The sequence below is a fragment of the Papaver somniferum genome, chromosome 8 (genome assembly GCF_003573695.1).
Source record: "Papaver somniferum cultivar HN1 chromosome 8, ASM357369v1, whole genome shotgun sequence".
NCBI lineage: Eukaryota > Viridiplantae > Streptophyta > Magnoliopsida > Ranunculales > Papaveraceae > Papaver > Papaver somniferum.
In genome coordinates this window covers 100,314,362-100,386,450 of record NC_039365.1, presented here as the reverse complement: position 1 = coordinate 100,386,450, position 72,089 = coordinate 100,314,362, and the positions used below count along the sequence as shown (strand labels likewise).

At 39.6% G+C, this 72,089-nt stretch overlaps 2 protein-coding genes and 1 pseudogene across 12 annotated transcripts; 1 reads left to right on the top strand and 2 right to left on the bottom strand.

The window, feature by feature from the left end:
• The first annotated feature begins 31,532 nt into the window (after positions 1–31,532).
• On the top strand, positions 31,533–36,553 carry LOC113302286. 7 transcript variants are annotated; one of them, XM_026551185.1, is made up of 3 exons: positions 31,533–31,884; positions 32,128–32,236; positions 33,732–36,177. In XM_026551185.1, the coding sequence occupies exon 3, from the start codon at positions 33,819–33,821 to the stop codon at positions 35,577–35,579; it is 1,761 nt and encodes a 586-aa protein (XP_026406970.1). In that variant the 5' UTR covers positions 31,533–31,884; positions 32,128–32,236; positions 33,732–33,818; the 3' UTR covers positions 35,580–36,177. The 7 variants fall into 7 exon arrangements, 6 of the variants coding, with proteins under 6 accessions (XP_026406970.1, XP_026406971.1, XP_026406974.1 ...); XM_026551187.1 differs by lacking the exon at positions 31,533–31,884 and adding an exon at positions 31,978–31,996; XR_003336733.1 differs by lacking the exon at positions 31,533–31,884 and adding an exon at positions 36,228–36,553 and having other exon boundaries at positions 32,062–32,236; positions 33,732–35,969.
• A 148-nt stretch (positions 36,554–36,701) lies between these two features.
• Positions 36,702–39,977, bottom strand: LOC113305843 (annotated as a pseudogene).
• An 11,249-nt stretch (positions 39,978–51,226) lies between these two features.
• On the bottom strand, positions 51,227–59,971 carry LOC113302283. 5 transcript variants are annotated; one of them, XM_026551181.1, is made up of 14 exons: positions 59,482–59,971; positions 59,313–59,390; positions 58,764–59,172; positions 57,815–57,944; positions 57,621–57,723; positions 56,549–56,669; positions 55,236–55,301; positions 54,924–54,962; positions 54,067–54,147; positions 53,873–53,920; positions 52,930–52,980; positions 52,731–52,799; positions 52,351–52,578; positions 51,227–52,126 (listed from the first exon to the last, which is right to left on the bottom strand). In XM_026551181.1, exons 3-14 carry the CDS (start codon positions 58,908–58,910, stop codon positions 51,866–51,868), a joined length of 1,344 nt encoding a protein of 447 aa, XP_026406966.1. In that variant the 5' UTR covers positions 58,911–59,172; positions 59,313–59,390; positions 59,482–59,971; the 3' UTR covers positions 51,227–51,865. The 5 variants fall into 5 exon arrangements, with proteins under 5 accessions (XP_026406966.1, XP_026406963.1, XP_026406964.1 ...); XM_026551178.1 differs by having other exon boundaries at positions 59,313–59,971; XM_026551179.1 differs by lacking the exon at positions 59,313–59,390 and having other exon boundaries at positions 59,454–59,971.
• Positions 59,972–72,089: the final 12,118 nt, after the last annotated feature.

Below are 72,089 nucleotides of genomic sequence, written 5' to 3'. Positions count from 1 at the left end.
TGATCGACGCAGCCTCTGATTTCAACATCATTACCGTCAAGACTCTAAGCGCCGCAGGAATTTCAAAGCAGGAAGCTACCCACTCCCCAATTATGATCATCAAGTCAGAAGGTGAAGCAATGAACGCTTACGGGTACATTAACCTCAAAATCAAGGTGGGAGATGCTCTAACACACGGAAAATTCCACATTATTAAAGAATTCCCAAGTTATGATATGGTTCTGAGACGCTCGTGGGTGCATAAAAATAAAGAAAAACTAGGAGTATGTCCTCTTCCAGTATCAATACCTGAAAGGATTTCCAACAAGCCGTCCAACCATGGAAATTATATGCTGCCGTATCAACATTGCCAGTGTAACCCAATTGCCTAGAGAGAGTCCGTCTACGTTCATCCGCAAATTTCGAACACAAGTAAGTCTTATTGAATAACCCTTTCTGCAACCAGTCACTTCTCCTCTCACCCAGGCATGGGGACTTGATCCAATTATCAACCCAGGCGTCACTAGGAGATATGAATGGGATGCTGGGCCCTTCAAATATTTCATCAAATGTTTGGAAGCCGTTTTAGTCAAAAATAATGAATTTGAGAACCAAGTAGTCGCGCATCATCAAAACCCATTTCAAGTTGGAGATATGGTAGTAAAATTTTCCGCTCAACCTCCTTCGTCCGATTCCACAGATGAGCCATACCTAGTGGCAGAAGTTATTTTAGGAGGCTATTGTAAGATCATCAACACTGACAAGTTAGAAGGTGTAGTAATACACGCCCGATGGCTCAAACCCTTCAAAGCCCAAGGTGTCCCGCCGCCTCTTGCCTCAAAATTCCTCTTAGTGTTTCCTTCAACAATTTCCCTTTTCATGCAATATTTGTAATTCCTCCAAAATGATTGCACTGCTTGCATTCATAATTAGGGTTTAAATTTATCAGCTAATTAAAGTATCATTTCTTTTAAAATAAGTTTTCCTGAATCATCTCAAAGGAAAAGTGCCAAGTGAATCCAAACTCTCACAAAATCATTACCCATCAATTCGAAACCAGAAAAAATCAAACCCTACAAGAGATATCTTATATCATTCGAAATATTGAAGAGGGGAATATGCGAGGAAGAAGGCCATCAAGCGGCGGCACGGACGCCTTCTTTCAAGAACGTCCAGTGCTTTTCATGGCGTGTTTCCCAGTTCATGGCATCCCACATGCCCAGGCGGCATGCCAAATACGCCCAAAAGTGTGTGATTTGCATGGGAAAATCAAGAAGCAGGTCGGTCAAATCCCTAACAATTGTTATTACTTCCCCTGTTTTGAGTTATTATGCCCGACGCCGACATGCGGAGATGTTATTATGGAAGCAGTTAGGGGAATAGAACGTGACATGTTGACCAGCGTTATCGGTGTATCGTCTTCCCATCCGCACTATTTGTGTATTGTGTCTTCCCATTTGCTGAACGGCTCCAGGAGAATGGAAGAACTTGTTTTTCGCAAATGGGTTTTGGATTCTTTTTCTGTCGGGAGATTTTGTTCATTCATCCAATTAAAGATATGAAATTCTCAAAGAAAAATGAAAGAATATTAGTTGGTGAATCCCTAGATCCGGTCACACGAACAAAAAAAAAAACTGAAGTATCAAAATATCTACAAGCTACGAAAAGATTGTTCTTCTACAAAAGGAAATAACAAAATGGGAAAACTAGTTATCAATGTCAATGCCAAGGTCAGTCACGCCTCCACTAGAGTTCTCTCTGACGGCTGCTCCAGCACCTTTCTCCAATAGCTGCTCCAGCACCTTCTCCAACGTCTGCTCCAGCACCTTCCCTAATGGATGCTCCAGCACTCTCTCCAACGGCTGCTCCAGCATCCTCTCCAACGGCCGCTTCAACAACATCCTCAACGACCGCTTCAACCTCTCTAACAGCAGCTTTGGCATCCTCTCCAGAAGCCGTTTCAGTTTCCTTCTCGTGAGCCGCACCGACGTATTTATCAGAAACTGCTCCAACAGAGTCTTGAGGACACACCGGTTCGTCCACATCAGAGTCAAGGATTACGATACCGTTATGAACGGGGTAATCAAGCTTATTCCCTCCAGGTTTTTTATGCTCAACCCTTCGTCTCTTCAGTCGAGCAGCGAACCGTTCAGCCCTGACACTTGGTTGCTAAGATGTTTCATCGCGTTGAGACGCCTTATCACACTAGGACGCTTCATCACGTCTCCACTTCTCCTCCATGTCAACCGAAGCCATGAAAGCTTGAATATGCCCTCGAATAATGCGTAGATGAGTAAGAGGCATACCCTGTATGGCCCGACCAGCTTCACAAAGCAAAGGATCAATTTTGTTTAATACCTCCTCAAACGCAGAAACCCTAGGTTTGTCAACTTCAAAGCTTTTCTCCGAAGAATTGGAAGAATAATCATCTCCAGGAGTTCCATCGTATACTGCCGAGAATCATTATGTCTGCATCAACAACCTACATGGTAAAAGAAAACAAAAGGCAAATCACAAGAAAATATGAAGCAAACCTGAAAAGAAGATGAACGCAATCCTGTGGTGATCGATATGAAAAGAAAGGCTTGAAGTGCTCTCTTATATTACGCAAATTGATGAAACTTGAAAAAGAAAAACTCTTTACCTGCCGTACATAAAGGCTTTAGATACGAGATATCAACTGGTTAGATTCTTATCTATCTGAGATAATTGACTCACCTGGGTTGCTGACGGAAAGAAGCTCGATACCATAGAGGAAAACTCGAAGATGGACGGGCAGATAAAGACAAATAAGAAGTGGAAAAATGATTCCCTTTTATACGCATAGTGCTTTCAGAATTTGTTTAAAAGAGGAATTCCTTCCTGGACCTTACGTAAAGAATGGGCATCTGAGCCTGCAACACAAAGGCTCCTTGGCCCGATCAAGGCACAAAGACGTCAGCCACTCACATGCCTATCGCCAAAGGTCGACCAAGATTTCCTGGTAATCCCTACATGCCTTACCTTTTCAGTTTGTTCTTGACTGTCACCATCTAATGCTTACCCCGCAACAATGCCACTGTTACGTGCTAAGTATGGGACTTAATGTTGATGGTGGTTTTTAGTTCAGGGCTAAAATTGTACAACCTTGCATTTAATATGCTTTAATTCTGCAAAGATACAAAGCCATGTAAAAGTAATGAGTACATAACCTCTTTATTTGCGCATTAATTGAGCAATTCAATATGTTTACATGAAATTTATCCAGAATGGTGCATATAGCAACAATCCATATATTCTATAAATTTCGATACCCTGCTTGTATTATTCATTAATATAAGGCTCACTGAATACTTTCTGTGCTATGTTCTCCGGCTGAACCTTTAATATTGATATGACATGACAATTAGTGTTCACTCGCTTTTGAGTAGCATGAATTTCCCGAAATATCAAGGTTTAGGTTTGCATAAAAGTACTCAGTCAGAAAGCATGCTGCTCTCTGGCAATAAATCTAAAACTCTGTGTCAGCACGCAGAGTTCAAATCAATTTTGTGATAATTCACAAGATTCAAACATCAATCTAATTAATTTGCAAAAATTATGTTTTTTGCGCCCTACGCAGTATATCAGACCCTGCTGGTCGAAACTAAACCTAGGAAAACTAGGCAATTGATCCGCCATGGATTAGTAGGTGCAAAGTCCTACCCAAAATCAAAAAACAAGGAATAAAGAGGAGCCGCGGAAAATGGGACCAACAACAAAGGGAGGTGTGGTCGTACCATAGGCCAGCAGGTGCCACCTTCAGATGGCCACGCTCCCATGTTGCTTGTCGTCCCTCCTATTTTCTATCGACCAATCAGGTCTCTCTAAATCCGCGACATGCACATGAGGTGTGGCCGGGCCCAATACCTGGACGACCCTCTTTCCATCGACCAATCAGGTCGCTTTAAATCCTCCACGCGCACCAGAGATGTGGCCACACCCTATGTTTGGCTGACCCCATTTCCTATTGACCAATCAGGTCGCTTTAAACCCGCCACAATATTAAAAGAGGAAAATTACATCGAATGGCCACAATGCCAATTAGCTTGCCATTCCGCGCCAACATGCTAATGGCATGCCAAACTGCCATTCCGCGCCAACTTGCTAATTGCTAATCGGCATGCCAAATGTGCCATGCCATGCCAACGTTCTAATCGGCATGCCAACATGCCACTCCGCCGTAGTAACATGCCAACGTGCCACAAACAGCGCAACTACGTGCTAACCCACTTTTGTTCGTGACCAACGCCATAACAGACTCCAACCATAGCATTCTTATCAGAAAACACGTTTTTGCTTTAGTGGCATTAGTCGAAACCCTAATTCTTGGTCGTGGCCCAAAATTGCGCCACTTTGGCCCCACGACGTGCCACGAGCTATGCGGGACCCATAAAACCCTAAAAAGGGCGCTGTGCTATGACCACCCACAACCATCCTTGTGCATGTGGACGTTCCCACATTATGGCCCTTCCATAATTCCTTTGGCGCGGCCATGGCACTATCTGCACAAAATTGTCATCGTGTCGCGGCCGCATGCTAAACGCGCTAATTGGGGTTCTGGCATGCCAAACCCTAATTTAGGTAAGGACAATACGCAAACCATGCCAAATAATGCTACCTAGAGCATTAGGTTTGATACGGCAACTGGAGCCAATGTTACCGAGCCATATTTGGGTTTAACACCAATATGCCAAAATATAGCGGCCATGACTATGCCAAGCGTTATTTGCACCATTATGCTGCTGGCATACGCCGGCTGTGCCATTGTGTCACTGGCATGCATTAATCATGCTACTATGCCTCTGGCATGTGCCAATTGCGCCACGATGCCATTACAAGGTGCCAACGAGATGTGGCCATAATCAACGACCATCTTTTCTCATAAACTTCAATCACGGCCGTCTAACTTCGCCACGGAGTTAACCGACCCATGATAAGTCTCGGGTTCACACACAATTTTCCTGCAGCAAGTTCTATGGCTTGACTTTCCAGAACATGATCATCTGCCACGTAGCTGGCGCACGATTGATCAGAATAATTAGGTCTTGCACACAAGACCCACTCAGCAATCTGCTGCACATTTTCCATGAAAATACTCGAGACATCAAATATGTCACAAACTAGGGGATGCTCATCAGGGTATTGGTCTGGCGGTTTACAACGTGCGCGTGCAACACACCCATTATAAGAAAGTGTCAGTAAAGCGGTCAGTTAGTGGCGGAAAGAAGTAGTGGGTGTAAACTAAACCGTTTCATTCATAGTGGGGACTTGGTTTCTAGCATTTACACATTACCCCACTTCTCCATCACTTAATCACTCCCACTTCCTACGAGATCATGGTGCGTTCAATTATGACTTGTATAAATAGGTTTCTACCTATTTCGACCAAAGAACAGAGTTTTGGTTAACAATAACACAAGTATCTAGAAAAATACCAAGAACTTAAAGCTTACATTCCGCAAGCCAGTTCCATATTCTGATACAAGTCATAAAATAGCCACACCTTCATAGTTAACTATTCTGATCTCAACACCTTCTTCGCTTCCCTCCCTAAGATCAACCTTTCTCCTTCATTTTGTGGCCGAAGCAAGACTGGAATGGACATTTCTTGGTTTAGGCCATGATTGTACAGATTGATCTCTCGAATCTAAAGAACTCCCGTGCAGTGCATTTGTTTAGGGTTTAGATTCTTTTCTCGGCGGCACACCCAAATTTACCAAAACCAGCAGAATCAGTTTTTACCCCAAAATAAAAGTGTAGTTGAGCATTAGACTTCACGACGTTCATCGATTGAAGATGAAGAACTACTAAGGGGAGCTTGTGGAACTTCATCAACAAAAGGTATGTGGAGACTTGAACTCATCTATCACTCAAAAGTCTATCCACCCTAACTCCTATTTGAGACAAAATTCATATAGCTATATAGACTTCGATTATACACATTTCATATTTCGAGCCGAGTTTAACTCGTTTCCATATTTCTCGAAATATGTGACTTTGATGTTGTGTAATGATATTATGACACTGTATAATAATGATTGAGAGTAACTATTTTCTCATTGTTATGGCTACGGATCTTCAAAAACTATGATGCTGAATTGAACATATTCAGAATTACTGGAGTACTTGTAAGTGACGAAGATTTCGAGTAATGTTGAAGAACCAAGGAAATCAAGCATTTGGATGAGAAGCTACAAAGTTTATATATTTTGTAATCCATATGTATTGATAGTTTTATCACTAAAATTGACCAAGGGGGAGATTGTTAGAGCACTGCTCGGTCGAACTCGCAAGCGTTGTTATCTCAAGCTTGTTTGTCAAAACTATAAGTCTTGATTTCTAGTCTATTTATAGCTAAGTCTCGGATTAGGATAGAAAGTATAGTTGAGCATTAGACTTCACGGCGTTCATCGATTGAAGACGAAGAACTACTAAGGGGAGCTTGTGGAACTTCATCAACAAAAGGTATGTGGAGACTTGAACTCATCTATCACTCAAAAGTCTATCTACTCTATCTCCTATTTAAGACAAAAGTCGTATAGCTATATACACTTCGATTATACACATTTGATATTTCGATTTGAGTTTAACTCACTTACATATTTCTCGAAATATGTGTTGGTAAGCTTTCGCTTTAACCAAGTTCATCTTATATTATTGATGAAATTCAAAAGATGATCATGTGAAAATCGACCCGTAAGACAGTCAGTTGATGTGGACTCCGAATGTTTCATATTGATCATTCGATCACTTGAAAATTGCTTTGAAGCTAATAGTTTGTGAGAAAGCTATTGTCATATTCCAAGAATGTTTCAATGGTTGAAATGGAGTTTAGAACGATTAACCATGATTGGATATAAACACATTATGCGTACTTTCATATGTGTAGTCCAAGACCAGCAATCTAGTATGCGTACCCGTATGCGTACTGGTTGGTCAGGTGAAGTCCGGGAGCTATAGTATGCATACCCGTATGCGTACTGGCGAAGTCAGTTGAAGTCTGGGAACTTTAGTTTACGTACCCGTACGTGCACTATATTCAACTGTGTTCGGATGTGAAAGACAGTATGCGTACCCGTTTGCATACTGGCAAACACATTCCAAGTCCGGCTACTTAGGTTTGCGTACCCGTTTGTAAACTTGAGTAGGTTATGTTCTAAAATCGGTTTGTTCATGAACTAATACATCTATATATTAAGGAATGCAATCTTCTGAAAACCGTGGCTATAATGTTCATGAATTGATTCGAGTGAATCAAAATCGATTTTGCTTCAATTGTATCTTGTATACTTTTATGAGAATATAAACAATTGAACAACTCTAGAACTAGCTAGTTTCATTTGAGTCATTTGAACTAGTTATGGTTAAGATGAATATGGTTGATATGAAAGTGTTCATACAGCTAACTTCAGTTAACTATTGTTGAGCCAACAAAGGTGCACACGTTTAGGTACGGTTACTCATATCTAAATGAAGTCACTTTTCATTTGTGTGTAAAGCTAAGTTCGATCAAACGGTTAAAAGATATTAGCTTGAGTCTAATCAGGTTTTCATCTAACGATGAATATTGAATGCTTTGTTACCAAGGTAGCATTGATTGCAAACCCTGATTTGAAGACTATATAAGGGAGAAATCTAGCAACTGGGAAACCTAATCCCCACACCTCCTGTGTGATACTAGTTGTGACTAGAGTCGATTCTCCTTTAACCTTAGGTTTTTCCAAAACCATGTAGGTTAACGACTTGAAGACTTCATTGGGATTGTGAAGCCAGACCCAACTATTTTCTCTGTAGTTGCGTGTTCTGATCTTGCTATTTTCTATAGTGATTGAGTATTATCTTCTCTAAGATTGGCTCGAGATTTAATCTCTGATAGGCAAGATAAAAAGTAGTCACAAACTTCTTCGTCTCATCGTTTGTGATTCCAGAATATCTTATTTCGTTACCATACAATTAAGATTATTGTGAGGTGATTGATATTTCTAGGCTGTTCTTGGGGAATAAAAGTCCGGTATATCAATTGGTTCCTGTTCACCTTGATTTATCAAAAGACGGAACAAAACTCATAGGTATATCTATGGGAGACAGATTTATCTATTCAATAGACTTTTTTGTGTGAGACAGATTGGTTTATCAAGTCTTCGACTTTGGGTCGTACAAACTCTTAATTGTGGGTGAGACCAGCTAAGGGAATCAAGTGCGTAGAGTCCTGCTGGGATTCAGAGACGTAAGGAGCGCAACTGTACCTTCATCAGTGTGAGATTGGTTAAGGATCATCTACATTCCATTCTGAAGTTAACTTGGAGTAGACTAGTGTTTGTAGCGGCTTAATACAGTGTGGTGTTCAAATTTGGACTAAGTATCGGGGTTTTTCAGCATTTGCGGTTTCCTCGTTAACAAAATTTCTGGTGTTTGTGTTATTTATTTTTCGCATGATATTTGTTTATATAATTGAAATATCATAGGTTGTGCGTAAGTTCAATCAATTGCGAATCCAACCTTTGATTGTTGATTTAATTGATTGACACTTGGATATTGGTTTTTGATACCGTCCAAGTTATTTCTTATATTCAATTCTGCTCGCAAATTCTTATTTGTTTGATTGCAGATTGAATTAATAAATTGAGATATAACTCTTTGATATACTTTTCTTAAGATTGAGTCTGACTGTCTAGTTGATTCTCTTGAAAAAGTATATTAGAGTTAGTTCATACAGATTGCTAAGCGAAATATTGGGTGTGGTTGTTAGACCCCCGCTGTTGCAAAACAAACATCAGTAAATAATTCAAGGAACTCCAAAATGTGTGATATCGATCTTGTTTTCAGAAAGGTGTCTCTAGTTCCTAATGAAATCATTTATGCGATGCTTAACGGATTCGATCCAATTTCTTATCGTTTCTAAGCACGAATTTTGATGTTAAGACCACCTGAAAGTCTTAGATGCTAGTAAAATAAAAGGTTAACAAGAGACAATGTATTGCAAAGCATTAGACCTCCGGGAGATGCATACTTGCTTGACGTTCCCAAACATGATCAAGTAGAAGAATATTGAAGGGATTATGTGCACCAGTATCATTGCCATCAATAATGCTCTATAAAGACATTGAGTTGATAAAGATCTGATTATCTGAGAGACATCAAAAAATGGCAACCTCTTTTCTACATTGGAAGTGTAGTATAATAGCAACCTCTTTTCTTATACAATTAGATTTACTTCAATAGTCCAGCTGAACCAAAATAGTAGTTGGTTTAACTAGGGGTGTAAATTTTGCCCGGCAGCCCGAAGCCCAGTACCGTCCGTCCTGTCCCATGGCAGCCCATGGGTGACCGTGGCCCTTTACGGGCTGGCCCGACCTAGCCCATTTGAATAAGAGGGCGGGCATAGGCCACAATTCAAACTTTTTTGCCCGGCCCAATACCCTCCCTATTATCCCGTCAATGCTACCCGCCAGTGTTATCCATTTATCTAGCCTAAGTGACTGTTCCAATTTTGTTTTATCCTAGAATATACTTGGTACATATACTTAATACAGTCAACCCTCATAGTTTTCATATGTATTTCTTAACTTTTATTCCATAGGAGTCTAATTTTGTTAACCATATAGAGAAAATATTGAGCAAAATCTAAGGCACTTTTCTTTTCTGATGATTCAATTCAGAAAAAATTATAGGAAGTTTGGTTTATCTTATTCCCATCTCAATTCTCGTATTTGATTATTAATTTTAAGTAAAACTTGTGTATTACTACTTTCTCTTTATTTTTAACAATATATATGTATAATATATATTTGTTTGTAATATTCAAGGCCCTCCGGGCCCTACCCGCCCTAGCCCAAATTACAAAACAGGCTTGGGTAGGCCATGGGTACTTATTGTAGATAAATAACCCTGCCCGCCCGGACCTTTTAATTTCATGGATAAGAGATGTTCCGGCCCGCCCTATACCGTCCCATTTAATAAATAGGCCGGGCTGCCCGACCCGGCCAAATTTACACCCCTAGGTTTAACCCATTACCCACAATGTATTTCTGTCCAACAAATACCCAGATAAAAGTTCAAGCTTTTAATAAAAGTTTTATTTGTCTCAACTAATTACAATGTTATTATTGAGGCTTCAACACAAATAAAAGCTTCATATAACGAGGATATCTTTGCAATTACCTTGAATAGTTTACCGATGCATGTGTTCCAACTAAAGCAGCACCGTTCCAGCTTCCCTCTGCCTCAAGTTGTTAAGCCTATGGATAAAAAATTATATCATTAGCAAGTGTCCACTTGACAAACAAAAAATACAAAGTAGATGAAGTGGAAACTTCAAGTTGCTACAAATCTTCTTTTTATTGCATTTAACAAAAAAAAATATTAAGAGAAGCAAGCCTTAAAATGGTTTTAAAGTTATTAAGCATGTGGATAGAAATACTATATCATTAGCAAGTGTCCACTTTACAAAACAGAAAATACGAAGAAGAAAATGCGGTGGAAACTTCAAGCGTGATACAGATCTTCTTTGTATTGCATTTAAAAAAATAGAGAAACAAGCATTTACTATTTGGTTAAATTCAAAACTTAATAGAGAAGTAAGAACAACATTAAAAAAAAAAATTGTCACATAGCCAGTAATCTGGATGGGAAGAAACTACCATTTTCGAAACTAACAAAAAATACCTACTGCGATAACAAGACAAAATATATGCATATGATGTCAAGCCTTCCAAAGATCCCTCCTTGGTTGAATACCAATCACCCTGTCGAACCCTCGGATTCAGTAGAAGAAAGATATTAAAAATTAAAATTAAATGAATCAGATGACTAAAAAAAATTAAAAATTAAAACTAACGCCGTACAAAAATACTCAGAATCATCTAAGCACTAATTTCGATTCAAAATAACCAACAACAGAAAATTGATTATAAGAAACAGAGATTTACCTAATAAGGGAGATAAAATCCTGAGTTCAACATAATTTTAGGGTTTCCAATCGCATCAATCAATCCTACCAATCAGAAAATCCTAGTTGCTATACTTGTTAAATCAACAACATACAAAGATTTTGGATTTTTTTAAAGTCATAGGGTTTGATTCTGATTAGATCCGTTTTGTATGGAAGAAGAAGATACGTAGAAAAGTTATGTTAAATCTATTTACAGTATGGAAAAGAAAAGTATGTGAATCAGAGAGACAATATATGTGAATCAGAAGACGATATGCAGTTTTTGACGATATATATATCAATAAAATCTAAAAACACCATACATACCTGTTGATGGTGGTTTTTAGCTTAGGGTTAAAATTGTAAAACCTTAGTTAAACAGTAACGTCACACCTGAGTAATAATGTCGCCACTAGCACATTTATTGAATCGTTCAAAATGTCTGCGTAAAATTACCGGGTACCTTCTTTTACGTATATGCCATGCTCCACGGCAGAGCACTCGGTACTGACTGGCATCATCTCTAGACATGCCAATCACGCATGCTAGCCAAACATGCCAATGACATGCTATGCCAGCCACATCTCCGCGCCAAAGTCATGCCGACCATGCCAGCCGCACCACCGTGCCAATGGCCTGCCATGCCAGCCACATCTTCGCGCCAAGGCATGCTAACCATGCCAGCCGCACCACAGTGCCAATGGCATACCATGCCAGCCACATCTCCGCGCCAAGGCATGCCAACCATGCCAGCCGCACCATAGTCCCAATGGAATACCATTCCAGCCACATCTCTGCGCCAAGGCATGCCAACCATGCCATCCGCACCACAGTTCCAATGGCATACCATGCCAGCCACATCTCCGCGCCAAGGCATTCCAACCATTCCGGCCGCACCACAGTACCAATGGAATACCATGACAGCCACATCTCCGCGCCAAGGCATGCCAACCGTTCCGGCCGCACCACAGTGTCAATGACATACAATGCCATCCACATCTCCGCGCCAAGGCATGCCAACCATGCCAGCCGCACCACACTGCCAATGGCATACCATGCCAGCCACATCTCCGTGCCAAGGCATGCCAACCATGCCAGGCGCACCACAGTGCCTATGGCATACCATGCCAGCCACATCTCCGCGCCAAGGTATGCCAACCATGCCAGCCGCACCACATTGCCAATGTCATACCATGCCAGCCACATCTCCGTGCCAAAGCCATGCAGCCCTATCACCATGCCGCTAGCTTCCAAACGAAGGGTTGCAAAAATCAACGACTACCCTTCCATCTGAGATGCAGATCTTAGCCGTCCAAGTTCGCCACCTAACGCATGGAAACTTCCGGCCCAAGGCCAAGCATCACGGTTTATGCCAAAACCCTAGTTTTGGCCGCGCCAAAAACATGCCAAAGCCAAGCGGCCCTATAACCATGCAGCTCGCTGCCAAACGTGCAACAATCAACGGCTACCCTTCCATCTGAGATGCATATCTCAGTCGTCCAAGTTCGCCACCTAATGCATGGCAACTTCCGGACCAAGTCCAAACATCACGGTTTTGCCAAAACCCTAATTTTGGCCGCGCATAAAACATGCCAAAGCCATGCGGTTCTACCACCATGCCGCTGGCTGCCAAACGAAGGGTTGCAACAATCAACGACTACCCTTCCATCTGAGATGCAGATCTCAGCCGTCCAAGTTCGCCACATAACGCATGGCAACTTCCGACCCCAGGCCAAACATCACGGTTTTTCCAAAACCCTAATTTTGGCCGCGCCTAAAACATTCCAAAGCCATGCGGCCCTACCACCATGCCGCTGGCTGCCAAGCGAAAGGTTGCAACATTCAATGACTACCCTTCCATCTGAGATGCATATCTCAGCCTTCCAAGTTCGCCACATAACGCATGGCAACTTCTGGCCCAAGCCCAAACATCACGGTTTATGCCAAAATCCTAATTTTGGCCGCGCCTAAACATGCCTAAGCCATGCGGCCCTACCATCGTGCAGCTGGCTGCCAAACGAAGGGTTGCAACAATCAACGGCCACCCTTCCATATGAGATGCAGATCTCATCCGTCCAAGTTCGCCACCTAACGCATGGAAACTTCCGTCCAAAGGCCAAACGTCATGGTTTATGCCAAAACTCTAATTTTGGCCGCGCCTAAAACATGCCTAAGCCATGCGGCCCTACCACCGTGCCGCTGGCTACCAAACAAAGGGTTGCAACAATCAACGGCTACCCTTCCATCTAAGATGTGGATCTCAGCCGTACAAGTTCGCCACCTAACGCATGGCAACTTCCGGCCCAAGGCCAAACATCACGGTTTATGCCAGAACCCTAATTTTGGCCGCGCCTAAAACATGCCTAAGCCATGCGGCCCTACCACCGTGCCGCTGGCTTCCAAACGAAGGGTTGAAACAATCAACGACTACCCTTCCATCTGAGATGCGGATCTCAGCCGTACAAGTTCGCCACCTAACGCATGGCAACTTCCGGTCCAAGTCCAAACATCACGGTTTATGCCAAAACCCTAATTTTGGTCGCGCCTAAAACATTCCAAAGCCATGCCGGCCCTACCACATGCCACTGGATGCCAAAACGAAATGTTGCAACAATCAACGGCCTCCCTTCCTCTTGATATGCAAATCTCAGCCGTATGAGCTTGCCATCAAACGCATGGCCACTTTTGGCCCAATGCCAAGTACTAATTTTGGCCGCACCTAAACTATGCCAAAACCCTAGTTTTGGACATGCCTAAACAACGCCAAAATCCTAGCTCGGCCGCGCCTAAACCATGCCACTGGTTGCCAACGAAGGGTTGCAACAATCAGCGGCTACCCTTCCTCCTGAGATGCAGATATCATCGGTACAAACCTGCCACCAAACGACTCATGGAAATGTCTTGGCTGCGATGCTAACTCCTTGTCACGACACCAACTTGGCTGCGATGTTAACTCTCTGGTCACGACACCAACCTGGATACGATGCCTATTCTTTGGTCATGGCACCAACTTGGCTACAAACGCCAAATCCTTTGGCCACGCCACACGTAGAAACATTCTACACGTTTTCCACGAAAACACTCGAGACACCAAAACATGTCACAAACTAGGGGATTCTCATCAGGGTATTGGTCTGGCGGTTTACAGCGTGCGCCGTACACTACGCCCATTACAGGAAAGTGTCATAAGGGTGACGCGGTTAGTAAATACAAGAAGTAATGGTGAAACGTTTCCTTCATTATGGAAACATCAATTCCAGGCGTTACCCATTACCATTTTCTTCCATTTACTCAACCGTTTCCATTTCTTACGAGACCAGGGTACGTTTCGTTGTGACTTGTATAAATAGGTCTCACCTATTTTCACCAAAGACAAGTTTTTTGGTCAGGAGAATACAACACTCAGAAATCACTAGTTATATTTCCCATCTGTTAGCTTTCCACTTTCTGATACAAGTCATCAAACAACTACTCTTCTCGAATCAACTATTCTGGTCTCAACACTCTCTTCGCTTCCCTCCCTAGACCAACCCTTCTCCTTCACTTTGTGACCGAAGCAAGTATGGAACGGCCATTTCTTGGTTTAGGCCGGATTTGTACAGATTGATCTCTCGAATCAAAGTACTCCCTTGCAGTACATTGTTTAGGGTTTAGACTCGTTTCTCACCCACACACACGAAATTACCGAAATCAGCAGAAAACGTTTTCACCCACAAACAATTGGTGACAACAGTGGGAGATCAGTCTCTCGGTTAAAATATCAACTTCTAGCTTTCAATTTCGTCTTTCAATTCCAAACTCAATATGGTAGAACTTAGATCCGGGTCAGCAACGAACCCTGAGAACACCAGCGTGGAAACCGTCTCTATTGCTAACACTCCTCCCAGCGGCATTAACACGCCGCCTACTAATCCAGCAGTACAGAAAGCGCTCCTTCAGGTCTTACACTGCCAATCACCAGGACCAGAGATGCTGCCACCCCTAACGCTTCTAAGACGCCTACCAATCCCAGTAACACAGAAAGTGCTCCTTCAGGTGTTACACCACCAGTCACCAGGGACAGAGTTGTTGCTGTCGCCCCTAATGTTTCATCAGGTATGGCGCCTCCGACCATCACTAGGACTACAATTACTCCTCCATCAGGACGAGAAACCGGAGGAGCCATAGGAAGCCGCCCCTACATCACCATTGCTGATTTGATGGAAAGACAGGAGGTTATTGCTAAAGCCCAGACGGACATGGCCTCGACTCATAAAGAAGTACTTGTCTTTCTCAAGACCCTAGCGGAGCGGCTACCACAGAAGACGCGCCATCCAGAGTCGATGAGGAACACCTCCAATACCCCTGGCGCTGGCACCTCAGTAGGGCATACCTTTGTAGACGAAGAAACGCACGCCAGAACCCCATTGGAGAGAAATCAACCGTCCAATTTTGTCACGCGAGAAGATTTAGAGCAACTTCTTCGGAATCGAATCAAAAGTGATGATGTAGACATGCATCAACATCAACCCCCTTATCCGCCTGAAATACAAAGAATTCCTCTTCCAAGAGGATATGCTTCTCCTCAATTCACCTTATACGATGACACCGGAATGCATGTGAACACATCTATCGATTCCTGAAGTCCCTAGGCGAACACGAATACAACCACGTCCTCCGTCTGAGGGAGTTTTCGAAGTCGCTTATTGGAATAGCATACACGTGGTACAACAACATCACACCAAACAGCATCTCCAACTAGGGTGACATGGTTACAGCTTTCTACAAAAAGTACTTCTTCGTGACTGAGCAGGTTACCTTCTCGGATCTAGGAAGGATGTTCCAACGATATAACGAACATCCAAATGATTTTTTCAAGAGATTAAGGGTTCAAGTGCTAGACTATCACGACCCAAACGTGACCGAACAATAATTAGTGGATTCCTGTATCAACGGTATGGCTCCCATCTATTACACCTTACTAGAGAACCTGCGGTTCCAAACGTTCTCCGAACTCCATGAGGCTGCCAAAAGATCGGCCACGACGACACCAACGTTATTAGAAAGAACCAGTCCAATTAGAAGCGAGGATGTACGTGAAACTCGAGGAGGTAGACGTCTCGTCAATAAGAAATATAACACTGGTCCCTCCTCTGTGAGCGTAGTGGAAGAATGAGGAAAAAGGAAGGCCCCAGTGGAAGATCAACAGCCTAAGCGTGCGGCACCAACACAACGGGCAGCTCCTCCACGGAGGCCCGCTGCTAAGGCTCCCATGCGTCATCATGAAGCTGGAGAAAACGCCCTGGATTTCCCGTTCCCGATCGAGGAAGTGATCGAACTCTTTGAGGCATGGATCCAGGACGATGTCGTCAGACTACCACCCCCCATACGCCCACCGACCGAGGCAGAGATGGAGCACCACAAATATTGCCGCTATCACCGGTTTGTTCACCACCCGACCAGCGACTGCAACAGACTAAAGCATATCTTCAAGGAGAAGGTAGAGGCGGGGGAACTTAAAATGAGAAATAAGGGAGTGCATAGAGATCCCCTTCCAGTCAGAAATTGCGGAATCTCTGGGGACTTCGTGCACGAAACTGTACAATCCATGATGTAGTATGTGTGCGAAATTCTCTACCTTTCCAATATGCAGCGTCAAGATATCTTCACGGCCCTCAATCGTGTTGTGTCGGACAAACGAATTTTTTCGGTTACGAAAGCTATGCCAGAAGCCCCGGCTCTTTTAGGGGACAATGATGAAAAACATAACTGGGGACTGCTAACCACGGCCTACCTAAGGGGCACTGAGCTCGACAACACATTGATCAATGCGGCCTCTGACTTCAATATCATTACCATCAAGACTCTGAGAGCTGCAGGAATTTTGAAGCAAGAGGCTACCCACTCCCCAACCACGGTCAAGAATTCGGAAGGAGAAGCAATGAACGCATACGGCTATATTAACCTCGAAATCAAGGTGTGAGATGTTATAACGCATAGCAAATTCCACATTATCAAAGAACTAGATTATGACATGATCCTGGGCGCTCGTGGGTATTTGACAACGAAAAAAATTTGGGAGCATCCCCTCTGCCAATGTCGACACCCGAAAGAGTTTCCAACAAGCTGTCCAACCTGCTGCCGTATCAACAACTTACCAATGGAACTCGATTACCCGGAGAATGCCCGCTGGCGCTCGCTCATAGATTCCAAACACAAGTAATCCTGGTCAAACAACCTTCTCTATAACCAGTCACTTCTTCTCTTAGCCCATCATGTGGACTTGGTCCGATTATCAGTACGGACATTGTTAAGAGATGTTAGTGGGACGCTGGGCCTTTCAAGCGCTTCACCAAGGATTTGGATGCTACAATCGAAGATGACGAGACCAAGAGTCAAGCGGTTACACGGTGCCCAAAGTTTCAAATTGGAGACATGGTAGTCAAGGAAACCTCATTTCAAGTCGGAAACATAATGGTGAAGATATCTGTTCGGACTGATTCACCTGAAGAAAAGGAAGACGAGCCATATCTGGTGGCAGATGTTATTTTGGGCGGTTACTGCAAACTCATCAACACTGTCAAGTTGGAAGGCATAACATTTCACCCGCGATGTCTCAAGCCCTTCAATACCTAAAGCATGATGCTACTTCCTCCTCCAGCGTTCTCCCTTTAGTATTTTCTTCAGCGATTTCCCTTTCTACTAAATATTTGTATTACCTCCAAGATGAATGCGCCGCCTGCATTCTTAATTAGGTTTCCGATTTCTATTTGAAGCATACTTTTCCTTTCAAATGAGTTTTCTGGATCAAAAAAAAAAACTGTTAGAGCACTGCTCGGTTGAACTCACTAGCGTTGGTATGTCAAGTTAGTTGTCAATTTTAGTTTCCAAAATGCATTCTTGATTTAGCATACTAAAGATAGTTTCGGACTAGATTAGGTCTAAGAAGTTGAATTGAAGCTATCCTTAAAAGATGAAGATTGAAGACTACAAGAAGACATCAACAAGTACTTTATAACAAAGGTATGTGATTGATTTAATTTGGATTCTTGTTCAATTCTACCTTTCTAATCTATCAAGATATATGCTCACTCTATGGAACAATTCCGATGACGGTAAATGTACATTTATGTATATATACTTGAGGTTATTTGATTCATGACCTTGGAGACAATAACCTTTATTATTGTAAAGAATCTCATGTTATAGTGAATGGGCTTATGAATCCAACGAGCCAAGAATCACTCAATTTCGAGTTATAACGATGAAGTTATGAGTGATTTATTAAAGTTCGTTAGTAGGAAACAATCCATGGGTTGTTTGTAACAGTTCACGGGCTTGGGCCCAACTACGTGACTAAAAGCTATTTTTGGTCAAGTTGGTGAGGTTTTCTTGTCTAGGCAAGATAGCTATTAATCCAAACATATGTTATTACCATATTAAAGTGTTTGTGAAAACTTTTAATTCCTACCTAAGTTAAAATGTGATTTACTCACATAAACAAATATTTGCTAATTAATTAATTATTTATGCATAATATTTGTAACTTAGGAAAGACTCCCATAATTAGGAGAGTCTTGAAAATGGAAAATTGCTTTGCGTAGCTTCCAAGCTATTGTTCATTATAAATAAAGGGGTCGTGAGTTTACACGTTTTTCATCCCTTTTGAAAAATAGGCGTAAGCTTTGTAGGTTGTTTCCATGTCTTCTGTTCTTCGTGAACAAGAGTGAGATAAAGTCTTTGTATTGGGGATCACAAAGCCAAGTTTAATTAAATCTTCGTGATTGATTATACAACTTGTAATCTAAGTTTTTCACCTCTTGTCTATTCTAAGGTTTTCTCTTCTGATATAAAACCATTCAAGAGTTGTTGATCGTAAACCCTAGGTTTTGATAGATTTCAGTTTTTGATCGTATACCAACACTTGTTAGTCGAAATCGGAGACTAGAAAGAAAAACTTCTATTGAGGCATCTCGCAAAAATCCTTGAGAAGTTTTAAACAAGATATCTCTAGATTTATTCTAGTTGTTCTTGTTGAAGAGTTATTAGGTTTCTCTTCCTTTATTGAAGAGTATAATAATCCCTAATCTACAAGTTTGTTTTTTATATTAATTTTACCTAGTAATTGTTTTTATCAAAACAAACACAAGATTTCCAAAACCTTGATTCACATCTAAAGGGAAATCAAACCGGTGTTTTGTGCAAGCAAAATATCAAATCGTATCAATCGTGTTGGTGTATCTTTTAAAGAGAACCTTGGGTTCTGCTAGAAGATTTGTGTGAAGAATTTCTAAAGAGAATCGGTATTCTGCTAGGAGTTCTACAAGTGCTGAAGAAGGTATTACATCTAGTCCGAATAGGTAGTAGGAAATTGGTGTAACAACTTATAATCAGTGTGTGTTTATTCTGGACTAGGTCCCGGGGTTTGCGGTTTCCTCGTTAACAAAATTCTGGTGTCTGTGTTATTTCTTTTCCGCATTATATTTTATTTATATAATAGAAATATCACAGGTTGTACGTTAAGATCAATCAGTTCTTGTATCCGGTCTTAGGGTTGTTGAGTGAATTGATTGACATTTTAACATTGGTCTTTGGTACTGTTCAAGTTAATCCTCTTATATTCAATCGGGCTCGCAAATCCCTATTTGTTGATTGTAGATTGAATCAAGAGATAGAGATATAAAACTCTTTGATATACTTTTTATAGATTGAGTCTAACTGTCTAGTTGATTCTCTTGAAAGTATATTGGAGTTTGTCTATTCAGATTACTAAACGAAATATTGGGTGTGGTTGTTAGACCCCCGCTTTTTCAAAAACAAATAAATCCCGGAACATCGTGAAACCATTACTCATCACGACCAGAAAAGCCGAAACCCTGCAAAAGATGCTTTACTCGAAACTTTGAAGGGAAGAATATACAAGGAATCATCAGACGACAAGAAAGGTATGGGATATCAAACAACCTATTTTGATAAAGGTTTTGGATCCTTTCGAAAAAATAGGTTGTATTCAAAGGAGCTAAATAAGCGGGAGGTTATTTGGCGAAATCCTAACTTCGCCATGAATACAAAGAAGATAAAAAAGAGTTTGTGAAACATCAAAGCGGCTACACGTCTAAGAGAAATGGCAAAAAAGGAAACTGGTCACGAAAGCAGACGCCCGGATCACCAACGCCTCTGTCAGAGCCCTTTCAGGCACATTCCCCAACAATCTTTCGGGCAACAAACGTTCCATTTAGAAGCCGCCTCCGTAACAACAACAGTTTTCGCCTCCTTATCAACGCCCACTTCGACAACCGTTTCAGCATATGCCACCACAGCTTCTCCAACGTCCCTGACAGCAGTTTCGGTGTCCATTCCAAAAGCTGCTTCAGTTTCGTCAACCACAACGGCGTCTTCCTCAGAAGCTTTTTCAGCAGGCTTTCGAGGATGTCCCGGTTCATCCACACCAGAATCAAGGATTATGACACCATCTCGGGTAGGGAAATTAAGCTGGATCTCCCCTAGAAGTTTCATAGACTCAGTCTTCCGCCGTTTCAACCGAGAGGCGAGTCGTTCAGCCCTAGCACTGGGTTGTGAATAAGTTTCGTTGCCCTGAGGTATCTCAACGCGCTGGGATGCTTCACCATCTCCCCGCTTTTACTCCATGTCCACCAGAGTCATGAAAGCCTGAGCATGCATCCACACTCCACGTAAATAGGTGGAAGGCATGTCCTGAATAATTTCGCCAGCCTCACGAAACAGAGAGTTAATTCTGTCCAATGCCTCCTCATGAGAAGAAGACCAGTTTTTGTCGATCCCAAAGCTTATCAGTCAGAGGTACGGTTTTCACTGGAAGATCCCATTATGTACTACAAAATCAAAAGACGGGATAAGTTTTCGCCCTATCTGCACCAGCAATCCACACGAACAAGAAAACAGAGTGAGGAACCAGGAGAAAGCACGAGATGATACCTGTAAAGAGGATAGACGTGATTTCAAGACGATCTGTACGAACGAAGGATTCAAGATCGCCTTTTATATTCAGCAGAGCGATGAAATCCGAAAAAGGAAAGCTTTCTAGTAGTCGTGAATTAAGGCATGATATCGGCTGGAAAAGATATTTGTCAAAGCGTGTCAATTAGGGCTTGATAAAAAAACGTAGAAATACGTGTTTGGAACACGTTGGCCTGCGTTATCGCTTCTTCTCTACTGCCAGTCCCATAACTTGGAAGCGAAACCGGCAGTATAACATGAGGAGGAGAGCTAACACCTTTCATATGGACGTGATACTTTGGGATATGAATAAGGAAAGGATTTCCTATCTGAGCCACGCATGGAAAGAGGCAACCGGACCTTCAAGCGACGCCAACAGTCCGCGCCACGCCAAGCCAGCGCCATGCCAAGCCAGCGCTCATCCCAAGTCGATCCAACTTTAACGGCTTCATTCCAAGCCGACCAACGCCAGCGGCTCCGTTTTAAGCCACACCATGCCAACGGCTTGCCAAGCCAAGCCGGCAACGACAGCAACTCCGTGTTCCCCAGCCTAGCCAACCTGACGCCAACTGTTTGCATCCCGGACAACAACCACCACTACCACTCCGCGGCCTATCTAGCAGCACCACGAGTAAAATCTACGCAAAGCCACCAGCGCAAGAATCACGAAGTCTCCTTACCTCCCGAAAAAGGTTAGACGGATCTTCCTGACCATATCTTCATGACTTGCCGTTTCGATTTTTTCCTTGTTTGTCACCATCTTATGCTTACCTCGCAACAAAGCCCCTGTTCCGAGCTAAGCAGGGGACTTAATGTTGATGGTGGTTTTTAGCTTAGGGTAAAAATCGTAAAACCTTAGTCAAACAGTAACGTCACACTTGAGTAATAATGTTGCCACTAGAACATTTGTTGAACCCTTCAACATGTCTGCGTAAAATTACCGGGGTACCTTTTTTTACGTATATGCCATGCTTTACGGAAGAGCCCTCGGTACTGAATGGCATCATCTCTACACATGCCAGCTACGCATGCTAGCCAAACGTGCCAATGTCATGCTATGCCAGCCACATCTCCGCGCCAAAGGAATTCCGGCCATGCCAACCGCACCACCGTGCCAATGGCCTGCCATGCCAGCCACATCTCCGCGCCAAGGCATTCCAACCATGCCAGCCGCACCATAGTGCCAATGACATACCATGCAAGCCACATCTCCGCGCCAAGGCATGCCAACCATGCCGGCCGCACCACAGTGCCAATGGCATACCATGCTAGCCACATCTCCGCGCCAAGGCATGCCAACCATGCCGGCCGCACCACAGTGCCAATGGCATACCATGCTAGCCACATCTCCGCGCCAAGGCATGCCAACCATACCGGCCGCACCACAGTGCCAATGGCATACCATGCCAGCCACATCTTTGCGCCAAGGCATGCCAACCATGCCAGCCGCACCACAGTGCCAATGGCATACCATGCCATCCACATCTCCGCGTCAAGGCATGCCAACCATTCCGACCGTACCACAGTGCCAATGGCATACCATGCCAGCCGCACCACAGTGCCAATGGCATACCATGCCAGATACATCTCCGTGCCAAATCCATGCAGCCCTATCACCATGCCGCTGGCTACCAAACGAAGGGTTGCAACAATCAACGGCTACCATTCCATCTGAGATGCAGATCAGCCGTCCAAGTTCGCCACCTAAAGCTTGGAAACTTCTGGCCCAAGGACAAACATCACGGTTTATGCCAAAACCCTAATTTTGGCCGCGCCTAAAACATGCCAAAGCCACGCGGCCCTATCACCATGCCGCTGGTTGCCAAACGAAGGGTTGCAACAATCAACAGATACCCTTCCATCTGAGATGCAGATCTCGGCCGCCCTAGTTCGCCACCTAACGCATGGCAACTTCCGTCTCAAAGCCAAACATCACCGTTTTGCCAAAACCCTAATTTTGGTCACGCCTAAAACATGTCAAAGCCATGCCGCCCTACCACCATGCCGCTGGCTGCTAAACGAATGGTCGCAACAATCAACGACTTCCCTTCCATCTGAGATGCAGATCTCAGCCGTCCAAGTTCGCCACATAACGCATGGCAACTTCCGGCCCAAGGCCAAACATCACGGTTTTGCCAAAAACCTAATTTTGGCCGCGCCTAAAACATGCCAAAGCCATGCGGCCCTACCACCATGCTGCTGGCTGCCAAACGAAGGTTTGCAACAATCAACGACTACCCTTCCATATGAGATGCAGATCTCAGCCGTCCAAGTTCGCCACCTAACGCATGGTAACTTCCGTCCCAAGGCCAAACATCACGGTTTATGCCAAAACCCTAATTTTGGCCGCGCCCAAAACATGCCAAAGCCATGCGGCCCTACCACCGTGCCGCTGGCTGCCAAACTAAGGGTTGCAACAATCAACGGTTACCCTTCCATCTGAGATGCGGATCTCAGCCGTACATGTTCTCCACCTAACGCATGGAAACTTCCGGCCCAAGGCCAAACATCACGGTTTATGCCAAAACCCTAATTTTGGTCGTTCCTAAAACATGCCAAAGCTAGGCGACCCTACCACCGTGTCGCTGGCTGCCAAAAGAAGGGTTGCAAAAATCAACAGCTACCCTTCCACATGAGATGCGGATCTCAGCCGTACAAGTTCGCTACCTAACGCATGGCAACTTCCGGCCCAAGGCCAAACATCACGGTTTATGCCAAAACCCTAATTTTGGTCGTGCTTAAAACATGCCAAAGCCATGTCGGCCCTACCACATGCCACTGGCTGCCAAACGAAGGGTTGCAACAATCAACGACCGCCCTTCCTCCTGAGATGCAAATCTCAGCCGTACAAGCTTGTCATCAAACGCATGGCCACTTTTGGCCCAATTCCAAGCACTAATTTTGGCCGCACCTAAACTATGCCAAAACCCTAGTTTTGGCCGCACCTAAACAACGCCAAAATCCTAGCTCGGACGCGCCTAAACCATGCCACTGGCTGCCAACGAAGGGTTGCAACAATCAACTGCTACCCTTTCTGTTGAGATGCAGATCTCATCCGTACAAACCTGCCACCAAACGACTCGTGGCAATGTCTTGGCTGCGATGCTAACTCTTGGTCACGACACCAACTTGGCTGCGATGCTAACTCTCTGGTCACGACGCCAACCTGGCTACGATGCTTATTCTTTGGTCACGACACAAACTTGGCTACAAAAGCCAAATCCTTTGGCCACGCCACACATAGCAACATGCTACACGTTTTCGACGAAAACACTCGATACATCAAAACATGTCACACACTGGGGGATGCTCATCAGGGTATTGGTCTGGCGGTTGACAGCGTGCGGCGTACACTACGCCCATTACAGGAAAGTTTCATAAGGGTTAGGCGGTTAGTAAATAGAAGAAGTAATGGTGAAACGTTTCCTTCATTATGGAAACATTAATTCCAGAAGTTACCCATTACCATTTCTTCCATTTACTCAACCGTTTCCACTTCTTAGGAGACCAGGGTACGTTTCGTTGCGACTTGTATAAATAGGTCTCTCCTATTTCCACCAAAGACAGTTTTTTGGTCAGGAGAATACAACACTCAGAAATCACTTGTTAGCTTTTCCATCTGTTAGCTTTTCCACTTTATGATACAAGTCGTCAAACAACTACTCTTCTCGAATCAACTATTCTGGTCTCAAAACTCTCTTCGCTTCCCTCCCTAGACCAACCCTTCTCCTTCACTTTGTGACCGAAGCAAGTCTGGAACAACCATTTCTTGGTTTAGGCCGGATTTTTACAGATTGATCTCTCGAATCAAAGTACTCCCTTGCAGTACAATGTTTAGGGTTTAGACTCGTTTCTTACCCACACACACGAAATTACCGAAATCAGCAGAAACCGTTTTCACTCACAAACGATACCCTAAAAAATCCCTAACCCTAACATACCTATCTCAAATCCCTTTGGAATAACTCAACTTGAGAAAACAAAAACGATAATTACAAGGAAGAAATACCTGTCTCAGCACCGAAAAAGTTTCACATAACACAACCTAAAGTTAATTGAGTTTAAGGTTGTTTTTTTTTGTTCCTCACCCTAGCCAAATTGGGGTATACCCAGATTAATTGGGGTATACCTAATGAGACAAAACCTAGATCATTTTTGAAGTAAAACAAGCCACCTCTTAACCATGTATCTTCTAAATGGCTAGATTATCCCTGCAATGATTAACACTAATTTAATTGATATGATATGATTAGATTAGTTAAATTAGTTAGATTAGATAACTGATTTATATGAGTGGATTTGGAAATAATTGAGAGTAGGAAAGAGAGTGAAGTAGTAGAGGAAGTTTTTTTTGGTGGTGGGGTGGGTGGGGGAGGGGGGAGGGGGGGGGGGGTTAAGGTTTTTGAGAAATTTGTGATATAAGTGATTCTAATCCTGATTTTGAAGTGGGGGAATCTTATAATTTTCCTCATACATATGAGTACTTGTATGATGATATACAAAATCATGATCAAATGGATTATATGCATGATCCTCACTTTTATTTTCCTAAAACTCAAGATGGATATGGAAGTGATGAATGCCTTGAGACAAACGTAGAATCCAATGACCCAGAAGAAGAGAAGGGAGCTGCAAGTAATCAGGTAGACAACTTACATGGTGAAGATTGTGATTTTTCCATGCAAATGTTCATCTTTTTTTTCACTTTTGCTGCCCAGTATCTGCAAGGTCGACGATTATCGACCCTGCCGACTAAAAGCGTTGCAAGGTTTTTATTACCAAATGCCATGACTTTTCATGAGCAGTGTTTAGTCGGGAAAGTCGAAAATATGAACCTTGCCGACTATAAGATTTTTGCATCACATGAGACGTGATTTGAAACATGCTTAAGACGGCACTGTTGTGGATACGTCGACTCTGCCGACTATAGTTTGGTCGGCAATGTTTTATTCTTCGACACTGTCGGTTGTGCTTTGGTCGTTGTTGTTTTATATATCGACCATGTCGACTATTGTAGTACATATCAAATAACTTGTGATGTTTTGTAGATTGCATCGGTGCCGATGATGGATCATCCTCAAGCTCACAGTGTTAGGGGTCCTGATACTTCCGCACATTATGCTAATGATTTGGGATGGAAGGAAAAACACGACGCGGTCAAGTGAGTTATTGAGAAAGCAAAAGAGAAGATGTGCGTTCTAGTGAAAAACACCCAATAAAAAGATTCGCGGTTTGAAATGGTATGTGAGTGTAGTGGGTCGCCGGACGCAAGTCACAAGAGAAAAGGTTATGTGTATGATAAGAAGACGACTAGGGTGTACAAGAAGAAGTCAAAGAACTGCGGATACCCATTCAAGATTATTTTCTGGAGGAACAAAGACACCGATAACATGTGGAGAATGAATATAGTTGATGTTGGTTGGCATATCCATAAAGATCCGGAAAGTCTTGTTGGGCACTCCCAAGTTTCCAAGTTGAAACCTCACGAGTTCGAACAAGTAAGAACAAGTTGGGGAATTAAACCAAACAAGCTCCTTAGTAAGTTCAAGAGGGACGAAAAAAATAACCTGTCTTCGTTGTCTACAATTTATGCGGCCAAGGAAACTATCAAAAGAATTGAATGGGATGGAAGAAAGGTAATGGAAGAATCACAATGGTTGGCACACAAATACAACTACACGTTGAGACACCATGAGTCATTGTAGGGGAAGGTGGATCGTATTTTTCCTGCGCATCCCGATATGATTCAATTGGCCCGGTGCTTTTACCAAGTTTTGTTCATGGATTGTACTTATAAGACGAATAGGTACAACATGCCTTTGTTGAACATTGTAGGACAAACCTCGGATAAGCAATCATTCACGGTGGCATGGTGTTTTATAGATCGTGAGAAGGATGTAGCTATATTTTGGCATTGAAACTTTGAAGCTTCTCTACCACGAAGGCGAGACTCCCGGGGTTGTTGTGACCGATAATGAGCAAGCAATAATGAACGCCGTGAGGATAGTTTTTCCCAAGGCACAAAATTTGCTTTGCACTTGGCATATACAATGCAATATTAGAAAGAATTGTAGGAATCATATCCAAAATACAAAGGCAAACAAAGGTACTAAACGTGAAAAGGAGGAAGATGAACGTCTTAGTAAACTAACTAAAGAGGAGAGAGAGGAAGAGAAAAAGAAAGAAGACGAAGAAAGGAAAGAAGGTGAGATCAAATTTGGGTTATTCATGAAAGCTTAGGATAAGTTGGTTTGGTCGACGAGTGTGGCAAGATATGAGATAAACTTGAAGGAGTTCGAGGATAATTGGGGCACTAATTACCCCAAAGTAGTGGCATATTGCAAGAGACAATGGTTGGTGCCACACAAAGAGAGGTTTGTGTATGATTTTACTTACGATTATAAACATTTCAAACTTGAGTCCACAATTATGGTAGAGCAAGCTCATGGGAGACTAAAATGTCTACTTTTCACGAGTCAAAATGGGATTGTGACGGTGCAACATGCTATCCATGAGTACACTAATAATGATATCAACAAGATAAGAAATCAATTCGAAGAAAGTAGGTACCGGAAGTTGAAGGAGTTTAAGGAGGATAATTGGTTGCTTGTTGGTATACATTGCAACGTCTCGCATTGGGCAATACATTTTATGATGAAATATCTCAAGTTGTATCAAAAGTATGACGACCCGATCACTCCTTGTAAATGTAGGATAATGAAGGCTATCGGACTTCCATGTCGTCATATGCTTAGTAGGTATAAAACTCCCATTCCGATTGAAGATATTGATCATTATTGGAAGCAACTATCTTTCAAACCGGCTCCAAGAGAAGATCCCGGTGAAGAGTTTGGTGACATGGAACTTGGGATAATAATCCTCGACAAGTACCCCATGTTGAATAGGTTGGACAAACAAACTATGAAACACAAGTTGATGCCGATTATTTACCCTTTTATGGAAGAACTTCAAGAACAGGCGAAACAAGATCCAACGGGTAGACCACCTACCACAAAGACAAGGGCGAAAGAAAGGGAACAAATTAAAGAGTATTTGAGTACAAAATACGATCCATCCGCACATGATTATACCGAGGCGGAATACAAAGAGGAGCCGGCTAAAAATAAAAGGGGTCGTCCAAGGAAAGAAACAACTACACCAACGGTTTCAAACTTGAATCCAAATAGCACTCTACCTCTTGATAGTCAAGCAAGTGTGGAAGTTGTTGTAAAGAAAAGGGGTCGTCCGAGGAAAGAAATAACTACACCAACGGTTTCAAACTTGAATCCAAATGACACTCCACCTCTTGAGAGTCATGCAAGTCAAGGAGATTTTGTGAAGAAAAGAGGTCGTCCGCGGAAGGTAGTAAAACCGGTATTGGAAGAATTCAAGAGTTCGTTATTGGTACCGACGATGTCCCAAATGATGGAAATTGTGGGTTTCACGTTTCCTCTGTAGCGTGCTCATTTTGGCTTTGAACTTGCTAAATAAATCTAGGACTGCGACGTGGAATGATTACATTAGCATTATGTACTCTTGTTCTTCCCATTTCAGTTGATTTATGGCGTGGTTCAAGGGTTTGGTGCTTTCATTTTCAATCACTAAACTTCGTCAATAGACGCAAGGTGTAGTTTTAACACCACAGGTTAAAATCAAACTCATTGAGGGTGTGTTTGAGATGCGAGCTGTATATAAAATATAAGATACATACCTTTTTTGTGAAATCTCGTCCACTGGACTCTGTATATAATCTCTTACTGGTCTCCGTGTTAGTTGTAATTTGTGTTGTCGTTTCCTTCCCAGTTTCATCGAGGACACAAATAGGTCCAACATGAATTTTAAAGGCATCATCACTAAGTAAAACAGAGAGAGAGAGCACATAATAATGACTTTTACAATATAGTTTAAATTTGAGTTAGTACAGTTAATCTTGTCTTACGAAGAAATCTATGCGACCATTCTGGATTCGAAAATAGATTTTCGTAATCTGAGAAAAAGTGGACCTTAGAGTTGAAAATATGGATTTAATAGTTGGATTAATCTCCTTATAAGCTTGAGTTGTGGGCTTCAAAACTAGGACCTGATCATTCTCCATCCCTACAAAATCATGATGTCGAAACGAAAACCAAGGAAATGTCAAAACTAAGAAAATTAAATCCAGCAAAATCAGAGCTATTAATAAATTCAACCGACATCGATTATTATATGTATTCGTTCTTGATCTTGTTCGGATAGTGCAGGGATTTTTCCGAGTGTTATAGAAGGTGGCAGACCATCCTCCTTGGCTGGAAAAAGTTGATTTTCAATACACTTTTCATTTACAAAGTAGTTAGGTAGTAGAAAAAAATAATTAGAACATGGTGATAAACCACTTACATATTTCAGGTTGTGTTTGAAAGTGTTGTGTGAGTTGAGGACTTCTATGAAGGTTTAAGTCAGCAACACGAGTGCCCTCCATTGCTGCAAAAGTTGGACCAACAAAAAATTATAAAGCACAAAGAGCATTTAAGAAATTAAACACCACGCTACAATTAGGCACTTTCACATACTACCAAACCATGTCAATCCAAGCTCTATTTCTGTTTTATTTCTGAATTGTAAGTGAGATGATCAGAGACAGATAGAGTACAAATATACTAAGGAAGCAACAAATTAAAAATCAATGAAGCACTTAAAAAGAAAAGAGTTTTCAGCCATACAATAAAGTAAAAGAGATCAAGATGGACATATTACCACTTTAACTTCTAAACCAAGTTCTGTACTATGGTAGGAAACCTCCCAAAACAACAGTCCAACTTCAAAATTTAATTCTGAGTACTGGTGCTATCCATATTTCCTCACATGATATTCAGGAAATTTGTCAGTCAATTTAATGTTTTTATTTTTAGCATTTGCATTAGTCTGCATCCATTCAGTAAGAACAATTTGCAGAATTATTTAATAGCAAATATGGAACTCCACAAATCAGAAAAACATAGTAGTAGGGAGAAGAATTACCACTACTTTTTCCCGCTCTGGCCTTATTATTAGTTGCATCACATACTTTTTTCTCTTTTCATTTCATAAGTTGAACGCCGTTTTTCAAGGATTTGCTCTCTTTCCTTTTCAGTTAGTGAACTTCTTCTTTCCCTTTGTGCAGTACGACGCGTTTTCTATCTCTTTGTTTCGTGACTTTCATTATCTGAATTCCGTTGATTCGCGGCATCGTTTCTTGCCTCTTTTTTTCTCAATATCATCTAAATGTTCTCAACCCTAAACTTGCTCAAAAATTCTAGGGCTTCGACGAGGAATGATATTTCCACTAATTATGGCATTATCTTGAGAACTGATGCTTTCCTTGCCACTCTGATCCGGCTCACCTACATTAGTTATGACAACAAATTGTTTGTTTGCTGCATAAGAGAAATAATCAAAATAGATTTATAACTATTTATTTCCTTCAATGATTAAAAAATTTTTCTGCAGTGATTAAGAAATTTATAATTGTGCACCAAGAGCAATCTTTTGCTGAGAGTACTTGTTGTCACGTAGTCACGTTATCTGGTCACTGTGATAAGGTAACTTTATATATACTATGATGTTGTCATCAACTTATCCGGCTAAAGAGCTAAAAAACGATTATTTTTATATCATGGATGCATGGAAACAGTAAACTAACATGAAATTTACAACACTTACCACTACTTGTTCCTGTTTTTGGCATCACTCATAGTTGCATCGCCTACTATTTCGGAGATATAAAGAATATCCTCTGCTATAGTTTTTTTCATATCTAAATTACGGATCAAAATTCGTTGTCTTCTCTTTTGAAGGTGCTTGATCTGAAAAAGTTTTTCTTAAAGAAAACTGCACCATCTTTCGATGGTGAATAAAACTGCACCGAAAAAGAAGATCAAGAAGAAGGATTGGATTAATAACAAAGAAAAACAAAGACTGATGAAGAAAGAACAATGTGTTGAGAGTGACTCAATTCTGTGCTCAAGCCAAAACAAAGTTGCACGTTCTTGCGGAATCATTCACCAAAACTTCTCAACTGCAAGAAATTCTTATAAATCAGCAAGGTTATCTACTTAAGAAGATCCACAAACTCAAGTTTGGAAATGCTAACCTACCCCATCATGTGCTAAAAGCATGAAGGAGTAGGACGCATCAAAAAAATTGATAAAATTTATTTCTTATCCTACGATGAGCCATAATTAATTAACCAGATAAGGTAAGTTGGGAAGAAGATGGTGAATTTTAGGAATTTTATTTGCAGCCTTTGATTTATGGGTTGCACGGTAACCGTCGGATCTTGCTATCAAGATCTAGGTCAACAAAGTTAGCCCTAACAGAGTAAAAAGTGGTCATTATCATTTATAAATATCAAAGGTTAAGTAGTACAAATGTTAGACCCAAACTAACTTCCAACTTCCCGTCAAAATCTAAGAACCAAACTGTAAATAACCATTTTCTTTTTTATGGAAATGATAACAATTTAATGGGAACTATTTAGGTGGTAAGTATACAATTACAAGCAATTGCTTGTTCCTCTTTTGTACCAGAGAAGAAAAGAGACTTGGGACCAAAAGAAAACTTTATCCATTACAAGCTTTAATACATGGTTTAAAAGAGAAGAATGGGTGATTCAGTCTCATACAACTGTATACTGTATACATCCCACATTAGATAATATAGTAGAACAAAAAAAATAATGTCCTTGACTATTTACAAGAAAAGTATACCACTAATAAATTTGCAGTACAATTTAGCAAAATTTCATTTACTAATCAAACATTAATTTATATTAACCAAATCTAGAGAGAGAAAAAACAGGGTGTTTGTGGTGTATTGTTTCAGTTTCTGGAATTGTTTGCAGAAACACACAGAATACTTCACAAAAGAAAAAACAAAAAATAGAAAAAAGAAAAGAAAAAGGCAAACGAATGGGTGGAGTTAAACCTCGGATCTCAATCTTCTTCAGACTTGATTCTACCATTACAGGACTCAATATTAACCAGGTAAAAATATAAAACTTTCTTTCTTTCTTTCAGAACAACTTAATTAATGAAAATGGAGATATGGGTTTGGGCCTATTTTACAGACTATAGCCCAGAAATTCTATAATATTAGGTACTTTTTTTCACTGTTTCAATTTGATGATATTTTATTTTTCACAACAAACAATTATGGTATGAACAGCAATGAATTTCTGAATCTTTCATATTTTATGTTTTGTCTGTATTATTATTTACTCTTTCTAGGGCATATCTCATTTTCTGCAAATTTTGGATTCTTTGCGTATGGTTATATCAAATTGATTCTCAACTCAAGCTTCACTTTTATTTTGTGTCTTCTCATCTGATTTGATTGGTAAGTTTTTGTTCCTGGCTTTGGTTTTTGTTGTTTAGATCCATTCTGATTATCTTAGTTTTAGTTCTTTCATGTGGTATGTTTTTTGGATCTTGTTTGGTAGTTTGATTGAAATCTCAAGTTAGTAATATGGCTGTAGAGTTATATGGATCTTAATCTCTGATTATTTGTAGGATTTTGGGTACATCTGCTTGATTTTGCTGATTTTTGTAATGAAATTGCTTTTGATTAGGATTTGGTTGTCTTAATTGACACATGTTTGGACTCTGAGTTGTAAATTAGAAATCTAGAATTTAGGAAGAAGAAGTTTTTTTCAGCATGTTTGTTTGGAAGTTTTGTTGTAGAATCTTTGAGCAGGTAGTGTGTATCAAAGTAGCTGTTGCTGAATTGTCACACTAGTTTTCTAATCAGTAAATTACAAAACCGAGATAGATGTTGAACTTTCTGTTCTTCTTCTCTGAGGGAGGTTTTTTAACCTGAGTAAGTTACTTTCACGAGTTGGAATCAGGTCCTTAGCAGGAGTTGTTTGATCTTTATAATAAGTAGATCCATTAGATAGTTTCCTGGTTGTTACTCATAATTCGTAAGAGTTCATAAACTTCTAAATGCATACAGCATACCCCATGCATGTACGACGAGGAGCTAATGCTAATTCACCACAACTTAATAGTTCTCGTTGTTTCCATTCCGTAAGAATGTTTTCCCTTGATTGCCGAAAACGTATAACATAAGTTGTGCGTGTGTCTAATCATTCCTTCTAGTTGGATTACAATCGTGTCTGCACTTTGGTGCTCGATGCTTGTTCATTGTCTTGGACCCGTTGCCCATTCGAGAAGCACCATCTGCTTTGTGAAAGTATTGACATGCCAAATATTCTGCACCTGCCGAAAGATCTTCACATAGTTATGTTTACAATATTCTTCCAACTTCCGTCCATTTACATTTTGTTTATACATGTTCATATGTTCTCCTTGATTATCGGCATACCAACTATGCGCTTTGTACATAATATTGACTCGACACATGGAAAGTGGTGTCTAGATTTGTCGACCTTTTGGCAGTCTGGGGGTTAATGTCTTTACACTTTGTTAATATTTCAATTTGACGCTGTGGGTCTTATACATTCAACACCTATTAGCTCATTCATTATCTTCCGCTTTACCTATCTCAAATAATTTAGGAAGCAAGTTTTTTTTTTTTCTTAATTGATGCATTCTCATTCTTCTCCTTGTTTTAGGTTAGTATGGGTTCTTATACTCTCAGGAAGCTTGTCTAAGTTCTTGTGACTTCTCTTGTTACAAACTTACAATTCAAACTGTGGAGTGGCTGTATTCATCTGTATGAAAGTACTTAGTTGCCATTCTTTTTTCTCGTTTGGATAGTTGGCCAAGTGTATATATTTTTCTCTAGATTACTTGAACATCTGATTAAAGAACTCTTCTGGACAAGATTTCTTCTATATCTTCTGACGGGTAAATGTTTTGCTGTGCTGCAGGCATTCTCTCCACGGTTCCTCAGGATCCTACACTGGGAATTTTATTTTCTACTTTGACAAATTAAACATCTTGGTCCTTTCTTGTCAATGGGTATTGTCAAGATTGGGTATAGGGCGTCTGGAGATGGTAGCTATTCTGGAATCAGTTCTCAGTCTCCTTATATTGATAAGATAGAGAAAGAAGGAGCAACAGTTTCAGGGGCAGATTCAGGAGATGATTCTGATCAGGAACTTGCAGATGTTGGCTGCGAGCTTAGTATGGTTGGAGGTCAGGCCTTTGGCATTCCATATGAACTCTATGATCTTCCAGATTTAAAGGAGATACTATCCTTGGAAACATGGAATTCATGTTTAACTGACGGAGAAAGGTTCTCCCTCTCTGCATACCTTCCAGATATGGACCAACAAACCTTCTGGCTGACCATGGCAGAGCTGCTTGGTGGTAAAAACATATTTTTTGGCAGTCCAGTGACCAAACTTTTTGACAGATTGAAAGGTGGATTTTATCCTCCAAAGGTGACTCGTTTCAGAGAAGGTCTAACCTTTTTACAGCGAAGAGCTCACTATCAGTCTATAGGGTTATACCACGACAATATGGTTCGAACTTTAGGGGACATGAAAAGGGTTTGGGATCAATGCCAATTGGGCATTAGCATCGAGGAACGTGTTTATATATGGAAGTCGAGGAAGAAGGGCACAAATTCTCTTGATCTTAATGCATATCCTATGAATGAAGATTTGTTAGAGAAAGAGGTCAACACGAAAACAGTTATGACCCCTTTGTCGAAGAAGATGAAGCATATAAAAGTTCAAGAAGAAAAAATTCAACTTTTGCCCCCTGTTCTTGCTAATGGAGTGAAACTTGCTGCTCCAAAACCCAATGGGAAGGGAGTATTGAAACTAAAGGCTGGGGGAACGGATACGTTCCAAAAACACGTCCAACAATCAATTACCCCTGATATGTGGGAACCATCTCGACCCCAACCAAAGGGTGTACTGAGGATAGTGCCTAAAGTCCCTCGGGTTCGACAGCAACCAGCCGGCATGGAGCCCTCCATGTTCAAAACTGGCGAGGATTCACTTCTATATCATAATGCTATTGGTAGAGAAGCTTACAGGACTCCTGAACCACCTAATTTTATCATGGATCGGCAGACAATAGAGTATGGAAATGGTTCAATTAACCTAAACAGAAACCTCCAGAAGTCTATTAGAAAGAAGAAACAAGCCAAGGATCCATCATTTGAAGCTTTCACGGATTTACAAGAACACCACGTGTTTGAAGGCAATCCTGGTACAATGGCTCATGATGTCTATAATTCTAATGGAGGAAGAGTGTCTTCTTCCCTGAATATGAAGAAATATGCTCATGGACGGCAAAATGATTGGCAGAGCTTGGTCCGGGAAAATAGAGAACCCTCGCATCTTTTGTCGGAACCTTACCAGGTTGAGAAGGGCTACTACCAAGAGGAGCAGCGTATGGTACCTACCTCAGGAAGGCTTGTGGTTGCATATCCAAGATATTCAGACTCAAGGTCTGGGTTAGCAGATGTTGGAAGTGGAGAGCATGAAATGTTTCCAGCTTCTTTTGATCGAATAAATCGGCATAGAGATTTCAATGTTGGAGGATCTCAGAAGCTACATGATTCTTCTGCTGCTTCAGATGGCTTACACGATGGTGCTTTTCCACCTGTAACGTACAAAAGAAGAAAGGGCCAGGGGAAGCATAATAAATTGGATTATGTCAAGCCGTTGGCATTAGAAACCGATCACCAAACCAGAATCCCAAATGAAACAATCAATCAAGTGGAGACTGGAAAGGCCATAAAAATCAAGTTCAAAAAATAGAAGAACAGATCTAAAGTTTAAATACAAAAGCGAGAAGATAGCTAGAATGGGTTCTAACTTGGTTCCCCTGAATGCCTAAAGAAGATACAGAGAAGGGCGAATGGGCTTTGGTCAATCATTACTCTGAACAAAAAGATGTGAAGTACAAGCCAGAACAGGATCTGTGACATCATCGAACTGAGAAGCTCAAAACGAAAAGCCATAAGAGGCTTTGACACTTTTGTATCCAGAGAAATAAATAAGTATATTTCAGTGTCCTCCGCTCATTGTGAAGGAAGGAGCAGTGCTGCTCGAGTTTTAAGAACTCTAGCAAGGCTCTCAGTGCTGCAAGTTGACCAGAACAAGTTAACCAAGTAATAGCGCATACGGAAGAATCGAATCCTGGTGAAGGTATGGATGCTATGTGATACTATATATAATCTGTCTTATCACTTTTGGTGTGAATCTGCTATGCATAACTTTTTTGTGTTTTTAGATGAGAATGCCATGGCAAGATAAAATCAGACATGTCTCATATGTTTCGTCTCACCTCCTGTAATCCATATGTTCGAATGTATATGTAAATCAGTGTATATCGATTAAAAAGTTCCTTTTGACAGATCCAGTTTGCGGATTTCTTTAACAAATCATTGTGCTGCTTTGAATCAGATTGATGGAAATTCTTAATTTTGATCTGAAGTGTGCTCGTGCTCGATTCTACGAGTCTTAGGAAGTCCCATACCCTGGTTCCTGACAAGTATATGCCTGGGAAGTCCCATACCCTGGTTCCTGACAAGTATATGCCTAGCTAATAACCGTTTTACAGTGCTCAAGAACCCGTGCAATGAATGTTATTTTTTTAAACACCTATAAATTGACAATTTGTTTAGTTCCAACTTGAGCATGTGTTTGCATTATCTTGCTTTTATACTGATGATTAACTCAATATGAATCATTGAAAGGACGTGCAGCCAGAGTTAAGTTATGGCTCATATCCCAACTTTCATGTAATTTCATTGCCTACTTGTTCGAGCAGACATCCAATGCACAAGTTTTACAGATACATATATAGTAGAAGTTTACATTGTACATGAACAAGTAAAAAGAAACAAGGACGAGTCTCCATTCATGGTTCATTCTAATTTATGCAGTTGGGTAGGAGGCTTCCATAGCAATACCACAGAGACCTTCATTAGCATTAACATCTCCTTGCATCCTTATATATCCTTCCTCACCCCATGAAGCTCCCCAAGAGTTCTTCACTAGCCAGTATTTAGTTCCGTTACTAGCAGTCCCGTACCCAACAGCAGTAACACCAAGGTCTAATTCGGTTCCGCAAGTTCCAGTGAAAACCCCGCTTGAGTAGAACTGGAAATCTTGTCCACTGGCATCAATTGCGACTGAAACAGGTTATTTTGGCACAGCTTTTAGCAATGATGTTTCACTGTTGGCTGGTACATCTTCATACCCGTCGATCGAGGCAGCATGGGTATCTGCCTTCTTGATGCTACAAGAACAGTCAACTCCCTTGTAAGGGTAGTTGGCTTCGGTTGTGAGGCCTTTATTTGGTTGGATGAACTCGAAGGCATCGTCCATAAGAGCACCCTCGCAACCTTGATCTTGACCACTAGTGTCCCAATCTACTAGCTCCTGTTCAGATATAGAGATTAGTGTACCATTTGTAAGCTATGTAATTCCTTCCATCGCTGCTGCTGCAGAGAATGCCCAACAACATTCTGCATTTTGGTTCTGTTTCCAATCACCAGAATTTGTTAAAAAGCAGTCTACTATCTACATGTTTAATACACAACTAAACAATTTATTGCTGCTTGACATGTTCTTAGTTGGCTACTTACCACATTGGCCTTGGTCCTTGATTGGCGTCACAGCTCCCTTTTTTCTCCAATCCATGGCAGAAGGTACTGCAGTAATGTTTTGGCACTTGGTGACAACTTTTTGTACCCGTTCCAAGAAGACCTGAATTCTTCACTAGTTAGGTCAGCGAATTCATTAACACTCAGTTTGTATGGTTTGTTTCCTGCTCTACTGAATGACTCGATGAACTCAACATTCGCCTTAAAAATATTAAAACGTTTCTCTTTCCCAGCTAAATTCGTGTAAACTTTTCCATATTGAGTCATCCATTGCTGGTGTTTACTGTTAAGAACGGTTTTTTGGGACCAGCCTTTTTTTGGGAACCATTGTTTTATTTTGGGTAAGACATTAGAAGTAATTCTAGGTCACCCCTTATCTAAATATTTATCTTAATATCAACATTACCCTCCTGATTATTTTTGTATAATGATTAGTTAGTGTGATTAATCATTGATTAAGGTTAAATTAATAGATTGTTTTTTTTCTAAAGTAGAATTATTGAGTGATTAAAGTGATAGAAGAAGAAGAAGATGGAGAAAAAAATTATTTTGAGATGGGTGAGTATGGAGAAAAAACATCCTCTGGCTAACGAAGTATGCTTGTAACTTAGTGAATGTTGCTGTAAATGGCCTAAAATATCTTCAAAATCAAAAATGTAACAAAAAAATTAACCAGGTCAACAAAGTTCGGTTATATTATATGAAGAACATGTAACCGAACTTTCTGCAAATGCAGTTCGGTTAATAAATCCAAAATCACAGGCAACCGAACCAGAGCTTTAATGGAGTTTTTTTTTGTTCGGCTAGCTGATGAAAAATCAAATGTAACGAAACTACTATGCTTGAGTTTACAGAGTTTTGTTCGGTTCAGTCGACTCGACCACGTTGTAACCGAACTTTAAACAACAGAGTTCGGTAAGTTCGCAAAAAAAAAATTTGCGATTAAACCAAACTCAACATTTGGCTATACAAAGAAGAGTTCGGTTTTGAAATTATTTAACCGAACTCATTATATAGGTTTCAGAGTAAAGTTCGGTTAGGATTATTTTTTTTTGCGATTAAACCGAACTCAATATTTGGCTATATAGAGAAGAGTTCAGTTTTGAAATTATTTTTACGACTCAACCAAACTCAGGTGTTCAGTTAGGCGAAAATAAAATTCTTAGCCGAAGTGTTCTTCGTGTTCTTCATTTTTAAAAGTTCGGTTGTAAAACTAGGGTTTTTTTCAAAATTTTCCTAACCGAACTTACTACTGTAACTTCCAAATTCAACATATTTTGATGATTACGGCTCAAAATTTCAATCAAAAACGAATTAGAAGTAATGGGTTTGTGGGAAAATACTTATGGATAGGTTTGTGTATAAAAGATTGATTAATCGACGATGAAAATTCAATTAATCGACGATGATGAAAATTTGATGATTTTGATTAGATTTGTATATGATCAGGTTTAGATGATCATAAATTGATGAAGAAGAGAAGAAGAAAAATTGTAGAACAGAGGAAGAAGAAGTTGTAGATTAGTTATAATTTTAATTAGGTAAAAGGGTAAACTAGTCATCTCCACCTTTTAGGACACCCCTTATAATTATAGGGAAGATGGCCTAATCAAATCATGATCCCCTCAAAAAACCCATAGTCCCCAAAAAATGGTTCATTGTTAAATAGTACCACATCGCCTAGGACAACCTAGGTCTCATGCTTAATAAGCCTTAGGCAATCCTAACCTTGAAAGCCGGTTTTCGAGGTTAGTTAGGCCCGAGGATTCCTAATATGGTATCAGAGCCAGAACCCTCTCAACGCTACCCGTGTGTCCGTGGTTTCCGTACCACTCCGTACCACTCCGTATCCCAGACCCTTCTCAGCGCTACCCGTGTCACTCCGTCTGTGTAGCCCTAGTCGTTGAGGGAGGGGAGGAGGGGGAAGCGGTGTTAAATAGTACCACATCGCTTAGGGCATCATAGGTCTCGTGCTTAATAAGCCTTGCGCAATCCTAACCTTGTAAGCCGGTTTTTGAGGTTAGTTAGGCCTGAGGATTCCTAACATCTATCAACCATGGTTAGTGACGATAACACTACTCTGCCTGCCAGACGTGGCTTTAGAAACCCAAGAAGCGAAAATGATGAAGGAGGCCATGAACATAAACTGGAATCGAGTTTGTGATGATGATGATTCCATTGTAAGATGGTTTTGAAGTAAGGTGTTGGTATGGATTATTAGGCTATTGATTATAGTTGTTCGGGACATGCCAGAATTTCAAACTTTGGAAGCTTATATAGAAATAAGATGGCGAGCCAGGGGGATTATGTAGTAGATTATTTTTATTGGTATCTTGGCATTTGCCCACTTACAAAATTAGAGGTCTATCAAGGCAATTTTCTGGCAGCATTGACAGTCAGCCTTTGAGCCAGTCAGAAGTAGAACTCTGTGATCTGCAATGTCCATAATCTCAGCAATGTAATTTGTTGCCACACCAATTCCTCCGACTTCAGCTATCACGAAATCACCATTATGACATCTGCCAATAAACCCATACCCAGGCATATATCAGACCCCTGGGAGTGGGGACCCTGTCACAGCACAACAACAACTTATTTTTCACAGTCAACCTGAACAGACATTCAACAACTTTAACCATCTGCTTCTTCACCTTTCTACAAGCAAAGTTGAACTGATTAAGCCATATATTGTGTTCCACATATCACCATTTAGGGCAATTCCTATGGCAATGTCCAAATCCATTTTTTTGTTGAGCCAGGTGGATGGCCAAACTGGCTTTTCCACTATGGTAAAGCACCGACGATTTATAATCAAGCGGCCATTCATGTGACACACGCTGGCGTTGGTAGAAAAATCGCAGGCGTTGAGAATACAAACGCTGGCGTTGAAAACACAAACGCTGGCGTTGGTCCTATCAACGCGGGAGATAGAAACAAAATCGCCAACGTTCATATCTCCAACGGCCATAATTCCAACGTCTATATTTGCAACATTATAAATTCCTTCAACTCATTTCATTTTCTGTCACACCACTACTATTTCCTTCTTCTAAAACTCTTCTAAATCAAAAAAAATTAATACGATATGAGCGGCCTTTTCAGAAAAGCGGTCAATAGTGTAAAGAAGAAAAGAGATCGAAGAAATGAACGGCACCGCTGCCTGCCACAGGTGTAGATTTTTCTCAAAATCGTGAAGTAGAGTTTGTTGCGCCGAGTGTCGTTGTTGGTCCATCAGTAGTCCAAGGTCATGTTTCGGGGCATCAAGATCGGTCTGATGATTATTTTTACATGAGAGGTGGATTTTCAGACTTAAAGGCTATTTATGAAGTTTTACCCCCTCCAGTCCGAGAAAGGGTTGACAGATATCCCTGGCGTGAACTTTGTAGTGTGAAGCCTAGAAAACACGACAACAAAATTCTGACAACAGTGGTAAAAAGGTGGTGGTCGCGACACACACATTCCATTTCATTGATTTTGAAATTGGTAAGCTTGTTTAACTTAACTTAAAAAAAAAATTAAAATAATTATTAAATAATCAAAAGAATTAATCATAGTTGATATTATACTTGTAATAGGAATTACGCCCCTTGATTTGTATTTAATTTATGGGATACAAAGTGGAATAGGAGAGCCGCCACCGTTCAACCAAGATGAATGGATATCAAATAGTAAACGGGATACGATTTTTCCCTCGTTTATAGATTCAGAAATACCCGGAGATTATAAATATTTGAAAGGAGGTGGGATTAAATGTTCAGCGTTGAAGTATTTCCTTAACCAACCGAGAAACGCAGAGCATGTAGATGACTATCCTGAACTCGAAAGGATGTTTATCTTATGGGTACTGGGTCAGACATTCTTTCCAAACTCAACTTCTGTTTGGTTGGCTTAAAGCGTTAGAAGATCTTGACACAGCACCAGATTATGACTGGGGATCTGCAATTTTTGCAGAATTGTACTGTGGACTGGATCATGCATCCATGGGCGGAATAACTTCACCAGTTTCTGGGGCATCATAGAGGTAAATATCAAAATTATTATTTTAAAATTTAAATAATTTTTATGAGCAAATATAGATTAATACAAAATACTAAAATTATGGAGTAATTTGCAGTATTGGTGGTATACCTACTTCCGTGTTAGTAAACCAATCCTGAAAGACGATACCCAAAGATTTCCAATGTTAGATATGTACATCTTGACCAACTTAGCGAAGGGCACTAGAAGCGACATCTCGGGTTCCAGTTTTGTTCAGAGGTTTCATCAGATGACTCGGAGCCACAACAATGTCATTGTGCACCCGTACATTGATTTTCCTCAGTATGGTGATGATATTGGACAATGTATTCTTGATTATTCTCTGCGTAGAGTTGTTTTTTACACTCCACCATTGGATAGAGGGGTTTGGTACCTGGGAGAAAGACTGCAGTAGCAAATGCAAGGTATATATGCAATTGCAATTAACCCGCCACAACAGATGCAAACCTCTGGATCATATTTTGAACGACTGAGAAGAACCAATTGGGCGAGGTATGAACTAAATACACAGAAGAATATTAGTGAACCGGATTATGTCAAATGGTACGCGTTGATTTCGCATCTCGTAATCGGGACAAAAAACACCCACATCTATGGGTATGATCTCCCAGCGTTATCACGCCTGTCCCATGATGAAAATATCGTTCCTAGCCAGCCACCTCCAAAAGAGCCATTCTTTATGACTTATCCCACCACGGGTGCAAGTTCTTCATCATCTTCGTCAAATTTTCCCGAAATTAGGTGGGAGATGCCAAGTATTACTTCACAAGGTGAGCCAACCACGATCCCCATTGTTTCCCAAGGTATGAAACGTGATTATCCTTACAACAATGTGACTTCCACTGAGGCCGAGATGAGGAATCAATTGAACGATTTGCACTGGATGACTCGGCAAATAAGGGCTACACACTTGGATGTGTGTCGGAAATGGCACGAGAACACAATGTTTGGAATGAGTCCAACTGTAAATGATGATGGGCGGTGGTCACAGTCTTCCAATTCCACCAGGAGAAACAAATCATGGCACGAGAGTGATGAAACAATAGTGGGAGAAACACAATTACGACAGAGTTCTTCTTCACCACACATACGACACAGTACTTTTTCACCAAAAACTGTGTTTGTATCTCAACCTCAAGTATTTCGGCTAGATCCTAGGCGCATTTCATCATCATTCTCGCCCTACAACCCAAATGATTTCTATACACCACCATAACCACAAACATCTTATATGCTTGGAGGACCGAGTGCACCGAGTGCTTTCCAACAATCGCCTAATGTTCTTCAACCATCTTTATCTCCTTATGGAAATTTATTTAATATGTTGGCATGTGGGGATATCGCAGGTCTATCCCCAGGTCTTGGAGAATTCTTGAATCCAGAAGATAACAATGGAAGAGCTAGCGATGAGCGATGTTAGAGAGATTGTTTGTAATTTTTAATTCTACTACATTTGTAATTTTAGTTTTAAAAGTACGACGGTCTTAATTAAATAAAATTACATATATTTAAAATTAAGCGTTTTACATTAGCTTCACTGAATTACGTCGGATTACATTAGCTTCAAAGAAGGGGTTGAACTGTTCAACATCTTAAGGATTTCGAAACATTTCTCCAAAGGAAAAGCCACATTTTTCCATCTTTGCCATTCAGCCAAAGATCTTGTTACCATCTCAGCTAGGGCTGGCAATGGATAGCAGAAATCCGAGATCCGTTTCCGAAAATCCGACATCCTATAGGATTTAATCCGACATATCGGATATCGGATATCCGAATCCGATAAGCTATCGGATAATACCTCTTATCGGTATCGGAATCGGATTGGGGTATTTCCGTTAGGTTAATATCCGACATACAATAGCCTAGGGGTGTACTTGTAATTTCCTACCCCTAGGTATTATCTGTCGACTCGGAGAAGTGAGAACCTATACTCTCTAATCTCCACTTTCTCTACTGACTTGGTTTTGAGAATCAATTTCTGGTTTTGAGAATCAATTTCTCATCTAACACAGTACCAGATTAATGGAAGTGAAACTTGGTATTGTAAACTTTTGTTTACATGCTGAAAGAAAATGAAAAGTGCAACGTGGCCATTACACAACCACATCTCTTTGTGAAATATTTAGGCAGTTCTCTGTCAAAGAAAAAGCTTTTTCATTTCTCTCTTCAAGCAGCTGCATTTTCTACTTCATGGTGGGAGACCGATTTCATAGATGAATCGAAGGTGAGAGTTCGCAAGGTCAAGAGAAGGAGATGGTGGATGTCGATCTTCTTTTGTGGAGATTTAGTGGAGATATTTCATGGAGAAGAAGATTGGCTCTAATTGATTTTTTGTTGGGTTCAATTTCAAGATGAAAATAAATAGCAGATCTAGGTCGTTTTGGTTTTGAGATCGAACTGTTGGCAATAGTGATAATAGCGAAATCAACGGAGCTCAGGGGTTTGTATGTGGTCTGAAATTAAATCTCTCAATTAAGAACCAAGCACAACAACGATGGCAGAAGTGGGTTTGATCTGAAGTTGTTGCTAATCGTTTGTCGATGGAGTTCTTCTCAAATCAGCAGCATCAGTGCTTAGTGGTGTTGTTGTGTTCAAGATTTCCGTTTTTTTCCTAGTTACCGGATTTTATCGGATAAAAATCCGATATCCGATAACTTAACCTTAACCTTATCGAATTAGAATTTTTGGTATCCGCCGGATATTATCGGATATCCGATAATCCTTAACCTTATAGGAACTGTCAATATCCGCCGGATATCTATCCGTTGCCAGCCCTAATCTCAGCATCAGTTTCACCTCTCAGTCTATATCGATTGTCTTGTATGGTTAAAGCTACAAACTCACTTACTTCTTTCTTAATTATACGAAAACGATTTTCTATGTCGCATATAGCACGACGACTCGGATTACGGGTGTCACTGCAGAACCCGTCATGAATAACCGTCCAGAAATTCACCCATGGATAGTTTGTTGAAGCAAGCTGAGTAAATAAAAAAACATAGTTTCTGCAAATAGATTCATCTTCTTCTTTAGTATACGGAGTGCGCCAAACTAACAAGGGCCGAGACATGTTCAAGAATTAAAAAATTTGTTGAAGTGGAAGAATTTTTGTAAGCTCGGAGAAGAGTAAAGAAGACTAGATGTGTGAATGTGAATTTGAAGTTGAAATGAGGAGTATTTATCGAACTCAAAAATTATAACCGTTAGATCATATAAGTTTTCAGCCGTTGGCGCTTTATGAAAAACGCAGCGCTGGGAAGACAAGCTATAGCGCTTTAACCAAGAGCGCGCTCTGGAAATAAAAGCGCCAGCGTTAATCTTGAAAGTGCCAACGACTCCTTCAATCCAGCGGCTGATACTCTTTTTGGTTTCCCTATAAATTCAGTTCATCTCCGGACTTAAAACTCACACCTTCTTCATCACTACCTCAAAATTACACAATTTCATATCATCTCTAAATTTTTTTTTTAAAACAAAACTATTCATATAAACTCAATCTACTAGAAAAAATCTCATCTCTCTGTATTTCATTTCTAAAAAATATGGCATCCTCACAAAAACGATCACAACAACAAACACCACAGGAAACACCACAAAAATCACAACAACAATCACAACAAGAAACACAACAAAATATACAACAATCACAACCAACAAACACAAGAATTCGTGGTGTCAAGTATACGATGGATGAAGACGAGTCACTTTGTAGAAATTATATATTATATACATTAGATGAAATCAATGGAATTTATCAAGAAAAAAAACTTTTTATGATAAGATTTTTCAAAAAATTTGTGAAGAAACAGGTAACTCCAATAGACGTGATGGTGATGGGTTGTCTCATCGTTTTCATGCAATTTCAGCAGCCGTTAGTAAATATGTAGCTTTGATCATTCAAATGTGGAACAACAAAAAAAGTGGTGAAGGCGAATCGGATGTGGAACGAAGATGTCGGGAAGAGTGGCAAAGATCCCACAAAGGTTGCAGCTTCCAACATGAAAAGTGTTTCACCATTTTGAGGGTGCTTCACAAGTTTAATCCATACTTGTTGGAAGGTCATAAAGTGCCTGCAAGATCACCATATGGTCCAGTCTCGCAGGATTTTCAGAATGGAGGGCCTGCTTCTCACCTGATGGAACTCCAAGTAGTCAGGAACAACACAACACTAATCTAGACGTAACACCAACATCAAGATAAGAAGAGGAGGGGGTCAGAAAGCTGCAAAAGCAGCGAGAGACGCATCACAACGAGCATTAGAAGGAGGTTCAAGCGAGTACAACTATGATGTTCACAAGGAATTCAAGATGCATATAGAAGCAGATAGAGCCAGGGACCGTGACATTGCTATAAATAATCAACAAAAAAGTCGTCTTTCGCGAGAACAATACTACAGGGATTGTAAGCTAAACAATTTACTCTCCTTGAATACTTCAATAATGAATGAACGACAACTTGTTGCATGGACTAAGGGAATGGATGCAGTCGAAGCCGAACAACAACAAGCCGCGGCCGAACAAGTAGTCTCCCCTCAACAAACTGGTCAGTATGTCAATGTGGAAGAAGACGAAGATGATGCTTCCGAAGAAAACGAAGAAGAATACAGTCTTGTCGCTAACTGATTTTAATTGTTGTTTAGTTTAGTTTAGTTTAATTTACTTGTACTCGTTTATTTAAAGTTACTTTTAATATAATTGCCTCAATAACATCTATCTCCCTCTCCCTCTGCCTCGCCCCCGCGCATCATACATATTAATTACAATAAACAACAATACTACAGGGGTTGAAAATAACATCTATCTCCCTCTTCCTCTGCCCCACCCCCGCGCATCGTCTCTTGATCCTTTTAAAAATCCCAAAGGTGCTTGATTAAATCTTGTCTTAGTTGTGCATATATCCCCGATTGTGGAGTCTGTCAGTGGAAAGTTTATATTCTCTTGTCGGGCGCCCATGCTCTACCACAAGATTCAGCTTCAAATCTTCATATGGAAAACTAGTCCAGGTTGGGTCACGCCTGGTTTCTTCAGTGACCATGTTATGCAGAATTAGGCCTGTCAATGGAAGAATATCCGTCGGATATTTAGAAATCCGATATCCGACAGGTTAAGCACTACCGGATATTCGATATCCGATAATATCCTATAGGATATCAAAATCAGATATCGATTCTGATAGGCTAAGCTGTCGGATATCCGATAAATATCCGGTAATATCCGGTTATAACAAAAAAGCTTAAAAACCCTTGTAAAACATTTTCACAATTGACACTTATCGGATATTTATCCGATACTAGACTCGAGATTAAGATAAATTACAAATAAGTTCCTATACTATCGGATATCGGATATTAACATTTCGGATGGGGTCTAATCCGTTTCCGATATGTTAAGGAAGAAATATCCGATAAAATATCCGATCTGATATCCGATATCCGATAAAACGGATAAAATCCTATAGGATCTCGAATACTCGGAAACGGATACCGGATATCAGAAAAATATTGACAGGCCTATGCAGAATAATACAAGCCAGCATAATTTTGTTCATTTCTTGAATATCAAAAAAGCGTGTCGGCCCAGTTATGATGGAAAACTTCCTTTTCAGGTTTGCCAAAAGCACGTTCAACATCCTTTCTGCATTTCATTTGTTGGGTGTTAAAGTACTCCATATCCTTCGAAGACGTCGGACCAAAGCCTACCTGTTTATAAGCTTGAACCAAAGTTGACCATTCTGGATAGATTCCGTCTGCTAGATAATAACCCTTAGTGTAGTGATGACCGTTGATGGTGAAATTACAGTGTGGCGCGACCCCATTCTTAAGATCTTCAAACAATGGTGACTTATATAAAACGTTGAGATCGTTATTTGAACCCGAGATTCCAAAAAAGGCATGCCAAAACCAACAATCATAAGTAGCTGAAGCTTCCAAAATTACAGTTGGTTTTGGATAATGACCTTATATTGGCCTGCCCATTCAACCGGACACGTATGCCACGTCCAGTGCATGCAGTCAAGACTACCTAGCATTCTTGGAAAACCCCTCTCGATGTTTTCTGCAGTTATTCTTTGAACATCTTCCTGAGTAGGCTTTATTAAAAAGGTTGGACCAAAATGCTCGACTATTGTTTCGCAAAACAATTTGAGATACCTAAAGGCGATTGTTTTCCCAATACGGATGTAATCATCTGTGGAATCCGCTAGTACCCCATAACATAGTATACGGAGGGCCGCAGTGACCTTTTGTTTGGGACTAAAGTCTCGTACATGTCGTGCATCATACTAATAATTAAATAAAGGTTGTGAAAAAGCGGGGGTCTAACAACACCACCCAATATTTCGCTTAGCAATCTGTATGGACAAACTCGAATATAATTTTAAGAGAATCAACAAGATTCAATCAATTAAAAGTACATCAACGAGTTTATATCTCTCTCTTGATTTGATTTCCTAAAACAGAAACTGTGAGTACTAATCAAATACAAGGAACAACTTGGATGGTACCAAAGACCAATATACAAGGATCAATCAATGACAATCAACAACCAAAGGTTGGATTACTCTAATTGATGATCTAACGCACAACCTGTATTATTTCAATTACAAAGATAAAACAATATAATGCGGAAACTGAAATAACACAGACACCAGAAATTTTGTTAACGAGGAAACCGCAAATGCAGAAAAATCCTGGGACCTAGTCCAGATTGAACACCCACTGTATTAAGACACTACAGACACTAGCCTACTCCAATCTAACTTCAGACTGGACTGTAATTGAACCCCAATCAGTCTCCCACTGATCCAAGGTACAATAGTACTCCCTACGCCTCTGATCCCAGCAGGATACTGCGCACTTGATTCCCTTAGCTGATCTCACCCACAACTAAGAGTTGCTACGACCCAAAATCGCAGACTTTGACAATAAACAAATATGTCTCACACATACAAGTCTATCAAAGGATCAATCTGTCTCACACATACAAGTCTATCAAAGGATCAATCTGTCTCCCACAGAAAAACCCTAAAGTTTTTGTTCCTTCTTTTGATAATAATCAAGGTGAACAGGAACCAATTGATAATCCGGTCTTATATTCCCGAAGAACAGCCTAGATAAATCAATCACCTCACAACAATCTTAATCGTATGGTAGCGAAACAATATGTTGCGGAATCACAAACAATGAGACGAAGATGTTTGTGACTACTTTTTATATCTTGCCTATCGGAGATATTAATCTCAATCCAATCAATCTGATTGTACTCGGACGATAGAAGATGCAAGATCAGATCACACAACTACGATAAAAGTAGTATCGGTGTGGCTTCACAATCCCAATGAAGTCTTTAAGTCGTTAAACTGGTTTTAGAAGAAGAAAACCAAAGGTTAAAGGAGACATGACTCTAGCACGCAAACTAGTATCACACGTGAAGTGTAGGGATTAGTTTTGCAGAGTTGCTAGATCTCCCCTTATATAGTCTTTCAAATCAGGGTTTCGCCATGGTCACAAAGCAAACAATATCCACTGTTAAATGAAAACCTGATTTAGATTCAAGCTAATATTTCTCAACCGTTAGATCGAAAACTTAGTTTGTTATACACAAATGAAGTGCACGCTTCTAGGTTTGTTAACCGTACCCAAACGTGTACATTTTTGGTTCAACAATAGTTAACCAAAAGGTTATCCATATGAGCATTTCATACCAACCATATTCTTCTTCACCATAACTAGTTCAAATGACTCAAATGAACTAGTTAGAGAGTTGTTCAATTGCAAGGGAATCTTATGTACTACAGAAGATATAATTGAAGCAAAGATGATTTGATTCACTCGAATCGGTTCATGAACTTTATAGCCACGGTTCGCAAATTGCATTCCTTAGTCTTTATAAGTTTAAGTTCAGAAATCATCTTCAGATATATAACCTTCTTAAGTTCGCACACTAGGTTCGCGGACTTAAGCAACCGGGTAGAGTTTACAAACTCCAGCAGAAAATCTCGGCAAAGACTTTCCGCCGGTTCGCGGACTGGTACTCACGCAACAAGTTTGTCAACTCCAGCAGAATTTCTCGGGATGAGAAGTTCGGCAGTTCGCGGACTTGGCAACAAGCCATTCTTCCGGTTTCTCTTGATCAACAAAGTTCGCAAACTTTGGTTCAACGGATAGGACTTATGCACATATGTGTTTCCACAACAATACTTATTTCCATCATTGGTTATGTAATCTAAACTCTCATTCCAACCATTGAAACATTCTTAGAGGACGTTATGTAGTTGTTACACTATTTCTCGTCAAAGCAATTTTCAAAGTGATTGAAACATATCATGACTTTCGTCACTAGGTAAAGATAAACATGGTCGACGCGAATCGCTTACCAACATATATTTCGAGATATAGATTATACCAAATGTGTATAATCTAAGTCTATATATAGCATACGACTTTTTGTCTCAAGAAGTAGGAGATAGGGTAGATAGACTTTTGAGTGACAGATAAGTTCAAGTCTTCACATACCTTTTTGTCAAGAAGTTCCACCGGTTCCTTGAGTAGTTCTTCTTCTTTTATGATGAATCGCCATGAAGTCCTTGAGCTCAACTACACTTTCTATCCTAGTCCGAGACTTAGCTATAGTAGACTAGAAATCAAGACTTATAGTTTTGATCACTAACATTGACAAACATGCTTGAGATAGCAACGCATGCGAGTTCGACCGAGCAATGCTCTAACAGGTTGTACCTGAAAAAGCTCGATAATAATCTTTTACGCCAAGTTGCGGCCCATGCGGAATCGTCGCTGAAAATCCTCACCGGGATAGACACAATCATGATTAAAATAATCATGCATCATCTTTTCGTGGTAAAAATGTCGATCTCGCCACGTCCATCTTCTAGTCGCAACTAGACTTTGGTATGATCCCGGTTTGTAATTACAATATAAAATTTCGTCTTCTTCTATCTTGATCTGCATCTTCATCCATTTGACGCAAAAACTCCCTACACGTTTCTTCGTCTTCTTCATACAACATTTCATCCATCTCCATATCTTCCTCAGAAGAATCAAAATCAGAATTCATGGTTGAAAATTGAAAGCAATTGAAAGAAAAGATTGATCGGATGAAAGATTTTTGTGAATTTGTAAGATCAAACTCGAACCGTATTTATAGAGGTAAAAACTAGCCGTTCCGGTAATCGTTGAAAAGTAGTTGTTGACGACCTTGGTTCAGACGCCAGCGTTTGTGCAACGAACGCCAGCGATTTATCCACGAGCGTCAACGTTTGTATTACGGTGGCGTACTTAGTTATCAAACGCCCAGTACTTTACCATAATGGAAAAGCCAGTTTGGCCATCCACCTGGCTCAACAAAAGATGAATTTGGCCGTTGCCATAGGAATTGACCTTAGTCTAACGCCATAGTCATGAGTCAAACTCAGTTGACTTATCCTCTTCTTTATTTTCCCCAAATCAGGACTAATCCCTTAACATTTCTGAAATAGTACAAAAATCAGCAATCTGCCACAACCGACAATTCCCAGTCATTTATTAACATTCGACCGGTCTAGGTGAGCTGCTCATATCTACACATTGGTTGGCAGTAGCCCGATAGGTCACAGCACTTATAACCAGGCCCCACTCAAAGCACTTATATTAAGAAACTTGTTGTTGAACCTGGGCAAAATTTCAAAAAACATAGGTTGGTTCGGCTCTTAATTTGAGTATGCCTCAAAAAATATCTAGATGTCATTTGGAGTTTACACAAATGGGAAAGCTGTCTCTCTCTGTTATATTTCATAATTTTCAGAACACCTGATCAGTGATGTGAAATTTTTACATCACTGGGTTAAATGATGAACAAAATCGAACTTTAAGAGAGGATACATCACATTTCTGTGAGAGTTCTAAGTTAACTTGAAGTAGAACAAGAAACAGGTGGACATGACATAATTGTACAATACGGGTATGGGGTAGGGAACCACCGGTCAAGGGAGAGACTACACAGCAAAAATGAACAGCAAAGAGGACGTGAACATCACCATCAACATCTACAACTGCCCTAAAACTGGTTTCAAGCCACTTAAGTCTAGGGCTCATGTCAACATACACCGTCTCATTCATTTGCTGGTGCTCCGATTTTTGCTTGGTCATCGTGGTACACTGCATTTCCACTGCCTGTGCAAAAATAACAAATAACCCGAACCAGGCTTTGCTTCCCAAGATAGATTAACTTTCTGGCCTCTCGGATGATAATCCTGGATCCCACCAGTAGAACTGAAAAGGTAAAACGGGAATCCCTTACATGGATTCACCAGCCTACCACATTGGGATGGCCACCTGGTTTTGGCTTTTAACTCAGGTGCTGAGCCCCGAGTAAAAAAATTTGTAGAATAACTAGTATGAATTTAACCATGATGAGGTGGGAGCCTGAGACCTGGTGATACATATGAAGAAGTTTTATCATGAGCAATTGGGGTTTGCAGGAGCGGATTCCACCTATCAAACACGATCCTGCCACCTCTTCCAATCCGCCCTCGGAAACAATAATTCGGTGAAGACAGACCACCATTTTCTATTGGAGGATTTGGGGGAGGAACAATCCCTGCACTGGCCAACTTCTCCGAATCTAAAGGTTTGGTAAATAATAAAACTGGCTCATTTGGATCCTGCATTTGATTTCCATCAAAAATAAGAAAAATTAATACCAGGGATATGAATCTTCTATGTGCAATAAGGAAATGATCAGACTTCAACTAACTCGGTAACAACAAGCTTATAAAAAAAAGAAGAGTACTAAAGCAGAATGACGATCTTTTGCAATCAAGAAGTTTAACAAGTAACACGCAAAAACTAAAAACCTTAAAGGTGCGCGGGGAAATTGTATATATACCCTTCTCTGAAGCCATCCCTGATACGGTTGTCGTCTACTCAAGCGACTTGTCGGAACCATCATAAGCTTGGAATCCGTGAAAGGAGAATTCTGTGCTGCAACCGGTCGAGTGCTTCGGGAGTAACCGTTTGAAAGGTCATCTGAATCCATGAAATCATCCTCGGACCCGAATCTTGGAGGGTAGGCCCCCAGTAAGTCGAAACCATCTTCAATGAGCTGAGTCTCATTCTGAAAAGAATGTAAAATATGTTAACCAATTTCACCGCACACATAAATCCAATAATCACTTTACCACAAAAAAGAACATCTACTTCAATGAGCTGAGTCTCTACTTGCTAACAAAAAAAGAAGACTAAGTACAAACATTATAAAATACACACCTTATACTTGGTTTGAATCCGTTGAAGACTGATCTCACTCTCCATAACCTCTCTTTTCTTCTCCTCCCTCTGCAAACAAGGATTAACCAGTCCATAATATGTTTCTAAAGAAATTTGACCCAAACATGAGCAAGAAAGTACAAGAGCAATCTAAGACTGACAAAAGAGAAAGAACAAAAATAGGTAAAAAAGAAGGTACCTTGATCAAAGCCTCTATTACTGTTTTAGCCTGGTCCAGGTTGCGCCTGACCTGAATGCCACAAATTCAAATTTACCCTTTCTAAGAAGAGAATTAAAACATAAACCCCCACCACAGATAATAGAAAAATATCAAAGTATCACCTAACAGAAAAATATTGGGCTTGAATCTTTTTCTTTATAATAGTATGAATTACCAAATTTTTATAATGCCAGTTTAGTTATTATCACCAGATAACGAGCACTGCCGTTAATTCCTAATGACGCCATACAGATAGCCTTTTTGGTATTTAGGCCTAGTTGACATAACAAGCAAATGTGATCGACAGATTTCCACCCAATAATGTTAAGAATGTGATGCAAGGATTATTACATCAACCAGTATTCGATATCTTTCTCTTCTACCTATCTTCATCAACCCAACATCTTGTATTTGCCACAAACTTTCCTACTAGTCTACCACCCGGTAGGTAAAAAGTAGCATTTAAGCTAATTGCTTACTTAACTTCTGCTAGGAGGATTCACAACTAGACGGCCATTTTATTGTAGGGTCTTAAACACCCCGAGTAACTATAAAACTATTAAGTGCCATCAAGGAAGCATATGTTGGACTCCATCATTGGTATACACGTCACTCCCTAAACTGAAGACACAGATACTTGATCTGAAAGTATATGTACCGTATACGACAATGGGAGGGCTGGCATGGAGAATCGGTAGGGATTACACATTAAAAGAATAAGCTACACTACACGGTTCACTGTACAAACAATACAGTCACTGTTACCAAAAAAAAAAACCGCCAGGGCACGGCATGAAAAGCCAACGTGTTCTTCACTTGCAAACTAATTTTCTACTCGCATAAGGCAATAGTTCCTAGAAACATTCGCAATTCATCGAAAGGGAAAGTGTGCAATAATAACAAAACAGATCATATAGTTTACCTGACGTAGCTTTTCAAATGATTGAACATTGTTTTCCCTCCTTTGCATCTAAAAGAACACAGATTGTTGAGAATTACCAACACATTAATACTCACCATTATTTTGTTTTAATTACCAACACATTAATACTCACCATTATTTTGTTTTAAAAAATAATATAACTGGAAAATCATAAAAAGATAAGAAACATTTACCCTTCTAGTGTGTAATCGATGGGCTTTCTCCCTAGGCCTAAATACATTGTACGGATTGGTATCGTTCACTGGTGGTGGGGGCTGCAGCGACAAAAAGGTGCATAAATCAATTAGAAACGTGAACAAACTATTAATCGACAAGGTGATCATTAAACAGAATAATTCAAAAAAATATAAATTCCATGCTCAAAAACAGAGAGGCAAGTTGGAGTGCAGATAAATGCTTCCGTCTTCTACGAATAATAACTAGAATTGCCCGATCATATTAAACACAATAAGACGCATACAAATTCCAAAATAAATAAAATAGACAAAGACTGCAAGAAAAATGAAATCCAATCTTCATGGAAAACATCCCAAACCTTTTCCTAAACCCGGATGGTTTTGAGTAACATTACGGTTTTCACTAACATCCTTACCTAATCATACTCAACCACGTAAAACATATGAAATCAGTTAAAACAGGAGGTGGTACCATTGTCTTTAAATCAAGTAGCAGATGAGTCATTGTGAAAGAAGATGGGGCGTACCCGAAAAAACTAGCGGAGTAACAAAGACTTAATAATTGCGAAGATAGAAAATCTAATAGCACGATGTTTTCCCATCGAAATCTAACAAAATTAAATGATGCACATGTGACCAATCTGAAATGTATCATATTCATTTGAAAGCAGACCCACAAGCTACACACTGAGTATAAGAATGACATCCACAAGTACCACGCACGTCTTTTTAATTTACATCTAATGTAGAGTTCTCAAACAACCTATTCAGATGCATAACAAGAGCCTAGAGAAAAAACATGCTCATTAGACTACGATTCAAAAGTAGAGTTCTCAGTTTAAATCGGATCTCACCTGCAACCGACGAAGTATGGGCTTGTGCCACCGGTCTCTCTGTTAATAGAAGGATACGATACATAAGATTTTATAACTAAAGATAAGACTTGTGGAGTTGCTGAACCATATAATTCCAATATATGCATATTGATGAACGGAAAAAAGAAAATCTCTATCAAGATAAAGAAGTTTCTAAACAGTTAAATGTCCAACAAAAATGCCACCTAGGCACCTATTACCACCATGAACACAAATATACTCCCAGATAACAGCACCAAAATATTATCAGATTCGGAGAAGGGAAATAGTTGATATGCATGAGAAACTAACCTTTTCTTTCCAGTAGCTATATACAGATTGACAAACGTTGTATCGTACAGATTGCGCTAACAAGAGCTGCAAAATAAACAAATATGACCAGTAAGAAAAGATTCAAACTGACGTAGTTAATATTAACAAGAAAAAAAAAAGAATTGGCCTGAGATGATTGCAATCCTTCATGATGATTGCAATTAGACACAGATAACGTCAAACACAGGCTGCAATAATTCTAAATAAACCTAAATAACAAATCTCCACCATCATAATTATAATACACAGACTAACAGAAGTGATTCTGCATATGCAATGTCCTACACGAGATTCATGCACACCATAGTCACATATTAAATATTAAACCCGCGGGGATCAGTTGGAAAAAGTAGTCCATTCTTACTGGATTAAAAACAAAATTACCGCAAATGTGTGTGTAAGCCCAGTTTTCTACAGTTGCTTAAATTTTATGGATTGGCAATGATGATAACTTGTTTTAAAAGTTAAAACTTAAAACTTCAAATGTCATAACCCTAAGCTACATGGGTTCAATCAACGAGAATACTCTACATAGATACTTCTTTGACCTTGTTCACAGGTACACATTGATTCCCAGTATTTTCATGCAGAGGTGTGCAATTTTTGACCTTAAAAGTTGCATCCATTTTTAATTTGGCTAAAATTTTTTTCTCTTCATTCGTTAAGTAATGAAGCTAAGAAGGAACGCTATGCTTGCTGTCCCTTCCCTACATATATAAGGAGTGGCTCAACTTTTGTAGGTTCTTGGTTGAGATTTAAGAAAGGACACTACAAACGAAGGATCACGGTAACTGCACCCTAGCCATAAATATGAAGCAAAAAGGATGTGACTATACGTGCGAAAATAACAATCATTTGGTTTCCACAAATCTCCCTGATTCCATTAGACTCATGAAACCAGAAATACATCATGAGTATAGAATGAAAACCTAGGTACAGATGTTCACTTAAATTGACAACCATTATTCAATCATTTCTAGGCACAAGTGTCTTGTGCAAGGACATCAATCCAAACACTGGAAAATTGAGACCCATTTCAGTAACCCCTAACAACCCAACAAGTTTAACAATAGAGGGTCTAATTATTTCTATAGATCCAACAAAATTGAGCTTATTAGAGTTTAAAACCTGCTTAAACCACAGCGGAGCTCTATCCAACTTATATCCTAGCAGCATGGTAACGAGAACATACAAAAGACTACTGTAGAAGTGAAAGAAAAGAGGAAGAGAAATGGAAAAGCAACTTATGGTAAGTATCACTATCACGTCAGATTCATGAAATTAAAGCTCACCTCAATGGCAACATCAAGCTGTAAAAGAGCAGGAACTGGTGAACCAAGAGGTATTATAACACCTGCTCTTTCTCGAGTCTTGTGATCCAAGACCTCTAACTTGAAAAGAAGAATCTCCAACCTGAATTAAAAAGCATATTTGGATGGTTAAAAGCAATGCAACAGCAATATAGTAAAATATGCAGGCACCAAGAATCAAATAATAATACTAAGTTACAAATATGACGGTATGTGGTCATTTTAGAAATGAGGTTATAAATTTACATGAATACATCATAAGGTTGGTTTTGACAATGATTAGTTTAAGCTGGTTCAAATTATAAGTTGGTCACAAATACATGTCATTGCATTTACACAAACATCAGACAGTTGATACAAGTACCCGCATCAAGCATTTATATATATATAAAGTGTTGTCACCAACTTTTTACTAAAAAACCATTGATAGATGTACTTGTTCTATCTAAGTATGTCCTTTCATTCGAGACCTCGAGGTCTAACCCAATCTAGTTTACCCACTGTTACAGGCGTAGAGGGGGTCAGCTCCATCTAGCGATAATGATTCAACAACTGCTTTAAAGTTACTCAATAATAAAGACATCTCTACTAGTGGAAAGCAGATAACAGAACTGCCCACTACTATTACCGATCATAAAAACATTTAAGCTTATTTGATTCTGATGATAGAAGAATCTGCATCTACATTTTCCACGTTTTTGTTTTTCGCTGACAGGGCACTTGCTTTCCTAGATTAGAACTAAGATCTGTCTGAAAGTGGACCTAAAATCTGAAAGAACCGTCACTCTTCAAAAATCACATTAAGATTTATGGATGTGGATTCCCATACTAAAAGAACATGCAAGTACACCTGAAATTGATGCATTAGTATTTAAGAGATATGCAACACCTATCCATAGCAAAGGAGTATCAATGTTGTTAAAAGCAGCGCCACTGCAGCAGCCATAGAGGATCACAGAAGAGAACAAACAGAACATGTCTATAAACTGATAAATTTTACTTTTAATGTGTAAATTTAACATCTCAACCAACAATTAGGGGAATAAAATGTTACTTTTCAGCTGTAAGAATCTCTCTTTCATTGTTAAACTCTTGAAGCCAATCCTCGTCCTCGTTGTCCAGATCGTACTCAACGAACTCTCCAATTTCAGCCCGGGCTGCAGATAGTAAAAGAAATCCCATCAGTTTTGAGCAACTAATATAACAAAATATCTCATATATTTTCCAAAATGTTTCAAAACAACGAACCTCCCCTTCCTCGTAAATAAGATGTTGGCTGACCAAATGTTGGGGTATAATCAATTTCATATGTATCCACGATATCAAACTGTGGAGTAGGTATCTCGGGAGCATATTTCTTAGTGGGCGTTGCTGGAACCTGTAATACGACTATTCTGTTAGGACTTGAGAGTAAAACACATATCCAATCAATGTAGAAAATGACTCGAATCAAATAAATTTGAAAAAAAAAAACAAGACCAAACCCTTATCATGACATCTGTTACAGCCTACTCCATAGAATAATTTGAATTCTCACCCACACAATGTTACTGGTATACATATATATATATATGTATATGCCAGACACAAGATCAGAATATAGAGATGACATCTAAAGATAGACGATGTATTTGGAAATCATGGATGACCAAGTTCCTAAATATATATTCAAATGCAATCATCATCTAACAACACTGATACTGCCTCCTCAGTCACGTAGCATTGTCAATAAGGATGTTGACGTGTTGCAGGGAGATTTTAATGCTTGATTTTGCCATCATTCTTGGTTATACAGTATAAGCTATATAAAACATCGCAAACTTAGTTCACACTATTTCCTAAGATGGTGTTCGGAAAAATAAGAAATATAAATTGAGGGTTGACACCTTAACCTTAACAAAGTTAAGAAATAAATAACCTAGTTGGTAATACCAAATTCACATGAGGAATAGAAGTATCATATTATCTTTGTATCTGATTTCCAGTGTATTTGAACTTGCAAGTGAAGTTATCAAGGAATGAAGAACAGGATATGTACAAAATTTGGGGTTTATAGTAAAAAAATAAATCTTATAGCATCGAAAGCATTCATGCAGAAACTGGAAGTCTGTATCACAGTTCAATGCCAAACAGAACAAAGCAGCAGCCATTTGTACTGTCAAAGAATACAAAAGGACATCCAGATAAAGTATGTTACCTCATTCTCAACCTCAGAAGTAAGTCGGAATATAGAATTGCGTGTGGAGGTAGTATTATCATCATCTTCGAATTCCTTAACAGATTTAACAATTGGAAGCTTCTTATGAATGTCGAGAGGACGAGGCCTAAATGACAGCCTACTCATGTCCGCTCATCTCCCAGTTGAATCAAATCTTTTTCTCATCAGTTAAACCACTCCCATTGCCCTTCCAAATGAGCAATCACCAATGATAACAATCAATAAAACTCAACTAATCTCTCCAATTAACGAATATCAAATTACTATGTCCACTTGCAGACCAACCAGCTACTAACTCAATAACCAATATCAGATTCACAATCAAAATTCAACCTTGGACAAACTACTCAAAAGCTACCGCATTTCAATGACCAATAACATGAATTACCTGCACAAACAAAATAAAACGAGAAATTCAGCTCATGCAAGACCTTATGCAACCATGGAAATTTGAAAATTTGAAACCCTAGAAATACACAAATTTGAGCTCCAACGTAGTAAGAAACACCAATCAATGTCTTTCCTTACCCGAGTTAGTCAAGATATCAAATGTCATGACAAATTAAGTGATGCCCTAGTTTTAGGAAAACGAATCCAATTGGTGCCCTAGATATTTGAGAAGACACTAATAAATAAAAGCCCTAAATTGAATAAGCAAGAGAAACTCACAATTGGTGCCCTAATATTTTACACGAACCTAGGTTTACGTATTTGAGCAACAAAACCCGCCTTTTTTTTTCAAATTCGAACAAGAACAGCCTTCCAAAACTCGAGGGGAATCGATGAACAACACCAGAGCAAAGATTTAGACCGTTAAATATGAACTAGGTTTAACGAATTAGCAAGAGAGTTATATAAAAAGGGGGAAACATAATTGGGCTGGCGAGTTACAACGTTCCGAATCGGTGCAAACTCGGACGATTTAGGGTTTTGAATCGAAACGAATGAAGGAGGGAAATAAAACAAACAAGGGTTCGTAATAGAGATTGGAAACGATGAAGATATAAAATTCAGGGTTCGAAGTTTGAAGAAGGAGATTTCAGAGAGAATCAACAGATATTTTGATTTTTTTAGGTTTTCAGGGTTCGGAAAAACGAAGGAAGAAGAAGAATGAAAATATGGGGAAGGAGGATGAGAGCACGAGTACTTCCTCTCTAATGTCTTTCCTTTCTATTCTCTCTTCATGCAGTGGGCTTCGAATTCGATGTACCACATATTTTTTTCCTATTTTTTGTTTTGTTTTTTACAGTCCGTATTTTCACCGTATAAATGCGTTAATAATACGTACTCGAATATTTATTCGTTTTTTTCAAGTATACTTTTGGAACCATTACAAGACGAGGAACGTGTGATACGGTCAACATCAGAGTTGTTTACTGTACACTTTTTATCTTGTTTAGTTTACCGTAGACGATGAATTGAAGAGAGGGAAAATAAAACATATGCAAGGAGGGTAGAGGAGAATAATAGCGTTTTTGTTTTTGTGTTGATGATTTCGGTAGATCTGGTTTGGATATCAAGGACGACAAATAGCCAATGACTCAACAGGAGTGCGAATATGACGTCTCACCATTGGAACTCCATCACCCTCACTCGTTTCTTTTATTTTATTTTTCTTCTTCTTGTTTTATCGAAGACTGAATAAGCTAGTACATAGTCCATTACAAACTACAAAGCTCTCTTATTCTGCTTTTTTATGGCTTCCTTTTTTAACTGTGATAATTTTATAAAGGGATTAGCTGTGGCTTGGAATTTGTGTGGGTCTGTTCTGTGATAATTTTATAAACTGTCATGTTCTAGACAATGCTACAATAAAGGAATGTGTTTTGTCCTGTGTTTATGCACCCTCCAACTGGCCGCAAAAGTTTTCCTTCTAGAAGTATATGGTTAGCTTGGCTAATGCTTTTAGTGGGGAATGGATTGTTATGGGTGATCTTAATATGACTTTGTACGCCTGGGAGAAAAAGGGAGTTGGGTGCTTCAACAATTCTGAAGCTGAAAAGATTAAACATCTCTTAAGTCTGGCAAATCTTGAAGACCTAGATTTTTTGGGATACAAATTCACTTGAGAGGACAGTGGTCTGAATGAAGTGAGACTGGATAGGGGTTTGGCAAGTGCGAGTTTCTGTGATCAAAACAAGAATGCAAGCATAAAACACCTGCTAGCAGTGGGCTCAGATCATTCTCCAATCATGCTCAATACCAATTCTTTAATTAAATCAGGTCACAAGCCTTTCAAGGTCTTTGGGGTTTGGCTAAATGGACAGTCATGTCTGGATATCATATCTACCACATGGGATAATCCGGTTACGGGGAGCAATGCCTATAGAATAGTTCAAAAACTAAGCACCACGAAGAAAAATATTTGGTTATTAATAAACACTCATTTGGTGATATCAAAACCAACATCAGTACAGCCAAAATCAACCTCGACAAAGTCATTTCAAACCCAATCATCAATAACAGGTCCCAGTTAATAAGACAATGCGAAGAAGTTGTGGCTCATTGGTACAAGGTGGGGGAGACATTCTGGAAGGACAAAAGTGGGGAAAAAGAAATCCAGTTGGGAGATAGAAATACACAGTACTTCCACAAGAAAACTCAGAAGAGATGGAGAAGAAATAGAATTAAAGCAATAAAACACAACCAAGACAATTGGGTAGAAGGCAAATAAAGAATAGCATTTGTAATAACTAGTCATTTCAGTGGTGTTGCTTCTACATCGAATCCTGGACCCTGTAATGATTACCTGAACATGGTACATCAAGTGGTCAAACAAGACGACAATGAAATGCTCACCCATCCTCCGACTATGGAGGAACTAAAACAGGTAGTATTCTCTATGAAACCTGATTCATCACCTGGACCGGATGGTTTCACTCCTAGATTCTTTCAAAAGAACTGGGATGTGGTAAAGAATGATGTTTTTCCTATGGTAAATATTTTTTTCACTTCTGGGTGCATTTTGAGAGAAATAAAAGCCACATTTATATCTCTCATTCCTAAAACTGAATTCACTCAGTCCGCTAGTGATCACAGATCCATTAGCTTGAGTAACATTGTTTACAAAATTATTTCTAAAACACTTGCTAATAGGCTAAAGTGTCTCTTACCCAGACTGATATCTCCATATCAGTATGCTTTTGTGCTGGGTAGGAAAATCTCTGATAATGTGCTAATTGCACATGAAATAATTCACACTATGAGGGCCCAAAGGGGAAATGAGTTCCTAATGGGTATTAAAATCGACATGTCAAAGGCGTTCGACTGGGTCGAGTGGAATTTTTTACAAAATGTCATGAGAAAGCTTGGATTTAGTGAACAATGGTGTCAACTTGTAAACCAATGTGTCGGCATTGTTTCATCTTCGGTGCTAGTTAATGGTGTTCCTGGAAATCAGTTTTTCCCATCTAGAAGCATAAGGCAGGGAGATCCGTTATCTCCTTACCTTTTCATAATGTGTATGGAAGTGTTATCCTGTGAATCTCTAAGGCAGAGGAGTCTGACCTTATGCATGGAATAAAGGTGGGAACTAATGACCCATCAATATCCCATATGCTCTTTGCTGATGACCTGCTGGTCTTTTCATAAGCGTCTTGTTCAGAGGGCGAGAACATTCTAAAAAATTTCACTGATTTTAGCAATGCGTCAGGCCAGTTGATAAATTTTGAGAAGTCGGGAATTTTCTTTAGCCCTAACTCTCATCAGACCACAATAGATAGTGTTAGTAACATTTTTGGAGTCACTATAATTGCATTGAATGATAAGTACTTAGGGACACCTCTGCTCACACACACTTCTAAGATTATTTCATTCAAAAATGTCATTGATAGAGTCGAAAAAAAGAAAAAGAAAACTGGGACTCTGAAAATATGTCTTGTGCTGCTAAGTCTACATTGCTTCACACTTCTACTACGGCTGTACCAATGTACCAGATGAACTGTTTTCGAATTCCGGTTGTTGTGTGTGACAAGATTAATAGAATACAACGAGATTTTTTCTGGGGAAAAGATGTTATAGTTACAAGAGGAGTTTATCTTAAAGCTTGGACAAAAGGAGTGTGCATACCAAAGGATATGGGAGGGATGGGTTTTCCGAATCTTCGAATTTTCAACAAGGCAATGCTATCTAAGGTTATGTGAAGGCTAGTTAGTCAACTGGATGCTTTGTGTGCCCAGGTAATGAGACATAAATACTACCCAGACCATAGCCTTCTCAACAGTGAAATGGTAAATCATACAACTGCTTCATGGGGATGAAAGAATATTCACAGAGAAATGCCTAAAATCAGCAACATCTGTAGTTGGAAGGTGGGAAATGGAAAGAAAATCAAAATATGGGAGGATAGGTGGGTTTCAGAGTTACCGGGTAATCTGCAGCCACCGAATGAATACAGCAAGAACTTCACTTTTGTTGCTGAGCTCATTGACTGTACGGGTGAGAAGTTAAAATGGAATACAACCTTATTGTGATGTTGTTTCCAGGAGGAAGTAGCGCAAATAGTCAATGGAGTACCAATTTTTGAGGGGAAGGAAGATACTTTGGTCTGGAACCTATAAGCAAATGGAAAGTTTTCCACTAAGTCTTTGTACAACCAAATCATCACAACAGGTCACCAGGTACTGCCGAATGATAAATATATTTAGAGAAACTTGTGTAACCTAAGCACAATACCAAGAATCAAAACTTTTCTTTGGAAATGTGTTCATGCCATCTTGACGCTAAATGAAAGGATTGCAAGAATCCTACCAGACATAAACAAGTTGTGTCCAATGTGTGGATGGCAGGATGAAACTCTTAACCATATCTTTATGGAATGTGCTTTCACTTTAAGCGTTTTGAGTAGTATTGGCTTTAATTCTAACTTTGTTTTCAATAACCATGTACAATTTCTTGGATGGGTGGACAACTGGTTTAGTAGAACAGACATTAGAGACAAGAGAATCATCAACTGGCCAGAAACAATGACATCCATTATGTGGGTTGTTTGGAAAACTAGATGTGATCTAGTATTTAGAAAAGTCAGGCCTAATATACATAATATTAAGTACACTATCACCTCTTTGGTTAAGGATAACACTAGAGGTAAGTGGCACCTAGAGAAGGAGGTAAAGATAGATATACTAAATTCTGATTATATGACAAATCCCATCTTTCTAGCTTTCAAAATAAATGTTGTTATTGTTTGGGATGCGAGTACAAATGTTTCAGGCATTGCACTAACTTGTTCTGACCATACAGGTGCTTACTCAGGAGCCAAATGCATCCATGTTGCTGGAACAAGCAGAAAAGAGCTAGAGGAAAAGGCGACTTCACTAACGATCAGGTGGACAAGAGATTTGGTTCAAATCGAGAGCGACAACTTGTAAGTTCTTGAAGCAACTAGGGAAGTAGTTAACAGGATTACGAAAAGCTCGACAAGGTGGCAGGATGGAACTATCGGGTTTGGGTTTGTAACTATTGCAGATCAAGTATATATCAGTTGATCAGTGACATACATACATAAAATGCGAGGAATCTTAAAAAAAATAGTGTGCTATTGAACATTAGTGGGTGACCTATATTATGATATGATTGCTCTGATATTACGAAGGTTAGAATCGAAGGTTGAAGATTGGAATTGATCATTCACTTATTTATAATCTACTGGAGCACCATTAGCATTTTTTTCTAGTTCTTTCTGATTAAAAAGTGTATACATTAAAGAACTCCGTTTATTCTCTTATCGAAATTTTGTTGCCATTCACTGGTAAAATCATCATGTAAGGAAAACAAGGTTCAACTAATAAACTTTTATTTTCCTTTCCCTCATCATATTAATGCTCACATTTTCATTTTTGTAATAACTTCAAATAAAATTAACTTGTGATACAAAGATATGTACAATCTTTTATGGTTGCAAAAGGAGGTTTGTGCTGCAAAAAACGACGTCGCTAACTCAAAATATTTTTTTACGGACAAAAGTATATTTGGAAGCAAAAATTGTACCCCCGAGTCCCCAATAAAAATAAATCGCCTCTGATAATTTTTATTTGCTGCAATATATTTTTTGGTCGATGATTTTTTCGTTTAGTGACCAAAGTTTATTCTGTCGCTAATGCTCATTTGGCGACGAAGTAAAATTATGCGTCGCAGTAACCTTTCAGCGACGCACTATTATCGACGAACTAGGCGACAAAAAATGTTTGTCGCCAAAAAGAATCAACGACGAGAAAGGTACATTATGCGACAATTGCTTCTGTCGTTGATGGCCAATTTTCTTGTAGTGACTCTAGGCCGAGCACTTAATTGAGAAGTTTTGTTACAACTCAGTCAAGCGTACCTCTCGGTCATCGGTGTTAGGAAAGGACAAACCATTACATATATTCTACTCAGCGAACCCTACCTGCCGAATCCGGATATTACAGAATGTCATGAAGACATTGCTGAAGAAGCCTTGGTAAAGATTTGTGTATGAGGCAAGGTCGTACCATTCCGATGCAACCTAGTGAATTTCCGATTTCTTACTTTCATAGAACTTGAGGAACAACTACGAGAATATCAAATCTCGTTGACATATTGAACCTGATGTAAACTGGGCATGACAACGCTCGGTCAATGCGGTCTTCGGGGGACACAATGCCGATGAAATGACCAGATGTTATTTTTGGGTAAAAAATGTACTATAAAAGTACCTCTTAGGGTTTAAGAAATCAAAATCATACAAGACTAGTCTAAACCTAAAATTGGTCGTTCACAAAGGTAAAGATGATGGGTTTGGAGACAAAAAGAGAAAAGGTTGAGAAATTACTGGATCGTGGAGATTGTAGCGAAGTCGTGTTCGCTATGTTAGGAAGACTGTATGACCACCACTCCCTCATCCTCTCAACTTCTATTAACTATCCCATTACTTATTACCATCTCATCATAGATGTGTTACATACCGCACATTCTTAAGGATGGAAACTGGATTATTCCTCTAGAAATTCAATATCGTTTAATACCTTATGACATGCCTGATGTTGGAGGAGTTAAGGATGAACTAATATGGTGTTGTGATTTCAAAGGAGAATTTACTACTTCATCTGCAATCACCAAAATAAAAAGCAAGGAACCTAAATTGAAGTGCCATATATCTGGACCTATTTTCTTCATCCAAGTACAACAAGTAATGATGGAAAATTATACATGGGATTTATGTTGATGTCGTAGTGATGATTGAAAAATGTTATGACATGGTTACTAGATGCCGCATATGTGAGGAAGACCAAGACAACACGAATCATTTGCTTAGGTTGTGTAAATTCAGCGTAGAAATATGGAAATAGCTACGTTCAGCTTTTGGTTTTGCTTCTCCAACTTCATTTGATGATATCTAGAATAGTGCAAAGGATAAAATCCCTCTTATCAAAGAAGTGTGGATCACTGCTTGCTGTTCAGTTTTGAAGGAACTTTGGTTTCAAAAAAAACAAAAGAATGTTTGATGAAGTTAAGCCTAATGCTCTGCAGTTTAAAAGTAAAATCAAAAGATGGTTTTTGAAGGTGGTCTTGGAATGAAAGGAAACAAATGGAATCAAAACTATGATATGCAGATAATTTCCTTTTTTAAATATGGGTCCAAGGAAGATAAAATTTGTCATTGGATGTCACCTTGCATTGGAACAATTTTGTTTTGTTGTGATGGAGCTTTTGTTGGAAATATAGGTACAACCGGTTTTAGTGTGGTAGTAAGGGATCATCTGTGTTAGATAATTGGTACTCTCATGGTGGAGTAGGAATAACTACCAACTATATTGCATAAGTGTATGATATTGTGTGTGCAGTGGAATTGGCTATAAGATGGAAACTGCAACACGTAATTCGGAACTCCGACTCAAAAACATTAACTACTGAATTTGCAAAAGGTAAATTCCAATGGTTCATTAGAATGGGATGGACTAGAGTAGTAGGTTGTACAACATCAGCCAGATTTTGTCATTGTTATAGAGAAACTAAATTCTCAGCAGATGCAGTTGTTAAGAAAGGAGCTCAGTAATAGCTGGAAAAAGACAGATTTTTCTGGTAAGACCATCTTTACTGGGAAGAATAGAGATGCATGATGTTGATTATTACATGTTTAGCTAAAAATATAGAAGAAATGGTCTTAGTGGTTATTGCTAATTAAAAATAAGCCCGTGTAGTTGCCTTGTTCTCCACTCTGATTTATAATTTTCTTTAGTTTCTAATTTTTTAATTGTGAATTCTTCAATTTAATAAAATCCGCGTGATTTAACAAAAAAATAAAAATAATATAGGGTGTTTAATTCGTTGGAGTCCAGTTGTTCTTGAAAAAATATAACAGCAGTATGGTGGACGTCTTAGCAAAGTCAGTCAAAAAAGGAAGCCTTTTTTTAATAAGAAAACAGGATGACCCCCGAGAGTTACATATTGTAAAAAAAAACTTCTCAATCAAGCGTGCTCGGCCTGCAGTAGTTATAGGATGGGTGACCTCTCGGAAAGGTGCTGCTGGATGACCATAGTGGTGTCGTTAAAAATCACACACTGCTGGTGAACTGTAGTGGATAAGTGGGAACAATGTCGGTGTTAGTTAGAATATAACTAGGGACATGTCGCTTGTGCTCGGGTGGGAGAGTATGCTAGGTTGTTATGCTGGATATTGGTCTCACAAGAGGCGGGGAACGTCTATATTATACTGACACCTAATAGGTACACTTGACTAAGTTGTGAGAAAAAAAATTCTCGGTTAAGCGTGCTCGGAAAAGAGTAGTCATGGGATGGGTGATCCCTCTTAGTAAGCTGGTGTTGAATGACCGCGATAGTGTCCTTAAAAATACCACATGATGGATAGCCGCGGTGGGTAAGTGAGAACAATATCGATAATAATTGGGATACAACTAGGGACAAATTGATTGTGCTCGGGTGAGAGAGTATGTTGTAAAGTTATGCCAGGTATTGGTCTCACAAGAGGTATGAAACATGTACATTATACGGAGGCCTTTTCAGCACAATTAGCTCCAGAGTTGGCACAAAACTCTACCATTAAGCTTGTTTGTACGAGAGTAATCTAAAGATGGGTGACCTCCCGGAAGATATCGATGGATGACCGCATAGGTTCTCGTTGAAAACCTCACACTGCCGGATAACCACATTGGCTAAGTGGGAGAGTGCTGGTGAAGAGTCGGGTCATTACGCATTCCAAGGATAGATTCCAAAACCATGTGATAATCTCTCAATCTCTACGCCTTCTGTGATTGCATAGTCCCAGGTCAATGAATGAAACTTTCTTCTTGGCGGAGTAGTTTTTTTTAGGAACTGTATGATCATCTCTGCAATGTTTTGATACTCCCGCATTTCAAGTCATCATACTATGTGAACATTGTGTCGGAAAGATACTTTTAGAATTTCTTCAAGAATAGCTTGTGTTCTGCCGCATATGCATCCGCGGAGGACACAAAGTGGATGACGTGTTATCGAGCATTAAATTGCTTGTTGTATGTCTTGAAGTTGGGTGACGTATAGTCTTTGGAAAGGAATAGTCAGTCACTTAAGTTGGGTATGGCGATTACATAACCTCTTGGCTGTCGTGATTGGTCATATGATAGTGGGCCTGCAAGGACTTCGCGATGACATCCTCTAAAAGGTTGGTTGGTAGCGACTTCTTAGTATTGAACGCGGTTATTCCGGGTGTAGGTTCACGATCTTGTCTGAGAAAAGTTTCTCTCGTTCTTTGTATTTGTATGATCATCGAAGTTCGTGTTGACACGTCATGCGAGCATCCAATTCCTCCTAATTAAACTTATCTTCATGATTAATTAGATTACTAGTGATTACCCAAATACATCATAAAGGATTATAACGTATACTGAAACCTCCTTAATAAGTATATGTCTTAGGTATGATAAATATAGTGATTTTTCTTAAAAGCATCTCCTAGAATTTTCATATATACTGAAACTTCCTTAGATAGTATATCTCTCTTTAGGTTATAAAAAGTTAGCAGTTTTCCCTTGACAACAAGATTAATTACAAAAACAATATATTTATCGGGCTTCTCGATCGATCCCCAAAACAAGTCTCTAATTCTCACTCTTAGTTCAAGAATGATCTTATACGTAGTTACTATTCTGGGAGTAGGGGATGCATTGTAAAGCTAAAGGACATACGCGATACTGATGCAGACCAAGACACTACTTATATTTTAAGCTAACTTACCACATCAAATAGCTCTTATCTGTTTTCTCAAGATATACGTATTGTTTCTATAAAAAAAAAATTTGCTTGATATCTGAGCATCCAATATATATATTGCCTAAGGCTTAAGCTAAAATGTTACCACAATTAGGGACTAACTTTGTTCTTAAGCAACTTTATTTATCTAAGTCAATATTCTCCGAAAAGTTGTCTTTGTATGATTGAATAAGACTTAAGGAGTAAGTGGTAGAAAATTGCTCGGTTGATCCCACAAGTGTTGGTATGTCAAGCTTCTTTTCAGTGTTAGATGACCAAAACTTTTCCTTGATTTTAAGTCTACTAAAGTCAGTATCTAACCAGAAATAAATTTAGATAGTTGGGTCTCAAAATTTCACGAATACACATGAAAATTGAAGGATGAAGATTACACGAAGACATAACTTCATCAACAAAGGTAAGTGAAGACCGGTCATCCTATTTCTTATATGACCTACAAATATTATTATGTCAAGCTTGTAGTCAAATTTTAAACAAAACTATATCTTGATTCATTGTTTACTAAAGTCAGTATCAAACAAGGATTAAAACATGGTAGTTGAGTATTATAATTCACCGAAATGACCCTTGCAGATTAATTAACAACGAAGACATAAATACGAGGACTTCATCAACAAAGGTATGTGAAGACTGACCATCTTATTTACTTATTATTATTTATACCATTCTCTCTACTGAGATGATGTCGTATAGCTTTAGTTTTATGATGAATTTTAAATAAGGTGTTTAGTACTTGGCAAATCTCGAGACATAAATTCATGCAATGGATATTTAATAGAACTTATCGCATAGAAGGTTGACGATAATTTTTGTTAAACAAACTATGATTGCGGAAGAAGATCCTAATAAGATATATTCACGTTCACAAACTGATTTTACCAGTCTACGAACTTTGATTTTCTCTTAATGTTGAATGTCTTATTTAGCCGCATACACGACCGAATCCCAGCAGTTCGCCAACTAGGCTGTTTCGAGATGTTCTTTGACACTTTTAATAGTTCACGTATACGAGCTGAGTTGGCGGTTCATATACTGTGAAATTATGAGATGTTCTTGCACACTTTAGTTTCGTCATGTACATAAGTTGTGCTACTTTTGATGTCCCCGTACACTGAAGATCTATTTCATTCACGAAATGACTTTTCCAGTGCATGAATTGATTTAGTTTCGGGGCGTAACCAAAACATTTATAGTGCTTGATGGTCCACTGACAACTTAACCATTGTTATTGAGCTAACTCTTTATGCACGAGATTTATATCGATAAATATGCGGGTGCAAATTATTCTTTGTCACTCAAAGACACACTTTTCACATGCTTGCATGATCAATCTATATTTATTTATTTATTGATACGGCACAGCTAGGCCCACCCCTGAGAAAACCTAGCAAGTTGGACTAACCCCACTGCTAATGTAACCACCATCCCATCAATAAGACCCAATCTCATTTCTATCCATAGATGAAATTGAAGAAAATTTGGGATCCAACCTTCCCTAGTGGGAATCGATCCCCCTACCTCTTGCCCGCACTATGGACGAAAGGGGGTACCTTAACCATTGTATTATAAAGTTTTTGGTATGATTAATCTATATAGAGAAGTTTAGTTTACTTGGTATCAAAATAATTCATAAAGATGGAAACTAGATCGTGAACTTAGATTTGATTGTAAGATACTTAGACTTGTTTATTATTATAATATAGGGGACTCTATGCAACTCGGAACTTAATCCTGGTACGTTTTTCCCTAGTTTCCACTAGAGTCTTCCTCTAAAGACCTAGGTTTCCTACAAAAACTTTTTTCGGTTAAGACTTTTTAAAGTCTTTACTAAGGGATTCGTGAAGCCTGGTTAAACTATCTTTTAACTGATAGTTTTTTGACATCGTAATTTTATCTTGATCATCGCTCTTGTTATGTACATCAATTCAAGAATTATCGATCAAGGATAATGTCGATAGAAATTGCAAAGTACTCGTCGTCCCAAACTTTGTAATTTCACAAGACTTGTATTTTTTTTCTTAGATTAATCTTTTGAGGTAAAATTAATTAAATATTTCTAAATCATTTGCAGGGAGTAAGTTGTCCTAATTGTTAAGCTTTGTTAATATCTTCTTTACCCTTGAATATCCCTCATAAGCAAACATATTTCCATTAATATATTTTTGAAGGAAAATAATAGGATATCTATCAGGTGCATATTAGTTAAAGTTTTCACTTCGGATGAAACAACTCATATGCATCTAAAGGACGTCATGTAGTAGCCGACCCTCCATCGATACCGTCCCCACTTAGCCACTACATAAATCCAGCAGTATGGGATTTTTTACGGGCACCGCTATGGTCATCCAGCATCAGCTTTTCAAGAGATCATACGTTCCGGACTACTCCTGCCCGAACATGCTCAACTGCAAAGATTTTTGCCAACTCTGGAGCCAACTGTGCTGAAAATGCCTCGGTGTTTTGAAAGGAAAAACTATTACTTATGTTCTGTTCGACGAACCTTACAAGCCGATTCGAGGTATTACAATAGCACCACCTTAAATGGAAGTCGTCGTTGGTTTTACAATATATTCAAGCCCGGATCCCTGGCGTACCCTTCTCCTAATGAGACCAGTAACTTGCAAAACCTGTCCATCGTACTCTCTCACCCAAGACGGGTGACCCATTTTCGGCTTTGGTACCATTGTAATATCTCGACCCTCTACTGATATTATACCCAGTGAGACACTACGGTTATCCGACGGTTTGTGATTTTTAGCGGGCATCATTGTTGAAAAAGCGGGGGTCTAACAACCACACCCAATATTTCGTTTAGGCAATCTGCATAGACAAACTCCAATATAATTCCAAGAGAATCAACTAGACAGTCCAACTCAATCAACGGAAATATATCCAAGAGTTATATCTTGGTTTCTCAATGTAATCAGCAAATCAAACAGATAAAATCCGTGAGCCTGATTATAATGAGAAACAACTTTAACGGTACCAAAGACCAATGTTCAAGTGTCAATCAATTTATATCAACAACCAAAGGCTGGATTATCTAATTGATTGAACTACGCACAATCTGTGATATTT

Coding starts and splice junctions, on each gene's coding strand:
- LOC113302283 (XM_026551178.1), bottom strand. CDS start 58,910: ATGAGTAGGCTGTCATTTAGGCCTCGTCCTCTCGACATTCATAAGAAG. Junction 55,302..56,548: donor AGCTTGATGTTGCCATTGAG/GTGAGCTTTAAT, acceptor TTTATTTTGCAG/CTCTTGTTAGCGCAATCTGT. Junction 52,579..52,730: donor GGATTCAAACCAAGTATAAG/GTGTGTATTTTA, acceptor CATTCTTTTCAG/AATGAGACTCAGCTCATTGA.
- LOC113302286 (XM_026551186.1), top strand. CDS start 33,819: ATGGGTATTGTCAAGATTGGGTATAGGGCGTCTGGAGATGGTAGCTAT.